Below are 72089 nucleotides of genomic sequence, written 5' to 3' on the forward strand. Positions count from 1 at the left end.
GCATCTCATACTGCCTCACTGGTGTCCAATGATAGAAACGCCAAAAGGGCATTCCCCATTCCACAACCATAACCTAGGCAATCACATCACAATATGATTCCGTATATCATAACAAAGTTCAATCGCAATAGCATCATTCACAAACATACAAGTATGCAAGTTAGCATGATGAAACATATTCTAAAATTTCAAATTTCAGGAGTATAACAAATATGAATCTGTCCTATAATAGTAGATAACACAAGCTCACAAGTTCTATTAATACGATGAATGTAATCTGTCAATTGTGAGTGAACGTACTCACCTTATACATGACTCATAATCTCCGGAGAAAGAGGTCAAGGGTAAGTCAAAAGTCAACAAAGAAAGCCTAAACAACAAGTATTGAACATAACGATCAAACCCTAAAGGATCGGAGATGAAACAGAGTGAAACAGGGAAAAGTTGTTGTCTTAGAACACCTTGGTCGCTTGGAGCGACCAAGCGACTATGTACCAGACAGAAAACCTAATCTTCGACCGGATTATCAACCCTTTTCAGAGGGTTTAATACTTCATTCTAACCAAATAAATTTTTTCCGAATATTATCAAATCTGAAAAGAAATTATCGGAATTTAAATTCGGTTGCTTATTGCACGGAATAGATATTTTCTAGTAAGAAAAATTTTGGATTCAGACACCCTTAGACGCATACGAATGTAAATTCAAAGGCGGGCTTCGACCATCCATTCACATGTCTAACGACACCCATTCCTTGCATTGTTTTACATCGTTCTGATGGCATTATATATGTTTTCACACTTTGATTTCTATCATTACTTCTTTAAAAATGAGCTGCAAATCATGCGGAAATCAGTGTTCGTTAGATTAGATTTTTGAAAATATGTCACTATCTGAACAATGGATAATGAAGGAGTAGGGGCTGTCAAGTAGCAGAAGATCAAAATCCTAAAAGATCAAAATCTTAGTTAAGACTCTCCTTTAACTCCCAAACCTTCAATGTCATAATGGAGCCAAATTAAATGACTGTATCCTACCCAAAAAAAATAAATGCCTGTAGTGGCTAAGTTACCTTTTGAACCAAAAAAATGCCTATAACGGGGATCATGCATTCACACTCTTCTTCTTTCTAATTTTACAGTAATAACATCGCACTCTTCTCAACCTCTATATATAGAGACAGTCGGACAGAAACAAACCTAAGCTCACAGATATACTGATATACAAGAAAGATGAAGGGAGGGTTTACATGTCTCGTGTTTCTGGTAGCCATGTTCCACTTTATGGTGGAGCACCAAGCGGAAGCCGCTGTGACCTGCCAGGAAGTTCTGGTGGACTTGTCCCAGTGCGTCCCTTTTGTAACTGGAATGGAGGATGAGCCGTCTGCGGTATGTTGCCTAGGGGTGAGAAAATTGAAGGAGAGTGTACCAACAGTAGAGGATCGTCGCCAAGCCTGCGTATGCATTAAGCAAATTGCATCAACTGTTCCGGGCCTTAAAGATGAGTTAGCGAGCGAACTTCCCAAGAAGTGTCATGTTGAGATAAATGTGCCTATCAGACGGGACGTTGACTGCAAAACGTTAGTGAATTGAATTTCTCTTTGCATACATACATATATTTGAATTAGTAATTGTGGCTTTTTTCATGACTCATACCTTTTTTATTTTCCTTGCAATTTATGCAGGATTCAATGAAGATGACAACAGAGAAAGTGAAGAGAGAACGACTAATGGATGTTCACTATCGCCGGAGCTTGAAGAGCCTTAATATGATGTTCTATGATTTGTATGCGTAGTTGTGTTGAATAAACTAAATAATTTAAGTAACAATCTCTCTGTGCCTATATATTTTTCTCTCATGGAATTAGGATTAGTAGGATCTGAAAATCAAGAATCTATAATGGAATTGGTAGATTGGTCTAGAATCAATCTCAAAACCCTAATTGGCCAAGTCATTTAAAACTTCATGGATTGAAGGTAATTGTGGAGTGGAAGTTTTAATCAAAAATTATTAATTATAAATGTTATTCGAAAAGCTTTAGCTTCTTTGATTGTTGGGGGGGGGGGGAGGGTAGTGCTGCAACAGGGCGGGGTTGGGCTGGGCTTTGGCAATCCCAAGCTCAGCCCTATATATTCTAATCTAAGCTCATTCCCACCCTAATCTTAATTCAGAGCCAATGATTATTGTTCGTGACCCTAAGCCCCACAAGGCCAAGCCAAGCCCATTCCTGCCCTGATTTGCCCTGTCCTTGGCCCTGATTGACCTTTTACTTGGCCTTATCCTTGTCCCTGTTCCTAATTCATTGAGATCAAGAATCAAGGACAAAATTAGAGCTAGGATTAGAGCCAGAATCAGGGCTAGGGTCAAGGCTAAAAATCAGGGACAGGTCGGGACATGCCCAGTGGGCCAAAGAGTAATCCCATGCCCACCCTTGGCCCCAACCCGCCCTCAGGGCCACAATCTTGAGCCCAAGCCCTATTCTGGATCAGGGCAGGCATAAGGCGGGTCAGGGCCATCAAGGCCAAACTTGCACCCCTAGTTTGGGGTAGGGAACTTTCTAAAGTTCCACGTGAACTCAGCCACAAAAAATCATAGGAAGTCCCCAAGAAGACTTGCGCATCAAGTAACTCACCAAAAGACAACCCAAACCAAACTCAAAGATCTTCACCAAAGTTTCATCTCAACCTTAACACCTCAACAATTGGTTTCCATCATAGATACATACTCTTATCCTAAGATGTTTGAATATTCAAGAGTTGTAATTCAGTAAAATTCTTGTAGCTTCTCTATATAAAGCCATGTACAACTCAATTGTCGATATATAGAAAAACATAGTAGCATTCTCTACCGTGGACGTAGGTTGGAAACATCAACTGAACCACGTGAAACCCTAAGTGTCACTCTCTCTCCTTCCCACTATAGCCATATGTCTCTTTCTCTCTCTTGTTCTCCTTATTTATATATGATATGAAACTCTTGACATGGAATCAGACGCCCACATCCCACCCTCTCATTTCCCTCTCTCAATAATTTTCTTTTCATTAAACTCATAGATAGTAAGTACATGATTTGGAAGAATCAACATGTTCTGTTGCTACAGACATCTAGACTATATGGGATCGTTGATGGTACTAATCTATGCCCACCTCCCACTATTATAGATACATCAGCTGCAGCTTCCATGCCTCCATGCAATTGCTAAATCCGAAGTATGATTAGTGGATTTGTCAGGTTAAATTACCTATTGGCTCGCCCCTTGGCTGCCTGAGTGACTCGGCTTCAATACCTCTGTTGGAAGGGTAGTGGCACTCATAGGGTTACCTAGCCAATACAGTGTACTTAGGTTTTAATGAGTATATATATACATATATAGTCAGCAGGGTAATGGATGAACCCACAACCATAATTAGCATATACATATAAGAGGATAGAGTCCCACCGTCAAATCCACACATTTACATCTTTCCCATATCACAATTCAGAAATTTGAAAGTAGAAACAAATAATAGATTAACAAAGCCTTCCATTTGCACAAAGTCACACACAATTATAATAGAGTACAAGATAACAATATAAATAAAGATAAATAACATCAACAAGTACACAAGATATGGGTAAGTATATTTCCTCACCTGTTAAAGTCAATAATGCTCTTCAAAAAGTCCAAAAGATTCACCAAAGAGCGTGCAATTAGACCAAAATAACCCTAGGTACATAAGAAAGTAAGTGAGCAACAATCAAGGATTGATCAGGGGTCAACAAGGGGTGGTTGGACAGGTCTACAGGACCGGTTGACTGGCAAGTCGACCCCCCCCCCACGCTTGTCAAGGTCACTAGCAAACTCTCTGATTTCGACTACAATTTGAAATCAATTCAAAATTGGACATTGGGGTCTTCAATCTAATAGTATTAGTGTCCCCAAAGTACCATCTGTCACACCCCATCCAGCCGGATACAGTCATACCCGAATACCCGTGGGATGATACACCGCAAGACCTAGGTTCAGTGATAATTCCATACAACATATGATATAGTAAAACCAAATGGACAAGAATAAATCAAGTTTCAAATATAAAGTGTCAAATCTAAAATAAAAGAGTTACAGTTCTCCAAAACCTCAACTCAGAAGCTAAACATCAAAGTTCTAAGAAAGAAGGAAAGTTTGCAGTGGAAGAAATATTTTAAGGAAAGATCAAATGAAGGAGACTCCATAGGAAAAATCTTGACACGAACAAGAAGCATCATGTGCATCAACTTCTTCTTTGATAATGCCCTCCTGGTAACCATCCAACAAAGGATCCTCATAACCTGTAGAGAAGTCTAAAGAACAAACAAAATAAAGGAATGAGTTCATAGAACTCAGTGAGGGTAATTAACATCTATGTCATACATACATCCAATTTCCACATCATAATTCATAAGATAACCATGTAATTTATAATATAAATAAACAGATGTATGATGATATGATGTTCCTAAATATATCGCATTTAGTCTCTATGGTACACAAGCATTAAGTTATACACCAGTCTCCTTTGGGTGGTGTCATCACTCTTCCCTCATGGCACCAAAGCACATCTGTTGGGTTCTCTGCGACTATTGGGTAAAGTTACAGTCAAGCCGTGGCTGGGGTATAAATCACCACTCTCTCACATCACCGTTTGACATAAGAATAGGTGCATGTCAAGGACTACTCTAAACCCAATGCTAAGTCATACGGTCCCGTACTATATATGGTCCTGATACTTCCCCTATGGCACCAACCAACTCGGACTACGTTGACCCCTAACCCTATGGTCATCCACATATAATGGACAGAATGCTCTCCATGTCCTCTCAAGAGTTGGTTATCGATCTTGAGAGCCCATGAGCCCTTATGTATCATATGCAACTCTACCATCTTGATGCTCACAGGATCTAGCCATTGACATCACGATTTAACTGGTTTCAATACCCCTAGCTACCGGAAGGGTAGTAGTACTCATGAGGTCACCTAGCCAAACATTTTTAGATATGCCCTAAGTATGTCAACCAATAGTCAGGGAAAGCGCCAAGGGCACCATAGGAATGTGTCCCATACTGCCCCCTCTGGTCACTAAGGCAATGGGCGAACCCATAACCTTAGTACAAAACACAAGGTAAGGATAATAATATCGTTCTTCCTCTTTCATCTCATACAATGCCATACCATTCATATATTAATATTATAAGATTCATAAGTAAGAATAATATCCAAACATTAAATCTTACCTTTCATTCGTGCAAAGAAACACATAAGCATAGTATGATAAATAGAAGTTACAAAAACTTATATTAACAAAGAAATTAAAATAACAATTAATTAAATATAACATGATTAGTTATTCCTCACCTTTTACTTGATTCTTTCTCCAAAGTCCAAGAACTCACCCCCATAAGTTGGTGACTAAAGATATATGAACCTATTCATGCAAGAGGATTAATCATCACAAATTAGAGTCAATTTGGGTTTCAAAGGTGATACGGAGAAAATATGATCGAACCTGGTTCATACTCGATTTGATCTTCGACCCCGGTCGAGACGGAGGAAATCGACTCGCTTCCAAGTGAGCCGGGTCCTGAAGATAGCTTGCTGAGGAAGAAAACTAAATCAGCTACAGGCACGCCCTAATCCTATTTACCCTAATGACGGCAGGCATAACTTGGCAGCTGTCATTTATCATCATTAAAGGGATAATCATCGAATAACCTTGAGGTTATCTCAGGAGTCCTCTACTAGTTCAAACTAGTAGAAGTCTATCGCTCAACGGATCTAACTGTTAAGATCCAACGACTACCCGAAGAAGGCTCGAGTGCATCCAACGAAGGAGATTCGAAGGTACACTCTATATAAACCTTACTTGCCTACGAGGTAAGGAGGACTCAGATCCACATACACACTGGTAGACGTAAACTATCAGAGGCTTATGATCTAGATCACTTTCCCCATTTTTTTCCTTATCTCTGTGCTTCTAGCAGAGCCGTTTGTGATTAAGTTCATCAACTGACTTGGCCTTCGGAGGTGGACTCCCGACCTCAGCGGTCGGGCCACATCTGATGCTTTCGTTTTGCAGGTCATCACAAGGAGATCTAAGGGCTGACCAGATTTTGGACGCATCATTTGGCGCCGTCTGTGGGAAACGACTTGTGAAGCCATGGTGACTAGATCGGCAGCAGCCGCTGCACAACGTGATACCGGTGTTCAAATTCCTTTAGAGAATAACCCGGATATTCCCCAGAGAAGTCTACCACCTCTTGAGGTAGATGGTGGTCAGGGAGAACATGATCCTCCAGAGACATTCCAAGATCAACTGAATCAGGTAAAGATTCAACTCTTGGAGGTGAGTCAAGCACTTCTTGTGCTAACTAGATGAGTGGTATTACCACAAGAACCTGATCATCACGATTCAGGGAGGTGTGTATTGCCACGTGATCAAAGATTGACTGAAGATCGTAATATTGGTCAGAACTCCCGTGAAGGTGACCAAGGGCCTAGGAGAATTGACGATCAACCTAGGCGGGACGATCGGTTCGATAGACCACATGAAAGTACGACCGATTCAAATACAAGGTTGGATACAGGCGTGAGGACTCACTCATCGACTGTTAGACTAACCGTTCGTGATGATCGAGCAGTTCGCGATGAGCGAAATGTTCGTGACGGACGGGCCGTTCGTGATGATCGGATAGCTCGTGAAGATCGTGTTGTTCGAGGTCGTGATCGTAATGCAGAAGATCACTCGACTCATACTGGTCAGGAATTGGCCAACATCAATCAAAAACTAGGGCAGTTGGCTAGGGGAAGGATAACCGAGGATATTTATTCAGTTATTCGGAAGACCCCCTTTGCCAAGCCAATTGCGGGATATCAGTTTCCCCACAAGTTCCGTTTGCCTACCTTTTCTACATTCGATGGCTCCGGAGATCCTACGGCCCATATTGGCTATTATCAACAGACCATGGCGGTTGCAGGTAATTCTGATGAAATTCTCTACATGGTTTTTGGTTCATATTTAACCGGAGCGGCACAAAAGTGGTTTTCGAACCTCCCATCTAGAAGGATCGTAAACTTCGATGAGTTGGCACGCAAATTCATAGGGCGATTCCAGATCAAGAAGACAGAAGAAACCTTGTTTACCATCAGACAAGGAAAGAGCGAATCAATCAGAGAGTATCTGAAAAGATTCAACAAAGTAACGATGGAGATAGAGAATTTGGATGAGCAAGTAGCTAAAACTGCTCTATTCACTGGACTCACTAAGCAAAGACTCCTGGAGTTATTACTACAGGATATGTTTGCAACTTATGCTGAGTTGGTACAGAGATGCCAAAAGCAAGCTGAAGTCATGGAGATCTTAGATGCGCGCCAGGGAGACAACAAAGCCTCCACTAAGGAACAGAAGGCTCCTGAGCAAAAGCAGAAGCCAAAGAAGAATGTTCGCGATCGGGTTGGAAAACCTCAGGCCTGGCGGTAGAGATCTCCCGGTAAAAGTGAGTATACTCCATTGAATGCTCCTCGGGCTGATATTTTGAATATCATCAAAAGGCGAAATATTTTGAAGTGGCCACCCAAAATTCCTTTGAAGCTTGGAGAGCAGCAGGATCGAGAAAAATATTGCCGATTCCACAAGGATCATGGTCATTATACTAATGACTGTCGTCATCTAAAAGCAGATATTGAGAGATTAATATGTCAGGAACACTTGTCCAATTTTGTTTGTAGAAGAAGGGAGGAGCCACGTGAGCCACGCGAGGCTGCCCCTAAAAGGGATAGTTCGGTTAGTTCAGAACGATCGAAGGAGGCTCCGAAATCTAAGAAAGGCAAGGAGGTGATTGATGCTACTCGATCACCGATCCTTACAATTTTCGGAGGTCCAGAACCCGAATCACTCCGGAGGTTAAAGACAAAATCTAAATTTGTCGGAACCGGAGAGACGCAGAAGCGAATAAGGTCAAATGGTGAAGATTCTATCACCTTTGGCGAGGAGGATGAAAGAGGTGTTTGTCTACCTCACGATGATGCCATAGTCATCAAGGTAGAAATTGCGCGCCGAGAATAGAGTTTTAGTTGATACAGGGTCTGCAGCTGACCTAATTTCTTATGAAGTGTATCAGAAGCTGAGGGTGGATGAGGACTTGATGGAGCCATCATCCATGCATTTATATGGTTTTGCAGGATCATTTGCAGTAGCGGAAGGATCTGTCCAGTTGGACTTCTCTATTGGAAGTTTTCCCAAGGAGGCGACCGTCCGAATCAATTTTTTGGTGGTTCGGGAACTTCCAACTTATAATGTTATCCTCAGACGACCATCTTTGTCCAAGATAGGTGCTATTGTTTCGACGAAACACCTGAAGATAAAATTCCCGACTAACATGGGAATTGGTCAAGTTTCCTCTGACCAGAGGATCTCTCGGCAATGTTATGTTGCCTATTTAAAAGACAAGGAAGGCCCGAGGAAGGTGACTGCCCTACCTATAGAAGTTCGAGATGATCGGGAAGAAGTAGAAATGCAAAGGCCCGAGCCAGTGGAAAAGCTGGAGCAAATCCAACTGTGTACCGAGGATGAGAAAAAGATTACTTATATAGGGTCTGAGCAGCTGGAGGAATTCAAGGATGAGTTGAAGTTTTTTCTTCAACAAAATAGTGACGTATTCGCATGGTCTGCCGAAGACATGCCAGGAATTGATCGAGCCGTCACAGAGCATAAGCTCTAGATAGATCCTAAAGTGAAACCAATTATCCAGAAAAGGAGAAATTTCTCCATTGAAAAATACGAGGCCGTTCAGGGCGAAGTTGAAAAACTGAAGAATTCTGGTTTCATAGAACCAATTGAATGCCCAACTTGGTTAGCAAACGTGGTAATGGTCAAGAAGGCAAATGGGAAGTGGAGGATGTGTACTGACTACACAGACCTCAACAAGGCTTGCCCTAAACTCTAAGTTTCATGGATGCCTACTTAGGGTATAATCAGATCCTTATGAATAAGGAAGATGAGAAGTTCATGGCTTTCATGACTGATCGTGAAAGCTACTATTACAAAGTCATGCCATTTGGCTTGAAAAATGCAGGAGCTACATATCAGAGGGCCGTCAACAAGATTTTCAAGGATTTAATCAGGAAGAATGTTGAAGCTTATGTTGATGAAATGCTAGTAAAGAGCTTTACAAGAGAAAATCATATTGCAAATTTAACTGAGGTATTTTCAAGAACTGCGAAAGTATCAAATGAAGCTGAATCCAAAAAAGTGCGCCTTTGGAGTTTCTTCTGGCAAATTTTTGGGCTTCATGGTGTCACAGAGGGGTATTGAGGCTAATCCTGCCAAAATACAAGCTCTAATTGACATGGAAGCTCCCAAACTGTTCGTGATGTGCAGTGTTTAACAGGGAGAATTGCCGCTTTGAATCGTTTCATCTCCAAGTCTGGAGAGAAATTTTTACCATTCTTCAAGGCACTCAAAGATTTGAAGGGCAGCAAGGAAGCAAAGTGGACTGAAGAGTGCTAGAAAGCTTTCGAGGAGTTAAAAGAGGCACTGGGACAACCACCACTTTTGTCCCGACCAGAGAAGGGGGAAATCTTACAGCTATATCTAGCGGCATCCCTTTCAGCGGTCAGTGTAGTACTTGTTCGTGAGAAAGATCCTACTACAAGGCATCCGATGAAAATCTGTGTGGGTCCTTCAACACTTATTGAATTTTTTCGGATTTTCTTAAGTCAGGGCATCGAATGAAAATCCGAGTGAGTTCCTTCCGCAAGGCATCGGTTTGAAACCCGAGTAAGTTCCTTCAAGACTTATTAAATTTTCGAAATATCCTTAAGTAAAGGCATCGGTTTAAAACCCGAGTGAGTTCCTTCTCAGACTTATTGTATTTCTCTGGAAATCCTTAAGTAAAGGCATCGGTTTAAAACCCGAGTGAGTTCCTTCTCAGACTTATTGTATTTCTCCGGAAATCCTTAAGTAAAGGCATCGATTTAAAACCCGAGTGAGTTCCTTCTACAAGGCATCGGTTTAAAACCCGAGTGATTTTCTTCTCAGACTTATTGTATTTCTCCGGAAATCTTTAGGTAAAGGCATTGATACTGGCAAAGTTCAAGATGAAGTTAATTTCTTATTTTTTCATAAGACCAAAAGAGGCCAACCTTTATATCAAACAAATATATGAGATTACAAGAGTTGGGATACAATCTTCGGTCGGAAAAAGAAAGTCATCACCGGTGATCATTAAGAAATCGTACAAGATCAGTACAGCTTTGCCAGAACAAACACAATAGTCAAGCAACAGCATGGATTCAATAAAAAGAAGAGGAGAAACGGGGATTACAAAAGCAATTCAATGTGTACAAAATCCTCTGCAATTTCATACTCTTTGTCCAGCTTGTCCAGAAGAAGTATGGTCCTCGACCAAACTTTCATCCAAGGCGAGCTCTTCGTAATTGAATCCTTCTAGGGGAGAATAAACAGGAGAATCTTCCAGGTAATGCGTAATATCCGGATCAGAAGGTGGAGGATCAGTCTTATTTTTGGTCCAGTCAGGAGAAGGAAGACCCAGTTGGTAAACACTTCAGGATGGCAAACAGCACTATAGGGAATCGTATCAAAATGAGGATCTTTCCTTAGTATCGATTCCCATACTTCGTTCTCACCATCCCGGTACGCCTGCAAGTTATAAGCATTCAACATATCAACAAAGGGCTTACTATGTAAATACTTGAAGATGCAGGCTTTGCGAACGTCAGCTGGAAGGGATTCGGGCAAAAGAATGACAGCTTGCCTTTGAGGTAATGCTTCAGATCCTTTGGTTCCTGACTTTCCAACTTCTCGCTCCAGTTGCCGGATCTTCTCCCGGGCATCATCCAAGTCTGATCGAAGACGCTCGATCACCGAATTCTTTTCTCCTGCAACCTCCCAGGCTAGCTTCCTAAGGCGAGCAATTTCAGCATCCTTGGCTTTGGAGTCTTCCCGAAGCTTGGAAACCTCATTCCTCAGTCTACTGAGCCTAGAGGCTGCTTCCACTTGGTTGTGGAAGTTACCTGTGAGACTCCTGCAAACAACTTCCGAGTTAAATAGGAGCAGAAGAGTAACTTTCAGAATCAAAAGATAATGAAGAAAGACTTACATCACCATTGACTTCATAAAGTCCTAATCTGGAAGTTTGGAAAGAACTACGCTCTCAGAAGTCATTCGAGCAGCAGTACACCATTCCAACGCTTTGTCAAACTCGTTTGATACTAATTTAGGCAAAGGATGAGAAGGATGAGCTACATCAAGAGAAGGATGAGCTGCATCACTTGCCAATCGACGACGCTTCCTAGTGGCAAAACCCTCCAGCTCCAGAGAAGGAGAGGCAGAGGATGCCAAACAAGCTCTAGAGTTGGAAATAGAAGCAGCACCTACTGGGACCGCACCTTCATCAGACGCCAACATAGTTGCCTCAGATGTCCAAAGGGTCTCCTTCGGGGATGCATGAACGGTCTCAACAGCAGGGGCATCAGCAATGGAGTGATCAAGATCTTCCTGGGAAGAAGGAGAGATCACTTCAGGCAGAAGAGGCGTAGGGGTGGCATCAGTAGAAATTGTGGGAATCTGACTTGAAGATTCACCAACAGTAGTCGCCTTACGCTTAGAGGATTCACCAGATGAAACCACCTCGCTAGCCCCAACCACCGCCAACACTGGACCGATTTTCTTACAGGATTTCGCCCTAATAAAGCTCGGATCTATTCTGGGAGCCACTGTGTACACAAAAAAAGTCGTATCAGTACAAAAAACCCAACAACACAAGAAACGAAGGAAAACCCTAGTTCTCTGGTCGATATGAACTACTCAGAATACCCATTAAATAAACCCCAAGTATTACTACTGTGAAGTTTACTCGAGGGGAAGGAGAGGAGATAGGTGATAGCAAAAAGCTCACTTGTTCAGAAGCTGATAGCGTTATTGTTGGAGTACGAGGAATACGGAAGTAGAGCAGGAGGACGGAATGTCGCTTTTGCAAATCTAACTTGCAGATAGCAAGATAGATGGAGAGTGCCCTCAAGGGCTTTAAATAGCCTCAGGTATTAAGACGACAGTTGAGAGCCAAAGGCAACCATTGGCCCAGATCGAAAAAACGCTTCGAAATCCGCAACAAGCAAGATCAACGGTCAAAAGGAGGCCACGTGGAAATAGGCACCTGATACGAGAATACCTCCAATCGTCGCACTACCATTTAGATAATGGATGTATTACCAATTCATTGAAAACAGTGAATGGTATACCAAGGCAAGAAAACATTTTGACTTCGCAGATAGCAGAAGGGAAACGTGTGGACTTTGCAATAAGTGAAGGAGTAAGGAAGAATAAAGGCTAAGGCATCTTTCCAAAACATCTCTTCATGATACCTTTACAAGATTATCATTCGTCGAGGAATGCGAAGTTGAGTGATAAGTTTTATCATTTATATTTTGATATTCAAGACAAGCTTTATATAGGAGACGAGGGAATATTAAGGCAAACAGGGAAGAAGTATCTATTCATTAACGAGGAGGATCAATCTTTACAAAAAAAAAAAGGGTAACTCCCTAAGCCTCTTTCTCATTGTTGCCCGAGGAGTCTTGCACAGGAGAGCCTTTCTCAGGATCCTGAGAAGAGCCTTCCTCAAAATTGTCGTTGTCAGAGTCCTCTTCAGCAGCAGCCTGTGACTCGGCCTGTGATTTTTCCTCTTGGAGTGGCGGTTCATCAGCAAGATATTCCTCGTATTTTAGGTCAGCTAGAAAAGGATCATCCTCTTCCCGAGCCCAGTCAGGGAGATCCATGTTTAACTTCCCGAAGACCTTTCTGTGACACACCTCACGAAAGGGAGTTGTATCGAAAGAAGGGATGGATTCAAGAATTCTTTCCCATACGTCATTTTGCCCCAAGCGGTAAGCTTGGATGTTAAAGACACCCAGCAGTTTGGAGAAAGGTACGCTGTTCAGGTACTTCAGAACACAATCCTTTCGAAGCTCCGGCTTGATATGCTCAAGCTTGCTAGGAACCACCAGCTTCAAGTATTCTTCATTCTCTATGCACTTAAACTCAAGTCTGTCACCAAACAATGCGGCAGCTGCTTTCTGCTTCGTAGCCTCGCGCTCGGCAACAACAGCGCGAGTCGTTGAAGAATCAAGGGCCTTCTTAAGGGAGTTCATCTCCTCGTCATGCTTTCTCTACAGCTCCTTAGCAGCTGCCGACAGCCGGTCTATCTCAGAATTGGCCTTAGCCAAATTCTCTTCACAGGTCTACAGTAAGGAGCCGTTGCGGCCAACCCGGCTCGATGCTTCCATGTGCTGATAAAAACTCAACACGACATTCCTGGGGAAGAGGAGATTATCAGAAGAAGTCATAAGAGATTATGAAAAAATGAAAAATCAGGAAGACCGTTACCTTGTGGACTGACTAACAAGGGCATCATCGTCCAGGGCTTCAAAAACCCGACGATCAGAGGGCAGAAGACTGAGGGAGCTCCATTCTACAACTTTCTCAGGGTCTCGTGTCACCCTATCAGTCTGCTTTCAGGTCCACTGAGGTGTGAAGACCTCCTCACAATCTTCAGAATTTTTGGATTTTTTGTGGGAGGAAGCATCAACTATATCGTGCTTCCTTTTGGTTCGAGAGGAGGAGGAGATATTTGACCTCTCCATCATCAGTTTTTTTCCTTTACCCGAAGCGTCAACCACGGGCCTGATGTTTCTGATACCCTTGTAAGAATGGTCGGGAGAGGGAACAGAAGCTTCTTGATCAGCAGTTAAGGCTCTAGGCGACCATTGCTCAACTGTCACAACAGCCCTAGCGGCCTTCGCCCGTAGATTCTCAAGGTTCATTCTTGGAGGCACTGCAAAGAAGAACAAGAATCAGAATTCCGAAAAGACATATCACTTTAGTAAATTTGAAGAATGATGGTTAGAAGCTCACGATGAGCCAGGCCCCAGTACTAAAGGATGGAGTTATACTCCACCTCAAGTCCATGTATCTCCTGATACCATGGAATTGATTTGATCTTCCTGAAGGCCGCCTCGTCTTCTTTGGATAAGGGAAGGCTCTGGTTACTTTCAGAATAGGAAGTATACTGTTTCCAGACGGTCGGGAAGTTGAGATCTGACTGAGGCGCTCGACAGAAAAAGTATCGTTCGCGCCATCCTTTGTGATTGGAAGGGCAAGTTCCTTTGGCAAGAATGCTGCCCCCTCCAATCAAGTTCAGCCTTATTGCGTTTGGAGAGAAAAACCCAGCCGGGAGGATGGGAGATAGAAAGAAGATGAAAGTGCACAAAAAGAGAAAGAGATGGCATAACACCAAGTTCAAAACACAAACCCAAGAAGCCGACGATGAGACGCCAGCTATTGGGAAGGAGCATTCTAGGGCAGATGTCTCAGTGATTCAGAATGGCTGAGAACAAAGGATTGAAAAAAGGAAAGCGAACCCCGCTTTCCAGTGCATCTATGTACAGGGAAAACTCGCCCGGAAGGGTCGAATAAACCCTCTCATCAAAATGAGGAGCCCTAATATGATAAGAAGAAGGAAAATCAAAAACCTGGATTGCCGAAAGGAGGGTTTCCTCCCTGTAAGCGGAGGGAACAGAGCCAGGTCCGCCATTAGACCTGGAGGTTTGTTTTGGCTGCCTAGAAGACTCGACAGTCACCCTAGGAGTCTTGGAAGGTCCAGACTCAGGAGGGGTGGAAGAAGTTTCGGCTTTTCTTTTTAAACTTTTATGGGAAACTTCAGCAAATTCGCGCCAGAGGACAGTTAGGGTTTTGTTATCACTATCCGACTACTCGGAAGGAAGGGAAGCAAAAGCTTCGTTACCACTACTATTACTGACACTGGGTACCAGGGAAGAAGAAACCCTATTATCCTCCATCACTAGTTTCAGTAAGGTACAAAAAAAGACTGGAGACAAGAAGTTTAAACTTTGCAAAAGGATCAGTAAACTTACTGATTCAGTTAAGCAAAGGCTTGAGAGCGAGAAGGCGTGAAGCAGACGACGAAGGTTCAAATTCCAGACAAGAAAAATGAAACCTACGAAGACAACGAACCGCTTTTAAGCACCCGCATGAGTGTTCGAGGACCTGAACGATCAAGATTGATTCAGCATCAAAGATCAAGATCTGAAGACGTTTTGAAAGTTTGAACTCACGAATCCAAAACAGGCGTTCGGAAACCGTTGCTTGGGTTACGTGAGCCACAATAGATCGACTGCAGAGAGACACGTGGCATTGCCCTCACAACACTCGAGGAAAAGTGACCACCGCATTAAATGTGATATGACATTTAGTGGGATACGCAGAGACTATTGCCTGACGAAGAACCCAGTTAAAAACCAAGCCCTCGGAATCCACCGAACGCTTGGTCTGGGGGGCTCGTGATACGGAGAAAATATGATCGAACCTGGTTCATACTCAGTTTGATCCTCGACCCCGGTCGAGATGGAGGAAATTGACTCGCTTCCGAGTGAGCCGGGTCCGGAAGATAGCTTGCTGAGGAAGAAAACTAAATTAGCTACAGGCACGCCCTAATCCTACTTATGGATTAGGTTAATTACCCTAATGACGGCAGGCATAACTTGGCGGCTGTCACTTATCATCATTAAAGGGATAATCATCGAATAACTTTGAGGTTATCTTAGGAGTCCTGTACTAGTTCAAACTAGTAGAAGTCTATCACTCAACGGATCTAACTGTTAAGATCCAACGACTACCCGAAGAAGGCTCGAGTGCATCCAACGAAGGAGATTCGAAGGTACACTCTATATAAACCTTACTTGCCGACGAGGTAAGGAGGACTTAGATCCACATACACACTAGTAGACGTAAACTATCAGAGGCTTACGATCTAGATCACTTTCCCCGTTTTTTCCTTAGCTCTGTGCTTCTAGCAGAGCCGTTTGTGATTAAGTTCATCAACTGACTTAGCCTTCGGAGGTGGACTCCCGACCCCAGCGGTCGGGCCACATCTGACACTTTCGTTTTGTAGGTCATCACAAGGAGATCTAAGGGCTGAGCAGATTTTGGATGCATCACATACAAAGTAGGATCCGGATCCTCTCCATCTTAGCCTCTTTTCCGTCTTGTCTGTCCAACCATCAAGTGGCAACACGTAGTCCAAGACGATGGCAACCATCGGATTGAAGGGAATCACACCTTTTGAAAACAGAATGATTCCATTTCAGCCATTTCTAAATGGACTGATTCCGTTTCAGCCTTTCCATCCAATGAGTTGCCATCCTTTCATCAGGGGCGGAGCCAAGATTGAACATTTGGGGGGCCGAATATATGTGGGCCAATGTGGGACCCACTATAGGTCCCATCTCAGAATATATTATTATATTTTAATGTGACGTCTACATTAAAAATTAGGTAAATTAATAGAAAATTCGTGAGTGTGAGAGAGATAAAGGAATAATTTGAGAAAGAGAGAGTGAATACCTAATATGGAGAAGATTCAGGAAACTTCCAAAATTTGCTAACTACTTCAATATTTTGTGAGACGTATGAGAAAAAAAAAAAAAAAAAAAAAAGAGAAAAAAAAGAGAAAAAATAGGAATAAAAGAGGAGATTCATGAGAGAATAAATAGAAATAAAAATAGGAGAGAATATATAAGGAGAAATTTATGGATCGTGAGTTAGTTTTTAATTAGAATTTAACATTTTATTCTTTAAAACTAGGGATTTAATGATAACCATTAGATAAAGATTATAAATGACAATTGTATCCATCATCTTTATCTTAAATTTTTATTTTTAATTTTTGGAGGGGCCAAATAGTAGTACTTCACATTTAAAATAGAGAAATAAGAAAAAAAACAAGGATATTTATAATTTCAAAAAATTGGGGGGGCCATGGCCCCCTCCGGTCCTAACGTGGCTCCTTCCATCCAACGTTGCTTGTCACAATCGGACAAGACAGACGAGAAGCTTGTACAGAGAGGCCCGAACTTTAGAAAGCCCAATCAAATAGCAACTCATTTTATTCATCCTTAAATGGTTGATGGTAACCCTAACGAGAAAACCGTAGCTACCCTCTACCACCAAAAACTCATACCAATTGAAATTCCAGGTTTTTCCAGAAGTCAGTTCAAGCCCACCAGGCACCACGCCTGATTGAATTTAGTTTTGCTTTCATCTCTACCCAAGTTGCATCTCCAGCAGTATTAGCATTCTCAAGATAAGATGAATACTGCTTGGCAATGTCTATAATATGAGCAGTTAACTCTAAAGGCCTCGATAGCATCACTTCATGACCAGATCTTCGAATTGTCTTCTCCTCTTTCACTGGAAAGTTGGCGATCATTTCACGTTGGTATTCAGCATTAATTGCTAAATCATCTTGTATTACTATGTAGAATCGATCAACTGAGCCATAACGCTTATTCGTAAGCCATTTTCGTTCCAGTTCATTGTTAAAGAACGACCCTGGCCTTTTCTGTGTGTACATTAGAGCGATAACCTTGCAGGGAAGGAAATCATAGTTGTTATGTTGTACACTCCCAAGCAATTTAATATGGGTGTGTGGTGGTGTGTGCTGGAGGAAAGGGAGAGGGAGAAGGAGAAGGAGCTGACGTACCTCAGGAGGGCACATTTCATAGAGTCTGGTACTCAAAAATCTGTCACCAAAAAAATACCAAGTCTCGTTCCCTCTGGTAGTGATACAAGTGTCTTCCCAGTGCTGTGGATACTTGGCTCCCTGTTGCAGAGAAAGGGAGAATAGAGTTGTTAAGATAGATCCAGAAGAGGTGATAAACGATAACGGTTTAGGAACCTTTTGTATTAATTATTATTTTTTATTTTGTTTACTTCAAAGAAATGAAAGAAGCAATTTTTTTTTTTTAATCAAAAATGGAAACTAGTTTTATTACTCTTGTCCTGAATAAATTATAGAATGAAAAGTAAATTTGGTATGTCCAAATGAATTACTTGATAAAAAAAATGATAATTAAAACTAAGAACAGATCATAAGAGTTTGAAAGTGAGAAAAAAAAAAAAAACAATAGAGTTTTCATAAAAATAATACATACTTACTATTATACTCTCATTTGCATTGAATTTTGTCTTACACAAAAATAAACAGAATGAGTTTTCAATAGAGTTTTTTGGGTTATCTATTATTTCAAACAAAAACAGGGTTTAAAATAGACACTGAACAATTAAAACAAAAAAAATATAAGAAATGTCAAAAAATAAAAATGAGAATTGATACCAAAAATGCTCTTAAGATACCAACCATCTTAAGGACATAGGCAATACAGTGTGAAGTATCTGGCATGTAAGCGGACACAAATACACCTGCAAGTGTCTTATGGGGATACTTCTCCATTGCAACAGCTATACTTAAACCTCCTGCACTGTGACCCACAAGCAAAACCTTGTGGTCTATGCAGTGCATCAAATCAAACAGTGGTTTGGAGTAACTCAAGAACGTAATGTTTTCTATTGAATCCACAGCTTTGGTGATTGAAGGTCCAAGTTGAACAGTTGTTACGTAATAACCTGCGGCCTCCAATATGGGTTTAACCTTGTACCAGTACCATTCTCCTTGGCCAGCACCATGCACAAGAACGATATGACCCAACAATCCTGTGGGCTTCTGAGGGCATGAAGGCTTTTGGTTGAAGTTGCATGGTGGTGGATCATTTCCATTGGCAAGCAAGAGTTGCAGCAACAGAACCACCACCACCATGAAAGACAACGCCATTTCACTAGCCATTTTCGACCTCAACCTTCTGATACCTAAACAGCTTCAAAGCTCTCCTTGTCTCTCTTTGTATAACTTCCATTTACGTTCTTCTTCCCCTATTTATGCATAACTATTGATGAACCACCTTCCAAGGATTTAACACCAAACATCCGTGATCTAAATTTTCTCTTGCTAGTTTCTTTTTTAAGGGGACTTCACCTTTTTTTCCGTCAATATCCATTCCACTTGGTGTAAAGGGCCCCAAAACCAAGTTGGAAAGAAACTGCTTTGGGAACATCTCATGTGGAAGTGGTCGGGCAAGCCCACATGTAGCAGCATGTTACCAAAAACGATCTACTTGGTCATTTTTATGTTATTTTACGTAAACAAAAGAGTTTTGTTTCAACTTTCAAGTCATAAAAAAATTTGAAAATGACTTGAATGGAAGTCATATAAGAATAAATAAAGATGACTATGATTCAATTAAACTTAATTATAATTTTTTATTGCAAGCGTCCCGTAACCCCTGGGGTTTAAATCCTCGGCGGCGCTCAAGCGAGCGGCCATCCAGCGGCTGCTCTGGATGAACGCCACGTGTCAGATAAAAAAAATTTGAACCGTTCAGTATTTTACTATATATTTTCCCTTTAACTCGTTCAATAAATCCGGTTTAAGACCAAACAGGATTATCTATCAATTTCAACCCACTTCATCGGCTCACCCATGTTCATATTAAGGCTGTGTTGAACAATTGCACCGGCGGAACCATCTCCGCCTCCACCACCAGCACTAATAGGAGCAGTTCACTGATTGGTTGAAAAGTTGCCGGAGGACTTGTGCTTGCAGGTTTGTAAACTGCAGTTGCATCTGAAGCTGAATGCTAATCTCATGTTAGGTATCTCTGAAGGCTGAGAAGAAACAGGACTTTTCTGAAGACCAACACCGAAAGATTCTCTAGCAAATATACAGGGACAGCCGATTCAAACATTAGTGGATGGCGGGGCAACCCACAGTTTCATTCAGAGTCAAGCAGCACAGCGTTTGGGATGTGTTGCAGAAGCAGTTCCTCACACCACAGTCATAGTGGGCAGCGGAAATCACTTAACATGTGAAGGCTTGGTAAGAAAACTACCATTACACATTCAATCAATTTCATTTGAGGTAGATGCCTATGTTTTGCCAATTTTTGGTGCAGACTTGATACTTGGGGTTCAGTGGTTGGCCCAATTAGGGCCTGTTCTTTTTGATTATCAAAATTTGACCATTGAATTTCACCACATGGGCCACCCAGTAACACTACAAGGAGACCTTCGCAAGACACCATCTCAAATTATGTATCATGGATTGTGCAAGATGGTTAAAGCCCAATCAGAAGCAATATTTTTTAAATTAGAAATGGAGGAACCCGATAAGTCCACAACTGAGCCCATGAGCCCAGAACTACAGAAGCTTTTAATGTTGTATACTGAAGTGTTTACAACACCCAAGGGTCTCCCACCACCAAGGGCACATGATCATGCCATCCACTTGCAGCCCCAGACCAATCCAATTTCGGTTCGCCCATACAGGTATCCACATTTTCACAAATCTGAAATTGAAAGGCAAGTATCCGAGATGTTGGCATCCGGAATTATACGCCCTAGCACTAGTCCTTATTCTTCACCAGTTCTTTTGGTAAAAAAAAAAAGATGGCACATGGAGATTTTGTATTGACTACCGGGCCTTGAACGCGGTAACGGTACCGGATCGCTTTCCGATACCAACCATTGAGGAATTATTTGATGAGCTATATGGAGCACAATTCTTTTCCAAACTCGATTTGCGGTCAGGTTATCACCAAATTTGGGTACGGGTGGAGGATGTTCCAAAAACCGCTTTTCGAACACATGATGGCCACTATGAATTTCTGGTCATGCCTTTTGAGCTCACCAATGCCCCGGCCAAATTTCAAGCCATGATGAATGAGGTATTCCGACCATTTTTACGCCGCTTTGTTCTAATATTTTTCGATGATTTGTTAGTTTACAGTGCTACATGGGAGGAGCATATACAACATCTTACATCAGTTTTGGACACATTGAAAACTCATGAGCTATTTGCCAAACAGTCTAAGTGCTCTTTTGGACAAACATCTGTTGCATATTTGGGTCATATAGTTTCAGCCCACGGTCTGGCAGTGGACCCCAACAAAATTGAAGCTATTTCTCATTGGCCCACTCCACAAGGCCTTCGGGATGTACGGGCTTTTTTGGGCCTCACGGGCTATTATAGAAAATTTATAAGGGGTTATGCTCAAATCGCCACTCCATTGACAAATTTACTCAAAAAAGGGGCCTACCAGTGGACCCTCGAAGCTAATCAGGCATTCAGCAAATTGAAGGAACAACTGATTCGGGCTCCAATATTAGCCTTGCCAGATTTTTCCCAGCCGTTCACGTTGGAGACGGATGCATCCGGAGTTGGCATCGGAGCAGTCTTAACGCAGCATAGTCACCCCATTGCCTTCTTCAGTAAGAAATTATCGATGCGATTACAAGCAGCGTCAACATATGTAAGGGAGATGCTCGCTATAACACAATCTGTTTGGAAGTGGCGACAGTATCTTTTGGGTAGAAAGTTTACTATTCTGACCGACCACCACAGCCTCAAGGAGCTTACAACCCAAGTAATTCAAACCCCTGAACAACAATTTTGGATGGCAAAATTAATGGGATACCAGTTTGAAATACTTTACCGGCCAGGTAAGGAAAACTCCGCAGCAGATGCTCTGTCACGAGTCTCTGAGTTCATGGCAATTTCTGTCGCTACCCCTAATTTTCTGGATCAAATTAAGGCTGCCATCTCCAACTCTGCTGAATGTCAAACCCTTTGCAATGAATTACACCGCCAACCAGCTCTATATCCTGGTTACCTTGAGCGCGATGGATTGTTGTATTTCAATCAACGCTTGGTTATCCCATCTGACTCGACCTGCGTCATCAATTCCTCAGAGAATTTCATTCTACTCCCAGTGGCGGACACGCCGGCTACCTTCGCACATATAAACGCCTATCAGAAAATCTTCACTGGAAAGGGATGAGGAAAGACACCAAAGAATTTGTTGCACATTGTTTAATTTGTCGACGAGGTTAAAACGCTGCAAGTTTCTCCAGCAGGTTTACTCCAACCCTTACCGATTCCAGAACGCGTGTGGGAGGAGGTTTCCATGGATTTTATCACTGGTCTCCCACCAGCTGCAGGGAAGAGGGCTATTATGGTCATCATCGACCGTTTAACTAAATATGCTCATTTCACTGCCTTATCATCAAACTACACCAGCTATAAGGTGGCCGAAGCTTTTATGAATGATGTCGCCAAGCTCCATGGCATCCCACGATCGATTGTGAGTGACCGTGATTCACTTTTCCTTAGCTCCTTCTGGCAGGACTTGTTTCGCTTACAGGGCACCACCCTCTCGATGAGCTCTGCCTATCATCCCCAGAGCGATGGACAAACAGAAGCCTTAAACCGTTGTTTGGAAAATTATCTTCGTTGCTTTGTAAGTGATGAGCCCCAACAATGGCCGCGGTTCCTCGCTTGGGCAGAATATTCATACAACACCTCCCACCATTCTTCCTTGGCTTGTACACCCTTTGAGGCATTGTATGGACGAGCTCCACCAACACTGGTTCAATACATCCCCAATTCCTCTTCAAATGTGGCAGTGGACTTTGAGTTGCAAAATCGCGACAAGTTACTCCGCACCCTCAAGGAAAATCTCCGCCGTGCTCAAAATCGAATAAAATCGCAGGCTGATCGCAAACGAACTGATCGCCAATTTAACACAGGGGACACGGTCTTTGTGAAACTTCATCCTTATCGCCAGATTACCGTCGCCCGTCGTTTGAATCAGAAGCTATCCAGGCGTTATTATGGGCCGTATGTGATTCTTCGCCGTATAGGGAAGGTGGCGTATGAACTACAACTTCCAGTGGGCTCTAGGGTGCACCCAGTTTTTCACGTTTCCATGTTGAAACCCTGTTTTGGTGATCCGACTTCCTTCATAGAGCTCCCTGCCGATCCTTCATCACCGCTGCAACCTAACACTATCCTCAACAATCGCAAGGTTATCAGGGGCGGAACCACTGTTGCTCAAGCTTTGATCCATTGGCAAGGCTTACCTCCAGAAGAAGCCACCTGGGAAGATATCTCGCAGCTTCGCCAGCAATTTCCAGCACTCAACCTCGAGGACGAGGTTTTTTCTGCAGACCAAGGCAATGTCATTATCCAACAGCCAGCTGGCCCTCTCGTGGCAAGAACCAGACCAGCCAGGGACATAAACCGTCCAACATATTTGAAGGATTATACCACTTAGTAGAATTCTCTAGAAACCATGTAACCACCTGTCAATTTCTATAAGATAGTGGAATACGGAATGATAAGTATGGAAAATTACTTTTATCCTATCTTCTCTCTCTCTTCGTCCTGCTCTCGTTCTTTCTCTTTTCCTCTGTTTCTCTTCTAATTCTCATCTGTTTCTGACTGGTTTCTCAGATCTAGATCTAATTCAATTGTAGCGTGACATGTTAGGTATCTCTGAAGGCTGAGAAGAAACAGGACTTTTCTGAAGACCAACACCGAAAGATTCTCTAGCCGTCATGATTCTGGGCTCAAATCCAGACATCATTTAGAACAATTTGATATCCTTTTATACCATAAACCCTTAAAATTATCATAACACAGGGAAGCGCCTACAGATCAAACCATCCAGAATTTCTATTGGAAATTGAAATGCAAAGAAATTAAAATCGAAATCTATGGATATGTAGAGAAATGGCTGTGATTTGCTCTGAAGCATGAAAATCATCACTAAGATCTCAATTCCAGCTACGGTTTCATTAGCTTGAAGTGAGATGGTTACTGAAGAACACTTGATTGTAATGAGAAGTTCCACTGGAGGAAATTCAAAAAGCTTTGAACCAAAACTTTAAACGCTAAATAGCGTAAACTACCATATGGAAATTTGAGATACTGAATCTAAATAAATTTATCTGTACTACCATCTGGAAGAACTATTCATAAACTTTTCGTCGGAAGCCAACACTCCAATTCTTTTTGGGGCTTCTTCTTGTTTCCCCAGAAACCGAAAGATTGCTTCGCTTCACTTCAATTCAATTCATCAGCCTAGTCTTTGGGTTCGATCGAATTCCATTGGGAAAGGTTCACTTGGAACTCTAAGCTTTGCTTCCTGTGTCTCCGATGGAAGGGTTTTGCAGTGGTCTACTAAAGCGAGTTGAAATTGTTAGATAATTCTGGTTGGTTTTAAACCGGGTTTATTGAACGGGTTAAAGGAAAAATATATAGTAAAATACTGAATGATTCAGATTTTTTTATCTAACATGTGGCGCTCTTCTAGAGCAGCCGTTGGATGGCCGCTCGGATGAGCGCCGCTGAGGATTTAAACCCCCCTCGACCAACATACATAGAGTTTAGAAGCATAGATACATTATCTGTTTCATATTACATCGCATCTTGTTATGTTCTGCTGTATGTTATTTATGTTGTTATGAGTTAACTTGTCTTGTTGGGTTCATTCGAACTCACTCCTTTTTGTGCAATCTTTTTGGTTAGATTATTCCACAGGTACTGACTACTATAAATGACAATACGACGAAGCGCAAGCCAATGAAGCGTACTACACGCAAGGTACTGGCAACAATAAAGATCACACTGATGATCCCTCAAGCGATCAAGTTGCGTACTACGAGTAGACGTAACGTAGAATTGGAACATCTATGTTGGATTGATGAAGTCCACTATTTTGAAGATGTTATCTATAGGATAGAAAACTCGTAGTTCAGTTTGACTTTCTTTCTTTACTTTACTTTAGAAATAGTTGTAACTCTTTTTAGACTTACATGCTATATTCCGCTGTAACTATGGAGTGAGTTTCCGCCTCACTCTACTTCTTTTTGATGTGCTTACATCTGGTATCATTTTTCGCACTCGATTATACCTGATATACATTTCCTAATTAGATCTTTTATTTATAATATTACACTTGATTTTATCTGTTCATGATTATGTTATTGCATATGTAGGAGGATGATTTCCTCAATACTTGATCTTCGGGGCCATGGATCACACACCCGGGTATGCTAGTTAGGGTACCGGCTAAGGGGATGTGACAGTATCCCAATGCTTTTGATAGAATTTGGCAGGAAGGCCATCAATCCCTGGGGCTTTGTTTCCTTTCATTTGGAAAAGAGTGCTCTTAATTTCTTCTGGGGAGAAAGGAGCACATAGAACTTGGTTTCCTGAAGCTGAAATGCATGGAGATGTACTTAGAAGAAATTTTTGAGGATCACTTGGGGAAGAGGAGGTGAAAAGGGAAGAGAAGTGGGTGCATATTTCAGTTTTGATATGGGCTTCTTCTTTAACCCATTGACTAAAGTTGTCCTTTAATCGATGGATAGTGTTCTTTTGTCTTCTTTAGGCAGTCGAGGCATGAAAGAATTGGGTGTTACGGTCTCCCTCGGTCAGCCACAAAACCCTAGATCTTTGGCACCAAAATTTTTCCTCCGCCAGGAGATGTTGTTCTAATTGCTGCTTAAGGTCAATTTCCTCAAGGGTATTGGAATCAGAAGGAGGTTTTTGTAGATATCTTTATCCATTATCCTCCATGAATTTCTTTAACCTAGTTGGGTTCTATGCAGGGGCGGAACCATGATTTAACATTGGGGGTGGGGGCGAAGAATGAAAGTTCAAATAACCTTCCCGTTGGGAAAACACTAATGTTTTTCACCACACATATTGTGTGGGCCCTTATAAAATCCATTGGGGGCCCATTTATGAATTATTATTATATTAAGGAATATATTCACACATATTGTGTGGGCCCCACACGTATTTGAAAGAAGAAAAAAAAAGGTAAATTATTGATATGATATTTTTTTGACAAAATACTGACAAATTAAAGCAAAAAAAAAAAAAAGGAAAAATTTTTTAGGTAAGAGATGCAAACCAATGGTAATTAGTTACCTTACTAATTATGAACATTTATTCACAATAACAAATCCAGAGAACAAAAATTGCGAAGAAATAAGAAACAACGAATATAAAATCAAATAAAAAGAAAAACGATAAATAAATTGAGAAAGAGAAGGAGGACCTAGTTGTAGAGAAGATTTTTTTTTCCAAATTTTCCTTAAACCACGCTTATAGAAGGGAAGAGAATAAATAGAAAGAAAAGAGGAGATACGAGAGAATAAATAGGGATTGAGAAATTAGTTTCTAATTAGGAATGGCATTTTGAATACTTAATAAATTTTCTTTTTTAAAAAATTCCTTTAATCCACGTTTGTAAAAGGAGAAGAGAATAAATAGGAAAACAAGATGAGAGAGAAAAGATGAAAGAATAAATAGGGATTGAGGAGTTAGTTTTTAATTAGGAATGACATTTATACCCATTATTTTACCTTTAAAATTTGTTCTCAATATTTGGGGGAGGGGACAAATAATGATATTTCACACGTGGGAAGAGAAAAAACTGAAAAAATTAAGGAAATTAATATAAAAACTGGAAAAATTAATGGATTTATATAATATTTTAAAAAATGGGGGGGGGGGGGCATGGCCCCGGCCCCACTATGGTTCCACCCCTGGTTCTATGGTACTTCACCCTCGATCTCCTGATACACGAGGTCATCCAAGGCTTCTCTATGCCATTCCATCATGATATCTCGCTCAGGGTGGCACTTGGTTCGAAAGAAACTTCCATAAGAAATGATTGAATCATACAACAAACTTTTTTACCGACTTGATGAAGCTTTTCCAATTCTTGCATTCTGTACAAACAAATATTGGATGTCAGTTTCCTTGCTTTCAAAGTTTCGGTAAAAAAGTGGGGTAGACTATACGTATCCCGATCACGATTGCTGGAAGGGAGCGCTAGTGCTGGGATGCATGAAGAACTCTAGTTTGGGAATTTTGAGATAACTATGATATTTGGCTCTATGATTTTGGCTATTTCTTCTAAAGTTTTCAGCTTATCTCATTTGGCCTTAGAGATCGAACTATCTTGCAAGAATTTGAGGGTTATATACTTCGGTTCAATGTTGTTTTCCGATCTCTCTAGAACAACCCCAAAATGGAGATCCCGACAAGTGAGCTACCAAGCCTACAGATCTTGGTCACTTTGTGGATCTCTCATAGCTCTACTCAGCCAGTCAAGGACTGGACTATGTTTGTAAGGGGTGAAGGCCTCATGTGGTCTATTTTTTTATTTTGGGTAATTAGTTCTTTATTCAGAAACCTGAAGAGTGGCTGAGCAAAGCTCTAATAACCTCTGGTTGGAAATAGGCCATTCTACCCGTTTTAAGAGGTTGAATGCCTTCCTGGAAAGGATATCCGCTATTACATTGGATTTCCTAGATATGTGTCTGGCACTGAAATGCCAAAATTTTGAAGCAATGTATTGTATGTCTTGGAGAATCGGAAGAATATATGGGGGAGGGGTGGACCCATTCACCACAAACATAATTAGATCCTTGCAATCTGAGTGAACCTCCACATATTCATAACCATCTCCCAATGCTTCCAAAAGTCCAGCTCACATAGCTAATGCTTCACCTTCTATTGGTGATGAGAAATATTGAGGTGAAGAGACAGCTAGACACGGCTTCCCATCTCTTCCTCTGAGCAGAATTTCCAAACCACCTTCTCTTGCTTTTGGTCTCCAAGAGGCATCCATATTGAGCACAATAGAGTTGGGATTCATGGTTAACCTCTGAAGATGGGCCTCCGCTGTAATAGTAATTACAGCACTATTGGAGTTGGGTTTGGCAACTGGTGGTTGTTTCTTATGAGTCCAATATTCCCCATGGGCTTTTAATGCCTGTTGAATGACTTGCTTTGCTGTCCATGGTTGATTACCAGCCACCCTATCATTTCTCACCCTCCATAGCTGCCATACAATGAAACCACTAAGGCTTTTCAATTTCACTGCTGCCTGTGCTCCCATTGCCTCAAATTTACCCCATGCTTTGATCCATTGTTCCATCGAGTATTCTCCTTCCTCATGAATACGCCATGTTAAAGGACATCCATACCACACTTGCCGAGCTAATTGACAATGAAATAAGACATGTTCTATAGATTCCTGCCCCTCTCCACATAAACCACATAAAGTATCTAGATGCATACCTCTTTGTATGAGACCTTGGGTTGTCGCTAGTCCTTCATTTGCTGCTGTCCACATGAAGTTTTTCACCTTTGGCAGCGTGTCACACTTCTAAATTTCCTTCCAAATAGATGCATCAATGGTCTCCCACTTTTTGAGTCGGGATGAAGAGGGAGCTGCTGCACTTTCTAACTCTTTTTCTTGTTCTTGTAGTATATAAGCAGCTTTAACAGAAAATTTCCCATCTTTGCTGCCTCCCCAGATTAATGAATCCGCTGTTGGAAAGAGAGAGAGCTTCATACTTAAGATTGCAGCTACTTCTATAGGGGAAAATCAATGTCGAATGATGTCCTCTTTCCATTCTCGTGTGTCTTCATCAATGATATTAGCCACCCACTGTAGACTGCACTGCTGTTCTTTTTTGGTTGAGATCTTGGAGTGAGGATGCCTGAAAATCCATGGATCATCCCATAACTTGATGGTTCGGCCATCACCTATCTTCCATATCAACCCTTTTTTCAACACCTCTCGGCCTTCCAATATCCTTCTCCAAGCCCAAGATGGACTGGCCCCTTCTTTGCTTCAAGGAATTACCTTTGGGATAGTAGATTTGCTTTAAGAATCTTGCCCAATCAGCCTCAGGATTTGAGAATAATTTCCAAGCCACTTTACATAACATTGCTTTATTATGTAGAAGTGGATCCTTTAGTCCTAGTCCCCCTTTACTTTTATGCTTTACTAGTCTCTTCCAGGATAGCCAATGAATAGTTGCCTTCCCATCCTTTCCTCCCCAAAAATATCTCGCAGCCTTTGATCTTACTTGTTTGTGGATCGTAGTTGGGATCTTGAAATGAGCTGCAATGTAATTTGAGGTTTGTAGAGCAACATATTTCAGCATCACCTCTCTTCTTGTATGATTCAACACTTGCTTGTCCATCCCTCACATTTGTGTGCAAGTTTATCACTAATAGAATGGAAGATGTCTACCTTGGAAACCCCAAAGTCAGTTGGTAAACCTAGATATTGAACTGGACCTTCTCTACACTTGACTTCATGATCTTTGAAAACCACCGCCGGATCCTAGGAAGTGTGTTAGGACTAAAGCTAATGGAGGATTTCTTTTCATTTATGGCTTGTCCTGACACTTTGCAATAGTCCTCAATACAGTCTCTAAACCCATATACACTTTGAAGCAGTACTTTTGAGAATAAGAGAACATCATCTGCAAACATGAGGCTAGTGAGAGGTTGGGTTCTGCCCTTGATACTTATCCCTCGAATTATCCCTTCCTTTTCCTTTGGGCAATTAAATGTGATAGACCTTGTGCACAAATTACAAATAAAGCAGGTGACAGAGAATCACCATGCCTTATACCTCTTTCTGGCACTATGGAAAATCTCTCTGCTACATTGATGATAAAAGAATATTGAACTGAGCATAGAACATTCAAAATAAGATCCACCAATCTTATATTGAAACCCAATTTTGACATTATAGCAGCAATATCCTTCCACTCTATCCGGTCATAAGCACGTTTCATGTCCACCTTCATAGCAAGGATGGCTTTCTTACCTTTCTTCTTTTTCTTTAGGTAATGGAAAGCCTCATGTGCCTTAAAGATGTTATCTGAAATTTCCCTGCCCTTAATGAAGGCCGATTGCTCAACTGGTACTAATGATGGGAGGAGCTGATGTAGTCTTGTTGCTAGCACTTTGGTAGCTACCTTGATTGCAACAGGGCATAGACTTATCGGTCTGAAGTCCTCAACTTGCTCCGGGCACTCCTTTGGTATTAAACATACCAACGTATCATTTGACCCTTCTGGGAAGAAGCATGGATCAAAGAAGTTTACAACAAATATATGCAAATCCTCATGAGTTAAATCCTAGAAACGTTGAAAAAAGAGGGGTGGAAAACCATCAATACCATGGCTTTTTAAAGGCCTCATATCAAAGAGGGCATCCTTAACTTCCTCCTTAGTGGGTGTTGCAAGCAGTGCTTCATTTTCAGAGGTGGTTACTTTCTTGGGTAGATCGTGTAAAGCCTTCTCCAGTTCTAAATCATCTATCTCCACAGATGAAAACAAGTCTTCATAGTATGTAGAAAATAATTTGTAAATGGCAGCTTCATGTGAACACCACTCACCATTTGAACTTTCCATTTTCAGAATACGGTTTCTTCTTCTGCAGACTAATGTTGAAGCATGGAAGAAAGCAGTGTTTTGATCCCCTCATTTAGCCACTGCACTCGGGATTTCTGTTTCCAGAAGATTTCTTCAGATTCTGGCAAAAGACCAAGCTCAGTTGCAAGTTCATTTTCTCTCTGTTGAGTTCTTTCTTGAACTAGAAGTCATTGTAAGTATGTTAATTCCTTCTGAAGTACAGAAATTTTATGATGCAGATTTCCAAAACACTCTTTATTCCAAGTAATTAATTATGTCTGAACAGTATTTAATTTTTTAAAGAGAATTGATGGAGCATGAGGATCTGTTACCTTCTTCCATGCAGCTGAAATCACTTCTTTACACCCTGTATTTGTCAACCACATTGCTTCGAAGCGAAATGGCCTTGGTCCAGATGATGGTAATCCTTCAGTATCCAGTGTGATTGGTGCATGATCTGACATCAGGGTTGTTTCTACATATACCACCGATTCTGGAAAAGAGTTGATCCATCCGACTGTAGCTAAAGCACAGTCTAAACGTTCTTGCACATTTCCTCTACCCAATCGTTTGTTGCTCCATGTAAATGCTGCACCTTGAGCTCCCAAATCAGTAAAGCCACAGGCCTCCACCATGCTTTGAAAATTTCGGACCTGCTTCCCTCCTTTACAATTCCCTCCACTTTTTTCTTGCCATGATAAGATGGAATTGAAGTCGCGTATTGCTAGCCAATCCCCTGTTCTCCCTGCTCCCAAAAATTCCAATTCATCCCAGACTGCTTGTCTTTTCTCCTTAATTGGGTCACCATAAACCAATGTCACAAAAGCATGATGAGTTTTATCAAAACAGATTTCAACATCTATATACCTGGGACAAGAGAATGGTATTTGAATTTGTAAATTTTCCTTCCACATCAGAGCTAGTCCCCCTGCTAAACCATCTGGATTTACTACAAAACAACGATCCATTTTAAGTCTTCTCTAAATTTGCTCCACCTTCTTTTGGGTGATTTTTGTTTCCATTAAGAAAACCACATCCGAGTGCCTCTGTTTTACGAGATTTTTCAGAGTGTGGATTGTAGAGGGGCTCGCAAGACCTCTACAATTCCAACTTGTGATGATCATGACTGCCCGTGGGGCCGTGATTCCCCAGCCTCCATGGGGTTCTACATTAAAATTGTAAATGAGATTCAGCCTCCATACTCATATCATCAGTTTCAGGGGTAGCTTAAGAGCTTCTGTGTGTTTTTGAACTTTTTTTCCCTCCCTGCTCAACCATCTCATGTGAGTTCTGATTTTTGGTGTGGGAGTTGTGGTGTATGATGGGTTTAATGGTTCTGGGCTTTGGGACGTGGATTGTGAGGGTTGCATATTTAGATTACTATAATCTAAATGGGTTTGGGTTTGTGAGTCATTTTGAGTGTGGGTTGGGCTATAGGGATAAAACGGTGATGTTGGTAGTGGGCTTAGGCTTGGGGTGATCAGAGAGTTGACCAAAGGTGAGGTATCGTGTAGGTTAAAGGAACTTGGGTTAGTGGGATGGGTTAAGGTGTTAGGGTTTAATAGAGATATTGTTGCAAGGTTTGGGAGGAGAGAGAGTAGAAGGCGGTGGATGTCTGAGGTCGAAGGAGGCAATGGAGAGGTGGGGACCGGAAGATGACGGCTTTATTGCAGAAGGTATGTCAGAGACGAAGGGTTGTGGAGCTGTGTCGGATGGAGGTTGTTAGGGAGCATATCTTCCTGTACCATCTGACCTGGTAGAGTGGTCGCCTGACACTGTAGGTTTTCTGATAGAGGAAACGCAGGTGGGTTGTTGGCGATTCTGTTTGAGGCGGTATGGAAGTTCTAGTTCAACTGCTGAAAAATCTGAGCTATCGGAATTATGGAAGTCGCCGGATTTTGTTCCATAGCAGGGCCTTCTCCGCTAGGTGCGCCGGTGTTAGCAAGTTTTTCTGTCATATTACAATGTGTTTTGAAGTGGTCAGACTCACTATAGTGCATCGTAGGAGCGTTGTACACCAGTCGAGCATCCGATATGCTTCCTCTTACTGCGGCCCCAAACCAGTATCTCCTTCCCTGCCCAACTGCTTCTTCAAATAGATTGTGACATCTCTGTTCTTCATGGCCTATAATCCCACAGGTGTAGCAATATAATGGTAATTTCTCTATTTTAACTAGGGCTTCATATTGTGTACCTGAGCGACGACGCAAATTGATTATGTGGCGAAGTGGCTTTCGGCAATCCATTGTAATCCGGCAGCGAAAATAATTTACATGCTCACCCATTTGCATTCCTCGTACAATCATACCACTTCCAGGTTCGCCCAACAATTTTGCAAGATGAAATCCAAACTCTAGGGTTATGAGCTCCATTGGGATACCATGAAATTGGCACCAAAAATCAGCATGTGTAAACGCCCAGTTTCCTTCAGCCTTCCAGGGTTCTAACATCAACATATTCCCGGCCACCGACCAAGGTGATTCTTCTATAATGTTAAACATGTCTTGATGATGATTGAACTAAAACATGTATTGATCCGTTTCCATTTCGGTGATTTCTACCGGTAGCACTAGATTCCAGGCTCTCGGAAGGGCCTTATACAATGCATGTTTTCGGTATTGTTTCCCGGTTAACACTTTTCCTACCAGCATGTTGAGTTTAGTAATAGTTTCCCTTTCTTCGATAGTATCATCAACGTCGATACCTTCATCGTCAAAGAAAACCACTCTAGAACTTTCTGCAGTGTAGTCTTCTCGCCATGTTTCTCAGCGTGGAATAGTCCTTCCTCTTCCTCTACCCCTCATCGGAGGTCGAAGGTGAGCCATGAGAAACCAGGGAAATATCGGATTCCGGCAAACTTGAAATAAGACACTCACTCTGGAGGAAAAGAGCACTTACTCTGGAGGAAATTTGATAGATAACCTTATGCCTCATGCGGTCTACCAAAGCTATGAATGTAGTGGATGAACCTACCTCTATCATTAGCATAAAGTATAGGATCTAGTACTATAGTGTATAGAGTTCTAGAAATTGCACAAGAGATAGTTGATTGAAAAGAATAAAACTCTTGGAAATGGGCCCTTAGCCAAAGTTGCAGGAACCAAAAACGGCCCCCACTTTGATGAAAATCAGATCCCATGGCCTCGTTTCATCCTCAATACAAGGCTGAGAGGACAAATGCCACTGTGTCAGTGGGTCTTTCATCGGCCAGAGCGTTGGCAAGTCTTAGGTAAGCCTTTTGTGACTTTGCAGGTGGGTGCAAATAAGGGATTTGCAATCTAGACAAGGAGGAAAGCAATGATCTATGGTCGAGTAACAAGACCAATGGCTTTGTACATATCAAATCAACAGGAGCAACTAAATTTCTTGGTGAAGTCGAAATCGTAGTCCCAGTCAAAACCTGTTGAGGTGCCATTAAATTCTTTGCCATCTGAACGAAGACCTAAAAGCACCCCATATCTAATAGGGTAGGTGTCCAAACCTAAAATGGAAGGTGTTGCCTCTTAAGATGAATGGAGATATTTGGCTTTGAAAATCCCTAGTTTGACCAAAAGGAGCTTCCAAGTGTTGTTAGAAATCCTAGTAACCCATTTGTATTCTATGGATAACTGGATGAGATCCAGAAACGACCTAATGCATTCATGGATTCGTAGTAGTTTAGGTGGTTTTTGGATTGTTAAAAGACTTTGCTCTATGTGACAAGGGAAATTTGACATGTCTGGAGGAAGATGAGAAGAAGGACCTAAGCTTATTACAAAATTAGTTGAAGTGAATACCTCCATAGGCAAAAAGGATGAATGCAGAGTTTCCTTCGTCTTCTTGAGATATTTCCATGTCGAAGCTTGGTTCTTCTTAGCCATGGTTATCGCGGTGAGTGTCACACCCCTCATCTAGAGTCCCTAGATTACATGCAACACTAAAACCCTCACCGGGGATTTCCAACCTAACTAGGATCCTGTTACTGCAGGCATATTAACCAAATTCAAACCAACAATATCTAGCGAAAGAGACAAAAGTAACTTAGCAGTAGAAGCAAACTGGACACATATATCTATACAAATATTCACAATCTATTAGTCATCCTACCATGTACAACACTACCTAGAGCTCGACATGTATACTACTAATGAAGGGGGAGAAATCCCTTAGAATCTTGAGCTCAAAGAATAAAAAAGGAATTGCCACTGCTCAACTAACTACAAGCCCTTGACCACTGCCCGAATCCGATGGTCTACTGATACTATCCAGGAAGACGCCTTGCCAAGAAGCCTACCCTACTCAGCTGAAGGAGCAAGCGTGACAATCATATTCTAGTCTAGAGTAGCCTCGAACTGGTATGTGGAAGTATCACTGGTCCATTTGGCACTGGCTCCCAGGGGTTGGGATGTGAAATGACAACATCTACAAAGTCTGAACATCATGAATGATGAGCTCAACTAAGCCCTCTAAATGTACAAGCACATCATAATATGATAACATACCATGATGCAACATCCATATGCCCTAGCAAACAGAATGCCTAGGTCTCATGAGGGTCAAGCTTCACCGGTCCTACCATGTCACCAACGGTGCTATTGCGGTTGACGTACAAACAACGACACCACTAGACCTTTGGGGGTGTTCACATTTCCCCTCTATGGTACTCACATTATTTCCCCTCTAGAGTACTTGTTTGTGAAATTAAAAGTAACTGCAAAGCGCACGGTATCGTGTAGCTAACGGGTCGATCTCAAGGAAATATGTCACTTTAGAATTAACTTCTTAATGATAATGCGAGAGTGCATTGATTAAAATTTGTTAATTACTTAATTAAACTAAATGAACGGTCCTAATCCATATATCTAATGCAATCGAATTGAAATGAAAATTAAAGCAAACATAATCAACGCATAATTAATAAAGGCAGGAAAAAAATGCGAATAATAAATAAAAATAAAAGGGAAGTGATCCGAGTGTTAGCTCTGGATCTAGGCAAGGGAAGTATAATAATAATGACTTTGACTGTGGACCCTTTGCCATAGCTTACAGTCCACCGATCAAGGGAACGGATATTAGAGAAAAAGAAATTGCAGAAAAGAAATAATTAAAGCAATAAAAGGAAAGGGAAACCTTAACCAAAGAGAGGCACAACTGTAGGCATCTCTAATCAAAGACCCAGGGAAAGGGAGAACAATAAATAAATGCTGAAAGTAAATTGCAGAAAGTAAATAACAGAGTAATAAAAGGAAAGGGAAACCTTAACTAAAGAGAGGCACGACTGTAGGCATCTCTGATCAAGGACCCAGGGGAAGGGAGAATAATAAATAAATGCTGAAAGTAAATCCTAAATATTAAGAATATTGAGAGGTAGATAGAAGTAGGAATGAAGGGAGGAGAGAAGATTATTGAAGAAGGTTACTTATTTGTGAATTGAACAAACGATTCGAATCTCAACCAACCCTAACAACCAGATCTAGATCTGCAATTGCTATACCTAGAGAAAAACGAATCTTAAAACTTGAAACTTGAACTTGAATTGCATTACATAGAAAAATTAAATCTAAACATTCAATCTAGAAATTTAAATCTCACAAATGCAAGCAAAGAAAACTAGAGAAAACCTAAATAAATGAAGAGAGAAGAAAGAGTGATTCTACTAAGCCCTAAAACACCTTCTCCTTTGATGGAGTATGCTCTCCTTTTATAGAGTTTACATGGGATATGAATCTTGAAAGAATTTGAATCAAACTCAGGGTTCCTATCTGACTAAACCAATTAGGGTTTTGACGTACTAATCGTACCTACTTAGAGAGATCGGATGCACAATTCCACCATTGGATTTAAGGTTTAAGAAGTCTTGAAGCTCTCCTTAAAAAATAAGCACGATCGGACACCGGATGACCATTCGACGAAGGGCTTGATCGAAACTGGACAGAGACATTCAAAAACGGAATTTTTGCCTCTTCTCTAAATATAATTCTTTTTCCTCTTTTTCTTTCTTTAATCAAATCACAAATAGGAAATAAGATATTGAGGTATGCAAGGACTCTTTTCTCCATTTGGACTCTCTCAATAATATCTCTATAGATTTGATTGATAATTTATAATCTCAGCCGTAGATCAAATTTGCCTTCTTTATCTCTTAAATATTCTGGACTTGGCCCATAATCACATCTCTAGCCCATCATGCTCCAGATCAGGCCCATTTTCGCATTTGAGAATTTGAATGGACCTCTTGCCGTGTAAAATTGCATGATTCATACCCAAAACTCCTTATATTTGCTGAAATCTTAAGAAGTCCTAAAATCTGCAAAAACAACATAAAACCCAAAGTAGCTCCACTATAAGTGTGTAAAATGCATGCTTTATGCCCTAAGATTTCACACATAAATGTGCTCATCAATACTCACATTACCCCCGGGGCAACCATGCAGCCAAACATCACATAACACATATAAGCATAGGATAATTGTCATCACTAGGCCTACATTGGGTGGCCAACAATCATACCACTTTTGGAAGGGGGCAGCATGGTGAATGCCCTAGCCATGCATTCTACCATGAAGACATGCATGGTCTATAGTATGACAGTGTCCCATACCACTGGCATACTAGAGGCCATGAATGCAAACATATAATCGAGCAAGATGAATGATGGAACCAGTAATAATATGCAGCATAATCACAGAGAGGCTGCCTGGATGGTGGATCCAACTCAAATACATTTATCAACTTGCCCTCGGCACATTCATCACATAATCAAATAGCCACAGTGCCCTTGGCACTCACAAATATATCATAGTGGCTACATACCATTCACAAGACGCATGCACACATTACATAAGTGGTGTACTCACGGGTACCACCAACTCCACTGTCCAACACCATAAAAGTTGTAAATGTATAATGTAAAGCAATCACAATATTAACATGCCATGCCATGCCATGCACGTCCTAGACAAGAAATCATTTTAGCAAACAATATGACATGAATGAATGACCAAGGGAAGTAAACATGATTCATAATACATGAGAACCTAAGATCTCACTCACCTTTGTTACTTTTCTGAATCTTCTTTATTTCAGAACTTGGACTTGAATTTCAGGTTCCCTTTCCGAGCTTTTCCATGGCATTAAAACTATACTATTACCTCCTGTCCAAATCATCCATAAATGATTTATTCTTGACCAAACCTTGTTGAACCAAATATGAAATGATACCTAGAAGATGCTCCCAGGGTTAGATAATGTATCCAGGCTTCCGAGGCAAATCTGGCCCTTTATGGATTGCACTAGGCACTCCAGGCCAACGAGCAGCAACAAGGAGTGACTGGTCTACTGAATCAGTCACTCTTGTTGTTGCTTGGCCTCTAGGCTGCCTTGGGTGCCCAGGGAGCTGCCCAATTGGGCCTGATTCTGTTGGGTTCTACTCTTTGATCCTACTACAACACTTTTGATGCATCTAGGTCAAGCTTGGGTTCTCATAATTTGTCGCATCTTACCCAGCTGGTTCAGGACACACTCGAATACCCCTAGGGATGATAACACTACATGATCAGGTTCCCGACCAATCCATAACAATACAATGCCACATAACATAATCCAAGAGCAAAGGAATTAAAGTATCAAAATATCAAATGTTATTCCAGTCATCCTCAAAGTATTAATCAAGTTAATGAATTCGAAATCAGAGTATAAAAGGAAGAAAATATTTAACAACAGAAATCTAAATGCTATTGAATGAAGTTAAGAGTACAAGTAGTGCCATACCTAACGAATAAGTAAACAATGTAACTAATTGCATGTATGACAACTACTTTCTCAAAGGAAAATTCCAAGGCCTCAGAATGTTCTCCATAGGCGCAGTCCAAGCAAGGACACGACTCTTGGTGTACCTCAATGTCCTCGCTCGCTAGTCCCTTGTAGGACTTCACTGGCGGCAAACACTCAAGGTAAACGGTGTCCTCAAAACTTGTAACAGAATATATATATAGATAGATATATTAGTTAGAACTCGCACGTGCAAATGCATGTTGTTGTATATTCTATGATATTCTTAATCAGCCTCAGTCCAGACAAAAGCAAGTAAAAATTGTCAACTAACAGCAGTAGATAGACCTATTAAGCTAGCCCTCTAAATACTTGACTTCTGTCTATGCTGATTTTGCAAATTGGAAACACAGAAGTCGAGATGACAACAAAATTTATGGAGGAAATCACAAGTCAATATGATCACAAAGATGAGTGTATGCAACCTTCCTTCCCATCACGTAATAAAATTCATGAACATTATCATCATCCAACCAACCAGCGGACTATAGGAAGATTATGCAAAAAAACAACAACATTATCAGAGATTGGAAAGGAAAAAAAAGGGATTCAGCTTCATGCAGACCTTAATAGAGGCCATGCCAAAATAAGAGGGTAGACAGTCTACACATACAATAGCCATATGGAGACCATTTCCATAACGAAAAAGAGAGCCTTAACTGAAATGATGGAATAAATTTTATCGCAAAATTAGTATAATTCCAATGAAGCCCTAGAATTCTAACTCATGGGACATTGAAGAAGTTTTATAAATAAATCAGAAGTAGGAAGACTTACCAATAACCTATTTCAAAAGGAAGCACTTCCCCTGGTAGACACAACATCCTGAGGCACCCTGAACACAAAACAAGGATTTTAGCAAGATTGATCAATTGGAACTTGGATTAACGCATAACAAAAACAATGTAGGGGTTCAAACTGAGGATAAATTCCCTCAATTTTCAACCTAATGAATTCAATGACAAAAAACATGAGACAAAAAAAAAATAAAAAATTAAGATAAATTCTAGCAAGCTAGCATCTTTCCGGTCCTTGAAATCATGCCTTCAAAGTGAAAAGAACTATTGGGAATAGCTGCCCAATTGCCCAAAAATCAGGGATTGAGGTAAACAAAGAGAGATTCACATGATATGTGTTTCGTCTTCCCTTTGTGAGACGAGGAGATTGAGAGAGATCGAATTAAATACCTTGTTTCATCTTCTCAATTTGTGAGAGGAGGAGATTGAAAGAGATCGATTGAAATACTTGTTTTGTCTTCGGGAGAAGAGATTGAGAGAGACACTTTTTCTTAAAAAAAAAAAAAAGCTAATAAGAAAATAAAAGTAATTAAACTATATTTTTAAAGAGACGTCTCCATTCTAGGCTTGGAGGTATTCAACGAATTCTGGCTAATGGGCGTCGAAACCCTTTCCTTATTCGACTTGAACAGGACCTTTGATTGGAATTAGAAAAAGTTCTTTATAGGGAAGAAATTCTCTAGGCTCAAAAAGCTAGGAAGGACTGGATGGTACAAGGTGACAGGAATACCAAGTATTTTCATATTTCCACAATAACTCGCAGAAGGAGGAGCAAAATAGTTTCTTTGAAGGATAAGGGTGGCAGATGGATCTTTGATCCAGTTGAGCTCAGAAGCCATGTGGAGGGCTTCTATAAAAATCTTTGCAGGCACTTGTTTCCAATCATGTCCACCCCTCCCTGGATGTTGATTGGTTGTCAAATCTTGTAGGTGTTGTCACAGAAGAAGAGGTTTTCAAAGCCATTAAGCAAATGGGGCTATGGAAGGCTCCAGGCCCAGATGGTTTTCATGCCACCTTTTACCAGCAACATTGGGAGGTGACTCGGAGTACAGTTATATAGATGGTGAAGGGGGCATTTCAAGGGGAGTTAGATTCCAAGCTTAATGAAACATTGATTACCTTAATTCCCAAGGTGGATAAGCCTGAAAGGGTGACCCAATTGCGTCTCATTTCTCTTTGTAATGTCAGTTTCAAGATTCTCACGGAAACTATCACCAACAGACTCAAAAAGTTCATGCCAAGTTGGGTTGCCCCTAATCAGGTTAGTTTTGTTTCAGGGAGACACATCCAAGAGAATATAATTATTGCTCAAGAGTTGTTTCACACCATGAGAAAGAAGTATAGTAAGCAGGGCTTCATGGCCATTAAAATAGACCTAGAGAAGGCCTATGATAGATTGAGGTGGGATTTTATTCGAGATTCTCTTTGTGGAGCTGGGATACCTAACAGCCTTGTTGAGGTGATTATGTTGTGCATCTCGACGGCAAGCATGAGGGTTTTGTGGAACGGGGAGGCGACAGATTTGTTCAAGCCTGCTCGTGGTCTTCGGCAAGGTGACCCTCTTTCACCTTATATTTTTGTTATTTGCATAGAGAGATTGACGCATTGCATTCAAGATGCTGTTACTGAGGGAAAGTGGAAGCCTATTAAAATTGGGCATAAAGGTGTGAGAGTCTCCCACCTTATATTTGCGGACGATGTGGTTTTGTTTGCAGAGGCTTCTCTAACCCAAGTGAAAGTGATTATGGAGTGCCTTAATAAGTTTTGTTGTGCTTCAAGGAGTAAAGTTAGTGTTGAGAAGACCAGGGTTAGTTGCTCTAGGAATGTTGATGATCATTTAGTCAAGGCCATCTCTAAGAAGAGTGGCTTCATTTTGACTAATGATATTGGGCGTTATTTGGGTGTTCCCATTTAGAGTGGTAGACCAAAGAAAGGAGATTATAATTATATTGTCTCTAAGGTGAAAGACCGGTTAGCAGGGTGGAAGGTGAGTTCTCTGTCACTTGCAGGGAGAGTTACTTTGGCTAGATCTGTACTCATGACAATCCCCTATTATACTATGCAATCTACTCCTATCCCTAAGGGTGTTTTGTCAGAGATTGAGAAGTCGATACGTGCTTTTGTTTGGGGTGACACGGAGAATAAAAAGCGAATGCATCTAGTCAAGCGGGAGAGTTTATGTCGGCCTCAAGCATAAGGAGGTTTGGGTTTTCGTTCCCTTTCTCTAGTCAACGATGCTTTCTTAATGAAATTGGTGTGGGGTGTTCTTCAACAAAATTCCTTTTGGGCAGCGCTTCTTAAGGAGAAATATGGCTCTAGTCGGCGAAAGGCTAATTTCTCGGCTTCGTGCATTGATTCCCCTCTTTGGAAGGCATTATGTAGGGTTGCTCCTAGAGTGTCACGACCCCAGTTTTCACATGCTTGGTGGGGCCCACATTATGGACGTTTAACTAGGGCACGTGACAGTTCCTTCCTTTATCAACCTGTTTATAACTACTAAAACAAAAATGCTAAACTAAACATTCTCAAGAACAAACAAACAACCTGTTTGATAGTTTGACTCATAACATATGTACACAGTCTAAAGTTCTGTCATGTTTACATTTAACCTTTCAACAGTGTCTAGTAAAGTACGTACAGTCTCAAAGAAATATATACATTCACAGTTCAGTCAAACTAACATCAGTTACAACAAAAAAAAATGAAAAGCTTTCCATCTTCTACTTTAAAATGCACTATCACGTGGCAGCACCTTTGCCCTTGTCATATACCTGTGGACCTGTCAACATTTTCAATAATGAGCTTTGCGGCCCAGTAAGCAATATAGACAACCATGTAATTAAGTCAGGCAGTTCATCATGCATCAATAATCACATCAAAATCATATAACATCATACATTCCAATTTTTCCTTTCGTTTGTTTTTCTTTTTCCTTTATCCTTTTCCTGTTCCTTTTTCCTTTTCTTTTCTTTTCTTTTCATTTCTGTTATCTGACATTATAGTCTTGAGCCTAGACAAATCCAGAGGATGCACATTTCTCTTCACCACCGAAGTGGCTTCTGTCCCTTCACCACCGAAGTGGCTTCTGTCCCTTCACCACCGAAGTGGCTTCGTCCCTTCACCACCGAAGTGGCTTCGTCCCTTCACCACCGAAGTGGCTTCAATCTCTTCACCACCGAAGTGGCTTCTAGGCACAAGGCCTTGTACACCTCGTGATTTGCCATCGGCACAGACTCATTCTTTTCACTTTTCAATCTTGCTTCATACCCTCCCATTTGGGTACATTTAAGCACCAGGACTTACAGAAGCCATTACATTTTCTTTTCTTTTTCTTTTACTCTTTTCATATTCAATTCATCATTGCATTACCATGCTCTGTCTATCTCAATGTATCATTTCATTTCAATCATCATTCAGTCTCATCTGAACACAGTTCATGCAATTCAATCATTTAAATATGATAGCATATTAATTATACATTTAACAAGCATGAACATCATTTCAAATTCATGATTAACATTTCAAGAATACTATCAACATTCTAATTCAAGCAGTTCAATCAAGTCATTAAGCTGTCATCCAATTCCATACATTTTTGTTCAATACACAAAGGCATATATCATGCACTTTCCATAATTTGCATCGACAAATAAACAAAATAGATTTCATGTCATCATGTGAATGTTACATATCTATTAAATGAAATCACCTACTTAACATACATAGGTTGGTCAATATCACTTACCTGTCCCTGTTCCATGTGTGTGTGTTTTGACCCTGGTTCCGTTAAAATCCGTTCTCGCTCTTGTACCTCAAGTAACTACTGTCTATTTTGAATATGCGGAAACCAACGGGAGTTTTCTTTTTTTCTTCCTTTTTAGTATTTTCTCTCTCCTACTTTCTCTCTCCTCTTTCTCTCTCCTCCCCACGGTCTTCCTCTTCTCTCCTCTTCCTTTAATGGCTGCCCTCTTCTCTTTGATTTTTCACTTTTCTCTTTCCACTTCTCCCCTCCACTCGTTCTCTCTCTTACCTTAATTCCTCTTCTACACGGAAATCTGAAATCTAAAATCTCCTCTGTTCCTCAACTCACCTCACGCACAACTCACCTCTTCCAACTCTACTCTCTCTCCTTTAATGACCTCCACCCACTTTCTCTTTCTCTCTGATTTCTCTCCTCTGCATTAATTATTCACTTCCACTCCTTCTCTCTCCTCTTGCTCACTTCTCCACTCCTCCTCTACGTTTATAATTCTCTCTTCTCTAGCTTTAATGGTTTCTTCTCTCTCTTAATCTTTCTTCTTCTTCTATTTGTCTTCTCTCCCCACGTTCCACTTCTTCTCTCACCTGCTACACTCTTTAATGCCCTCTGTACTTGTCTTTTTCTTTTCTTCCATTTCTCTCACTGTTGTTATGTCTCACGCACAAAGGTAATCAGATAATATGTTTTTCATCTTAATCTCCCTTTTAACACCTCCTCCTTCTCATTTCTTTAAATTCTACCACGTAACTAGGAGGTGGGGTAAAGATATCACCTCCTCGCTCCCTATCTCTCCTTAATCGGTTAAGTATTATTTATTGTAGATATATAGATATAACGTATATATATATATATATAATCTATATATTTAATTAAATGATCAATGGGCTTTGTTATGGGCTTGTGGGCTCCTGTTATTATTACCTTATGTAGGGCCCACTTTGGGGTGTGAATATGCATACCTCTGGGTTTAGAAATTTATGTTGATCATTTCCTCGTTTTTAGTTCGGTCTAATTCCACTATTGTGGGACCCACAAGCGATGTTTGACCTCGACCAAATATCAATTGGAATCTAGCCTCAATTAAACTATCCTTTAACTACACTCAGATCATTTGATTAAACCAATCATCGGATCCTTTAATAATCTTAAAGACTAACACATCCACACACCATAATAAAATAATAATATAAAAATGTAAGGCATCACATAGAGTGTTAGAGAACTGCCGCATTATTTTGGGTGATGGTCAAACCATTTAGTTTTGGCAGGATGCTTGGTTGATTCCAGGGGTTACGTTGGGTTCCCTTGTAAATGGTAACCTTAACTCAAGCATGAGGAAAGAGACGATGATTCAATATGTTGATGGAAATGGCAAGTGGAGAAGAGATCGCATCATGAATCTCCTCCCATGCGATGTTTTGGAAAAATTTGATGATTGTAGACCTCCCTTTTTTGGGGGAGGTAGAGATGTCCTTCTATGGAGCTAGATGAATGTGGGAATCTTCTCCGTTAGCTCGGTGTATGACATCTTGGTGGATGGTGGTAGGGTGAATCAAGGCCTTTTCCTTGATGAGAATTTTTGGAAGATGGTATGGGGCTTGAGGGTTCCCTATCGTATTCGCTCCTTCATTTGGTTGGCAATGAATAACAGATTATTGAATAACCATCGCAAGATGAGAATGAAACTAATGGAGCATGAATATTGTAGCTTTTGTATGAGCAGACCTGAAGATTGTCTTCATGTTTTGCGAGATTGCAACTTTGCTAAAGGAGTATGGATGCGTTTGGTGGCTAAGGAAAAGCATACTATGTTCTTTGAGTGTGGGCTAAAAGAATGGTTCTCCATTAATCTTTGTGGTTCCATGTCCAAATCGATGGGGAGTTGGATAGTTTGGTTCGCTTATGCTACCTATTCTCTTTGGAATTGGAGAAATAGTGATATACATGAAGAGGAGTTTGTACGACCAAGTGCTAGGTTGAAGTTGATCGAGGACTACGTGAGAACGGTGGTTGCTGCTTGGTCAATGTGCTCATCAATGCTGCCAAACAAGAAGAATTCAAAGGTTTTGGATGTGTGGAAAGCCCCTATAGGTGACCAGATAAAGTGCAATGTGGATGCTTCTCTTAATAGAAAGAAGAACTACATGCAAGTGGGGGGTGTTTTGCGGGATCAAGAGGGGCTGTTCAAGGGAGGTTTTGCAAGGAAGTTTCCTTTGTGTTCAGTCCTTGAAGCAGAATTAATAGCGATCATCGAAGGCCTTAGGTTGGCTTGGAGTTTGGGGTTTTGTCAGATTCAAGTCGAATCTGATTCTAAGGAAGCTATTGCTCTCCTCGACCCTTGTAGGCATGCACAAGGGAGTATTGTTGGGCTCACTGAGGAAATAAAAACCATTTCAGGCGTTAATGGAAGGGTGAGGTTTGTTCATCTTGGTAGAGAAGCAAACAAAGCTGCTGATTGGATGTCTAGGGTGCAACTTTGTCCCTTTGACCCATGGGCTTTCTTCCCAGATCCTCCAGCTGGGTTAGAAGGAATTCTCATGGTGGATAGAGAGTCTTGTTTAAGTTAAGTTTTTTGTTTGTTCCTTTGGGTTGTTTAGCCCCGTCTTTGTACAAAAATATATATATATATATATATATATATATATATATATATTTTTATATATATATATATATATATATATATATATATATATATTCAATGTACAAAAAAAAAAAGTTATTCAAAGTTCTCATTTAGAATTTTTTCATCAAAAAATTTAGATTTTGAAGGAAACTAAATTCACGAGAATTGGATAAAATGTAGGAAATTTTTTTTTTTAAGAAAAAGGTAATTAAAATACATTTTTAAAGAAAGTTGATCAAAGTTCCTTTAAGAATTTTTTTTAATATAAAAATTAGATAGTACAATAAAAGGAAACTAAATTCACAAGAAATGGATAAAACTTTGGAAAGTTTTTTTTTAAAGAAAATTGAACTAAAATACCAATGAGGATTTTTTTTAATTGGGAAAAATAATTAAAATTTAGATTTTAAAAAAAATCCTGGAAATAGTATAAAGTTTTGAAGAAATTTTTTCTTAAAAGAAATTAAGCTAATAAGAAAATAAAAGTAATTAAATTAAATTTTTAAAGAAAGTTATTCAATGTATCCAAAAAAGAAAATTATTCAAAGTTTTCATAACAATTTTTTCATATAAAATTTTAGATTTTAAAGGAATTAAATTCACCATAGTTGGATAAAATGTAGGAAAGACCATTTTTTTCTAAAGAAAAAATAATTAAAATACATTTTTAAAGAAAGTTAATCAAAGTTCCGTGTGAAAATTTTTTTTCATACAAAACTTTAGATTTGACAGTACAAAAAAGTGAAACTAAATTTACAAGAATTGGTTAAAATTAAGAAAATATATATTTTTTTTAAAGAAAATTGAACCAAAATACCAATGAGGATTTTTTTAATTGGGAAACAACAAATATGATTAGAATTTAGTTTTTTAATTATTTATAAAAAAAAAAAGAATGCCAACGCAGAGCTGTTCTAGTGGTGAAACCAATACATCTTACGGAGTTGACTCTTACTAAGGCATATTAATACACAATCCCCTGCCCCTCTTAAAAAAATAAAAAGCTAAAATCGTGGAAATGATATAAAATTTTGAAGAATTTTTTTCTATAAAAAATTTAAGCTAATAAGAAAATAAAAAAGTAATTAAATTACATTTCTTTATTCAATGTACCAAAAAAAAAAGTTATTCAAAGTTCTCATTAGAATTTTTTTCATATAAATTTTAGATTTTGAGGGAAACGACACGCGCGGGGGGGGGCCCGGCGGGGGGGAAAGCGCGCAACGGGGCAAGGCCGCGAACGGGCACCGACCACAGGAGCCAACTGGGGGGCCCAAGGAGACGCCACCCGGGGACCAGGGGGGGCGGGCGGGCTGGGAAACGAGACTTGGATAAAATGTAGGAAATATATATATATATATATATATATTAAGAAATTTGTACTAAAACACCAATGAAGATTTTTTTTTTTCTTCTTTTAATTGGGAAACAATAAATAGAATTGAATTTGAAGAGAACTTTCTATTAATGGTTGGCATAAACTTTTAAATTTTTTTTCTTAAAAGGTAATTATTACTTACCTGAATTTTATAAATTTAGATAAAAGAAAAACGCAAGGAATTGAATAAAAACAAAGAATAAGATAATCAATGTATAATTTATGTGGCTCTATATTTTTCCCTAATTATTTTCTTATTTTTCTCTCTTTCTTTTAACTGACTTCTCAATGTACATATTCTTTCTCAAATATTCTATTAGAGAAAATGGAAACAAAAATTGTTGAGGGGATAATAGACTTTTGGAGAAGATTTTCTTTTAAAGTTTTGAAGGTAACTAATAATTACTAAAATGTCAAAAATATTCAATAAAAAATAGGCATGCTTGAACAAAACTTTCTTTATTAAGAATTGATATAAAAGAACGAAATCAGTGGGAGGAAATTCTCTATCCTAATTTTAATATTAATTTAATTTAATTTATAAATTTAAGAAAAGAAAAATAACAAAGGTACCAACAATTTTTAAGGAAAAAGAAAAACATATAAGAAAATTAATAGACAAAATATGACATTTGAATAAAAATAAGGGATACAACAGTCAAAGAAAAGATTTGCGGTGAAAGAGGAGTACATGCTTTTATATAAACTAGCAAGGACGCACGTGTAGTTTGTTCACGTTGATTTAGCATTCGCTCATAAACGTAGTGGCATTTTTTATTTTGGTTTTATTATATTTTTGGTAGGTCGGTATTGTTCATTTGTTTGCTAATGAATTTATGTATTTGAGGAATAATTTAGTAAGGTATTTTTTTTTTTAAGTAATACTCCTAATTTTGTTTGTTTGTTTGAGCTTGGATTTATGTTGAAAATAAGTGATTTGGAGTGAATTTGTTTAAATTTGAAAAATAGGGACAATGATGAAATGTTGTTTGAAATAATGTAGTTTTTGTATAATATTAACAATGTTATGTACATAGTTCTCTTTTTTCTTTCTTGATTCAAAAGTTTCACGTTTTGCATGTTTTGCAATGAAGTTTTTATGAAAGTCAGTATGTATGTAAGCGATGAGAAATAAAGGGAAAATATATTTACAAAATATTGTATATTTTCTTTGTTCATTCACAAGGTTCACGTTGTGTGTCCTCCATGTTTATTTGAAGGTAGTGAAATCGATGTAGTTAAGGTAGTTACCTTCTTTGTAGTATTATGTTTATTCTTTTCAATCACCCAATGTTGATTGGTTTGTTATCCTGTTGATACGGGAGAAGTCATAATTGAACCAGGTCCGCCTGTGGTTCGATCCTCGACCCCGGTCGGGAAGAAAGGAACCGACTCGCATTCGAGTGGGCCTAGTTTAAGAGCTAACTTGCTGAGGAAGCAAACTGACTCAGTCAACAAGCACGCCTGAATCCGTGATAATCGGAGCCAATGGATCGTCGAGCAGACGGTTAAACGGCATTTATGGAAGCAAACGATCGTGCTTACTTGGGTAACTGCCACACTATGATCGTGCAATTATCCATTATCCTACCGCGAACCTAACTAGAAAATTCTAAAATCACTTCGAACCTAACTAGAAAATTCTGAAATCATGGTAGGACATTATCTAGTATGGTTTAGGCATTAATCATAGCCAAATGAACAAAAACCTAACAAGTCCTATATTAGGTTTCATCCAAAATCAAACCGCAAATTCATGGATAGACTAAAGTGAGTGGAGATTCACTCTAGGATAAAGAGAATAGTATAATAAGGTCTAAAAAACATCATAGAAAATTATCTAACATGGATTGAAAATTAGACTAATCAACGAGAAAAAAATCACATAAATTCATGTTAGGTCTTTACTGAAATCATATCATGAAGTTCACGGAAGAGCTAGAGTGAATGGAGATTCATTCTAGAACTAAAAGAGTAGAAGACTAGGTTATTATAGTAGATTTAGACCTCCTTCTAAGTCTCTACAATAGGTAGAAACAATAGAGAAAGAATAACTATAAAGAATAGAGTGAATGCTAACATTGCATAAGAAGAATCGTCGAACAAAAAACTTGACGGATGTTTCAAAACATTCCTTCACCTCAGAGAGGGTTCTCTAGAGTGTCTCTGACGTTCTCTAATGGCCTTAGAATATAATGACTCATTTTAGAACGAAAAATAATTAAATAGGGCTTAAAAAACTTAATTTCCCAAAAGTGTCATTTTTGCCTTGAAACAAGCTTGGTCGCTTGGGGGGGGGGGGGGGACCAAGGCAGGCTGCCAACCTGTCCCTTTTGGAAAAAAAAAAAAACTATATTTTGGTGCTCCAAAAGCCCTAACTTCATCTTGGGTCCTTTTCCAAGTTATGTAAGGGTCTTACCTAGTTTTTGGGACGTTCCACTTATGTCATTACTGTACTCTTGATCCATCTACAAGTCCTTCAACATTCAAGTTAGTTCTTCTTCCAAAATCTAACAAAATTCCCAACTTAGCATCATCTCCATCTACTTCCGCTGGTTCAAAGTAAAATACAATGGTTTCAATTCAGATAGCCCACAGTTGCCTTCTTCCCACTCTCAAGATTTTCGGACCTACAATATGGATTTTTGGATTAGGGTTATGAGGGAATTCATAGCATTCACCACATAAACGTAAAACATGTTTTCTCCTATATATACACACCATGAAAAACAATTAATTGACATTAACAAAAAATTCCACTTTTATCTCTTTTAATTACTAGGTTCTCATTTGTACCTGCTTCCTTTTCATTTCTCTATTTATTTTCTTTGACCATTGTAATCAAACTAGAAGTATAGAAGATTTCCCCCAAAAAAAATGTCTGGTTTTATAAGTATTTTTGGAGATTACATGGATTTTTTTTTGTTACTAATTCTATTTATGAGATCAGTTTTCTTTCCATTTGATCGTGTCATTAACCAATCAAAAATAAAATCATATACCAATCTAGCTCGCAGAAAGTACGGGGTAAAACTATGGGGAACTAAAAGGCTAAGTTACTAAGATTGAATTCAATAAAACCTAATTTAAATTAAAACTATTAATCCATGCAAAAACTATGAATACGTGAAGATCTTTGGGATTTCGAATCCCCAATGCTTTTCACTAACCAATATAACTCTACGCCTCAAAACGAAAGATGATATTTCCTAAATATGCCCTATTTCGCAAGACTATCGTTCTTCGCCAAAGCTTGGCACGCTTAGTTTGCTTAGCTATAGAACATCTTTGGTCAAACTCAAACACAATCAACTAGAAAATATAGAACAATCAAATTAATGAAATAAGCAATGGTTCATCCACATCCCAAAGAAAATGAACTAACTACTCATTATAAAAAATATCATCAAACAAATAAAGATGAAATATATATTATCATACTACTATATAAAAGGAAAACCTCCAACACTTGTGACATGTATTTTCTTAGACCAAAATACCCCTCCTAAATAGACATGAACCTTCTTAAAAAATCCGTAATCAAATGACCAAGAATGGAAAGCGATGCATCACATGACCTCTCAAGTGTTATTTTGGTACAGCATACCTTTCAAGACAAAGCATCAAAACATGCACAATAACCCCCTTCCCAAGCGTCCCATCCCAAATTAACACCCCTAATAATGACTTAATCGTACTTCCTCCCAAAAGCTATATTTTATTCAATGCCAGTTTCTGGAGTTCTAGCTCTTGCAAGAAGACCTGTCGACTTCAACCAATCGAGATTGCATCTGGTTTCTAAACTTGGGCTGGAAGTTTCAAGCTATCTTACTAATCGGTACGTACATAACAGAAATTGGGTTTATTAATTTGTTATTTTCCTACATCTTTGGACCTGTTAGGCTTTGAAAGCAGAAAAGATCCTCAGTTTATTAGATTGAGTTTTATTTCCGAACTAAACTCAATCTTATTGCAAAAGCTGAGTTTCAATTTCATATTTCCTTCTTATATTATTTAGTATGAAATAGTTGAACTACTTGTCACCTTACTAACTGACGAATATTGTTCACAGCAGTTTTAAATCGCCTCTTCCTTTATCCACCTTTTGATAATTTAGGGATTCAGAATTTTCCTTATTCTGAATTCAGTCAGTGAACTTCTCTTAATGCAGGTTTCTCATTAAACCTCATTTTATTGCACTGAAAAAGCTTCCATCTATTTATAAGCACACGGGAGAATGCATCTCTATAATGCTTGGCTTCCAAATCCCATTGTGAAACAAGCGAAGTAGGAGAAGGAATCAATCGCCTATGTTGTGAGGTCAGTGAAGGAATTTTGGCAACCAGCGAGTTGAACACTTCCTTTTCCACTTTTAGTTGCCATTTTGGTTAATTTCGAATTTGAATTTTGCTGACTTTACATCTTTCCTGCTTTATCCCTGGGATGATCCCGCTTCTATCGAAGATTTTGTTTAGTGAATTGGTTTAATTTGGTTTTCTTCTCCTTCTCCTTTTAATTATGTGATCAATGGTTCTTTTTTGTGCATTCTCCTTCAATGTTCGCTGCTAATTCTTAACATTTATTCTTTCCTTTTTTTTCTTTTTTTTGGGGGTGTCAAATTATTATGTCCTATTTGTGCCACGTGACTTAGGAGTTAGTTAATTTCCATTGATTTATGTTCTCTTATGATTTTATCTTACTCATTAGCTGAGGTTGATGTTCTTTAGCTTAGTAATACAGTTATAGCTATGAGATGGGGAGAAACCAAGAAATGGCATCAAAAACCCTCTGCAAATTTTATCATTTACTTGTTTTTTGAGATTTCCACCATTGTAGATAGTAGAAACCCAACAACCCTCAATAGAATTTGAAACTCATCAGGAAAGGATATGTGGGAATGTTGTTCATTTGCCGGTATGCAGGCAAATTAAGGTGTTCGAATCACACCAAAGATCCAATTCCCCCCCCCCCCACCCCCTCCCACAAGAAATAAAAAACAGACCAGAGATCTATCATCCTGTCAGTAACTTAGGATTCAGTTTGGATTTGTTGATTACAACTTAGGATTCAATTTGGATTTCTTGATTACAAGTTCCTCTTTTTCTTTTGCTTGGTTATTGATGGTGCTTATTTGAATCAGTGAGACAAGTGAATCTATGGGAAAAGTCAAGCTATTATTTAGAGTCTGATAAAACTACATCGTAATTATAAAGTTTGACAAAACTACATCTTTTCATAAAATCCATTAATGATTGGATGCATTCCATTTCCTTCCTATATCAAACTACCGTTGTGGGTTAGTGAGGATGAAATACAGATGCCACAGAAAACAAAATTGTAATTGTACACATGAGTTTCATTTCACCGGTAATTACTTTAAAGGCGGATAATAAATGGATTTTGAAATCAATTCAGATTCACTGGGTGGGGGAATTCAAAAAAAAGTAGAGATCAACTGTTCTTATTGGGGTTTTCAAAGTGGTGACAACATACCATTAAATCAGACTACTTTAGCAAGTTAAGATATCCATTAACACATGAAGCAACTGGTTTCTCTCATGACTCAACCAGCTTTATCCTTTTAAAGCTAGGACTTCACAAATACACCTATTGAATTATCCACCATGTTTGTGTCATGCGCATTTTCCTTAACTGCATTACAAATAATCCCTTTCTTTGCACCCCCCCCCCCCAACCACATCCTTTGATCTTCCCTTTGCATACGCGAGTATGTGAATATTGATTTGAAGCCAGATTTTATCATCGCATCAAACTTGGTTGATATTTATATTCACTCGTGCATGTAACCTAAGCATGATATAGGTAATTTAAAAATATATCAATAGCGTTTGATGCATCCAACTTCTATTAAGCCGCCGGACTCCTTGACGTAATCCTGTAAGAAAGAGTTAGATGTGGTCCGACCATGGGGTCAGGAGGCCACCTCCGAAGCTTAAGTCAATAACTGGACTTATCACAAAGGCCCTGGCTAATCACAGAGCAAAAGAATAATGAATACGTAATTGGAAAACGATTCAGATACCTGATAGGTTGTAGGTTCTTGGTTTATATAGATTTTACCTCTGATCTTCATCCATCGAATGAATTCTCGATCTCCTTTGTTGGCCATCTGATCTTATGGTTTTTCCCTAGATACTCGGGGATGCAACAAGTTACCTAGTCTTAGCATGATTCCTTCACCGCTTTACTAATAGAGGCCTTCTACAAGTCAGCTTAATCTACCACAAAGTTCGGGAGGCCATACCGGATTGGTTACTAGACTACGGCACCCTCATGATTGATTCATTAGGTTTTGGTAGGTCCCAGCCATGTCTGACCAAAATGCGGACAGTGAACCCGGTCCAATGGGTTCGGTACAATTTTCTTTGTATTAGGGTTGTTTAGAATCAGTTACAATAATGAAATTGCGTGGACTGTTATGGACAGGATTTCCAAATGCAAACTAATTGGGATTTCCCCTCAATTTGTACTTGGGAATGCTTGATCAGTTTGTCTTTGGTATGTAAAACTTATCAAACTCTTTGTAGGGGGGGGGGGTGAAAAAATGAGAATTGGTGGATGAACGTATACAATATGTGTCACATCCTGCCCAAATCCACCCAGCCTATACCCTATCTGGATTACCCGGGGGAGTGATCCATAACCCAAAAGATCAAGTTTAGGAACGATCATATCTATTTAGCACAATAACATAATCAAAAGCAAGAACAAATCATTGTATTCTAATAAGTTAATAATAAAATCCAAGAAATGATCTCAGAAGGATCACTAAGAATATCAGAGTGCAGAAATAACATGATACCAAATCAAAAGATAACTGTAGAGTGTAGCAGAAATATACTCCATAACATATGTGGAAGGTAGATCGAAATCTAAAGCAAAGCCCTAAGCTAATGCAAGTAAAATAAAAGTCTAGAAGAAATAAGAGAAATCTAATCCACAGCTTCAGTCGGCTCTTCTTCTTCTTCAGTCTTCATCTTCTTCACCTTTAGGTTAGGCTCTTGAAGCTTCAGATCAGCATCTAGCACATGATCCCATCGGCGAATAAGACGATGCCGGCTGCCATCAATGGGAGCCATCAATACAGTCCAAATCTGAGAGTTGGCTGCCTCGCTGTTCATTACCTTGTCCAAGGACTTTTGGAGCTGTACCAAGTACGGAAAGGTCCTCCGTACCGTGGAACGTGTTCTCTTTTAGACCTGCAATGTCATCTAAAACAAGTCCCCCAAAGGGTAAGCTCAAAAGAACTTAGTAAGTAATCCAAACACAATAAGCATCTTCACATGCATTCACAAACAAACATATATGCAATGATATGAAACAATAAATGCAATATGCTTCTAACTCTATGTATGTATGCTGGTCTCTATTGGAAGACATGCTTTAAGTCATAGCACCATACTTCTTTGGGAAGGTCTCATCACACAATACCGTTTGGTAGTGGGTCCGGCATCCCTCGGGACATTCCATGGCTGGGATTTAGGTCACCGCTCTCTCACATTACCATTGGTCTAAGTATTGGCGCATGTCAAGGTAAAGCCAAGCCAAATGCAAGTCTTCTACTTAGTTATATCAACTCAGATCCATATACGTCCATTCCTCGCCCCTAGCGATCCTTTCTGGTATCCTTCACATTAGAGTCAGCATAGTCCCTGACTACGGACTCATCAACCCTATTGGTCATCCACATATAGTAAACGGGAAGCTCTAATGTCTACTCACGGGTTGATTACTGGTCTTGAGCACCCATGAGCCCAAGTCTATTCATATGCAACCCTACCAATAAATGGCCCCCACATTGTGATTCATGTCGTCTCACGGGTTGGTTACCGGTCTTGAGTGCTCGTGAATCCCCATTGCTGCCACGGGTCGTTCGGTCTCAATACCCTTCCGAATCGGGTCTAACATAATGGGGTATTCCTAGCCAAACACTGCTAGACAACCCTTGTCACATCCCACAAAATCGACCCAGGGTATACCCTATTTGGATTACTCAGGGGAGTGATACACAGCCCAAAAGATCAAATTTAGGAACGATCATATCCACTTAGCACAATAATATAATCAAAAGCAAGAACAAATCTTTGTATTCAAATTATTTAATAAAGAAAGTCGAGAAAGGATCTCAAAAGGATCACAAAGAACATCAGAGTGCGGAAATGATACCAATAAAATAAATAGTCAAAGTGTGAAAAGAAGGGGGAAACCCATTCTATAACAACAGCGAAAGTTAGATCGAATGAAAGTAAATGTTACAACCGGTTCCCAAGGTGAAAGGGGAACAAAGTCACAAACTAAACTACGGTCTCAATGATTCAAATAAAAGGTTAAAAAGAAAATGGGACGATATCCCATCACTGGCACATAAGTGAAAAGGCCGAACTGCTCCCAGAGTAACAATCTCTACTAATAGCCTTCACCAATATAGTCGCTGTGATCAGTAGTGTATGAGTCATCAATTTGGTCTTCATAGTGTTGACCATTAAAGTCAACAGTAGTAGTACCTGCAGGAAAGTCTAACAAAAGATGTTGCAAAAAAGAGTGAGATTGAAAGAACTCAACAAAGCAGTTATTCCATAATAACACAGATACATGATACAAAGCATAGCATGATGCAAGATGATATGAAACAAATGATGCAAGTATGAAACTAACTCTATATATGCTAGTCTCTATGGTAGACATGCTTTAAATCATAGCACCATACTTCTTTGGGTAGGTCTCAAATCACTCTTCCCTCAACCATCTCGGTATCTTGGGTTCTCTGGTGGGAATTGGGTCCTGAAACCTTCCGGACAACCTTGGCTGGGGTTTATGTCACCACTCTCTCACATCACCATTGGTATAAGTATTGGTGCATGTCAAGGTAAAGCCTAGCCCAATGCAAGTCATCTACTTAATCATATCATGTCAGATCCAGATACGTCCATTCCTCGCCCTGGGCGATCCTTTTCGATATCTTTCACACTAGAGTCACGGATATTACTCACCAGACTCACCAACCCTATTGGTCATCCACAAATAGTAGACGAGAAGCTCTCACGTCCTCTCAAGGATATAACTCACTGGTCTCGAGTGCCCGTGAGCCCAAGTCTAGCTATTTGCAACCTTACCAATAAATGGCCCCTTTCAGGTATCTGTAGTATGATTTATGTCCTCTCACGGGTTGGTTACCGGTCTTGAGCACCCATCAAACCACACTACTACCACGGGTCGTTCGGTCTCAATGCCCTTCCGATTCGGGTCTGATACGATAGGGACATCCTAGCCAACACCACTAGACAAGTCCTATGTATGTCATCCAATAATCCGGGAAAGCGTCGATGGGCATCTTCGGAGAACATCGCATACTATTCCCTCCGATGTCCAAGGATAGAAATGTCAAAAGGACATTCCCCAATCCCAAATTATACCTATTCAATCACATTCGCAATTCCATCACATCATATATAAATGATATTTCATCATATAGAAGATATTCAATAAAACATGATCAATCGCATATGTAATTAACAAGAATGAACATTCATGTTAACAAATGAATAGATAAACATAGCACTACTGTACCAACGGGGGTTGGTCCAAGTGGTAAGCAATTTGGTCCGCTTAAGCAAGGTTCCGGTATCGAAACCTTGTGAATGCAAAAAATCCCTGCTGGGAGACTCACCCACCACAGCCAGGTGTGCGACCCGGGTCGAACACTGGATTAGTCAAGGCAAAGCCTTGGAACCGGGGTTGGCAACCAAAGAAAACATAGCACTACTGTACTTGAAGTACTTACAGCAGTCATATATTGTAAGAAATACGATAAAGAAGGTGAATATACTAAGTTTCCAATCATAAAAGTAATATTCCCATAATCCATGTAATTATGGTAATAACCGTCCTTACCTTAATCGAGTCGAAACTAATCCCAAAGATCACTTAGAATAGTCCCCAACTTAGTACTTGAACCCTAGACAACATATGTGCAACATTAGAGAAGAAAACAATCAAATTGGAGATCAAACGGAGCAAGTCGAGCAAGTATAGAGTTGCTGTCCTCATCTGGTTGACTGACTAGTCAACTGACTCAATCGACCAAGATGAACAGTAACGGGCTGAATAGAGAAAATGACCCAAAACTTATCTTCCGGGGCTCAGATCGATCCAAAACTTGGAGGGATTGATTATAGCAGTATAAGAACACTATACAATGAATATTATCATGATCCAATGGTCCAATTAAGAATACTCAAATTGAAACCCTATGTTTTATATGCTAAACATCAAGAATTTAAATGGAATTTATTGAAATGGCAAGGAATGATGGGGAATCAATTACGGAAGTGATAAGAACTATACTAGAATCATAAACCAATAGTAAGTCTGACCTAGCATACATCTACACATCAGTTTAGATCAAAGAACAAGTTGAAATAAAAGGAATCATGGAAATGCAATGCTAGTCATTGAAATGGAAGCATAGCATATCAAGAATGGAAAGAAATCAATGGAAATGAAAGGGGAAACACATGACCAAGTGTTTGCAAGGTTGTAGCACTTTAGCCATGGTCTCAATAGCAAGAAAGAGTAGAGGAATGAGTAGAATAGAGGATGAGGGAGAGAAATCATACCTTGAGGAAGCAATGGAGATGTAAGGTAATGATTGAGACCAAGATCCTTCACCAACTTCAAGAAATGGCTTTGGGAAGGTCACTCCTCGTTCTTTGGAGTCCCAATGATTAGAATAGGGTTCTATTCTAGAGGTCCCAATAAGTAGGGTTAAAATAATCAAGAATTTTGAAAATTTCGAATTTATTAAGTTGCTGGTCGACTGACTAGTCGACTAGGCCAGTCGACAAAGCACCAAGCCTGGACAGAAACTTTAGATAGGGTTTTGGAGGGCTATATGTGTATCCAAGTATGGAGCACCATCAACCATATCCATGGGTTTTGGGTCAAACACCATGTCTTCTACAGAGAGGGTCTATAGAGACCTCTTCATCCACTTCAGAACATGGATCTACCCAAAGGGAAAGGTTTGACATGACTTCCTAAGGCTTTCAAAGATAGTAACACTGAAATCAAGGTCCAACATCAAGGTCTAACATTAAACAAGTCTTTCTTCACCCAAAACAAATAGGGTGCCCCGGCTAGGTTTGGGCTGAGTTTCACAGCCCTAGGTATGACAATCAATAATTCGGGAAAGCGTCGATGGGCATCTTTGGAGAACATCCCATACTATTCCCTTCGATGTCCAAGGACAGAAATGTCAAAAGGATATTCCTCAATCCCAAATCATACATATTCAATCACATCATGATTCCATATAAATCACATTCCTACTCATATTCATATCATAGTCCAAATCACATTCACAATACTATATCATCAATTCCAATATGTAAATAACAATATGAATACGCTATTGTAGTTACCGATGTATCATGATGTAAAGAAAATAAAACATCAGTAGCTAGGTCATGCATTCATGTCACAATACAATAAGACATGGAAATAGGCATATTGTGAGTTGGAATACTCACCTCGAAATCCGAACTTATAGTCTTCAATAGAGATCTGAGATCAATACCAAAACCACCTAGACAAGCTTGACAAAACATGTATAGGTCATAAGAAGTAAATCCAAGAGACAGGAGTCGAAACGGAGCAAAATTGGAGTTACTGTCAGCCTTGGTCGATTGGTTGGTCTCTTGACCCAGTCGACCAACAGAGTCAATAAGGTACAAAATTGATGTTTTTGATCCGAAACTTGATTTACATGATCCAAAACATCGCCAAACTTGGAGGAGACCTCAATGACAGTATTCTAACACTAAAGAGCAAGACTAAACACTAACAATGATCAACATACATAGGTACTAAATTTGGAAACAAAACTTTCTATAAAAGTAACAATTAGGGTTTTCGATGAAATCGTAGTATGATCATGAAAGGAAAACTAGAGATGAAGGAATACTCATTCTAGTAAAGAATACACCGAGATCATACACTAATCAATCAAGAAAACAGATCTAAAGATGATAAGAATCAAATCAAAGAATTGAGTTAAGATTAGACATTGTTTCATGATGATTCCACAATGATCATGGCGAAGATCAATATGAAATCATAAAACAAAGATCACAAGGAGATTTTAGGAGGGATGGTTGCAAGAATGCAACATCCACTTCATAATCCCAAACAATAAGAAAAGGAAATCCAAGATGAAAAAGAAGATGAGAGAAATAACCAACCTTAGATGCAACAAGAAGAAGGATTGCTTGAGTTCTTGCAAGATTATCACCAAGGATGCAAAGAGAGGCTTGGAATGGAGTCTCCACACTTTCCAGAGAGCTTAGGAGGCAGAGGAGACAAAAAGGCTCAAGGTTTAATTAAATAGAAAGCTAGAAACCCAAAACAGAAGGTTTTCTCGAATTTCAAATCTGGTTGGTCGATTGGTTGGTCTACTGGCCCCAATCGACCAACCAGTCGACCAATAGAGACAGCAAGGCCATAATGCATTGTTTTGGTCATAACTTCTTCATTTGAAGTCCGATTGATCCAAAATTCGAAAGGGAACCTCACACAAACATACCAAGACTATCTAGCATAAAATGGATATCATTCATGGTCAAAAGAATCAGTACTTTAATTTGGGAACATGAGTTTCTGGAAACAACATGGTTTTCATGGAAAACTCACCATGTGGTTTCAAGGAATGCATAGAGTGATTGGGGTTCACTCTAACACATAAGGAGATTAGAGAATAGGTAGTTGCAGTAGTGTAACACCTTCTCCATAATCAAAAGATCAAGTTAGAACAGTAAGAAGAAGAAACGAGAGAAGAAGGAGATAGAATACTGAAATCAAGGTCCAACTTCAAGGTGTGACATCAAACTAACTTTTCTTCACCCAAAACAGATAGCGTGTCCTAGCTAGGTTTGGGCTGGATTTCACAATATGCATGTTTCAATTCGTGTGGTCTTCAAAGAGAATTGAACAAAAAGTAAATTTTCTGGCAATAACAAAAATGAAATTTGAAATAAGCTTTTACATATCCCATTACATTTTATGAAGGAAAAAAACATAGAATCTCACAATTGTCACTTGTCAAAAGAAAGTAACACACTTGAATTCTTGATGCTCCATCTTTACCTAACCTACAAAACATTTGATTCCTAGGTCAATAAGTTTTTGTGGAAGCTTAAAATTCAGTTTACTCCGTATTCAAACACCATTAATACTTTCTTATGTCAAATCATTGACATTCTATAAAATTTCATCTATCCTTATTTTGTTTTTAAGCTAGATTTCTTATTTTCATCATTCCAACAAGGATAAATATATGGTCCAATCATTGCATTCCCACATGAACTTACTAAATTAGGTGATCCAAAATTTCAATATACTACATTACGTATAAAAATATACACTAGGTAGATTAATAAATTTGTTTTCTAAAATGTAAGTAAATATTAGAAAAAAATTATATTCAATTTTACATTGAAACATCATAAATCATGTGCATTTGCACGTGCGTTTTTACTAGTATATATATATATATATATATATATATATATATATATATATATATATATAGAGAGAGAGAGAGAGAGAGAGAGAGAGAGAGAGAGAGAGAGAGAGAGAGAGAGAGAGAGAGAGAGAGAGAGAGATGTGGTCTTTTTCTTGAGCAATGAGAGAGATGAGAGCCAAGATCCGTGTTCCTATTTAACCTTTATGCGTTTGGATTCTAGAAAAACTCAAAACTAAAAAGTTGTTGATATTTTCGTTTTCTTTCTATAGAATCTTGAATCCCTGAAATCCGAGTTCATACGAGAGAGATATGCCCAAAATACTCAAGGTGAGTTTGTTTACACGATTTTCAGATCTTATTTCCAATTATGTTCTTTGGACCTCCACCTGTTTCCAATTTTGCTAAAATTCATGCTCTCCTTTCTTTACATAAATTAGATCTATTCATGATTGTTTTGCGAGCAATATTGAATCTCATGATTTAAAATTTACCAATATCTAATATATTTGCCAACTTTGCTCCACATTATCTCTAATAACCAAAATCACCTTATTCCTAAAAAATGCACAAAAATACTCAATTAGCTCTCTTAATTAACTAAGTATGAGAAATTAAATCAAATAAATAATGAGAAATGCATGTTTATCACCATCTTAGTATAAATATTGGTTTTCTCCAATGCCTTAATCTTGTATTTGTAAATTTTATCTTTCAAAATAAATATCTCGTCCTTGAAAACATGGATCTAAATTTGGACCCGAAAGGAAAGCAATTAAAGGGAGAGTTGATTCGTGTTATGTAGTTCATGGTTTTTCACTTTTTCCTTGTCATATGGAGGTAAGGTTTAAGAAGTTTATATGAATAATGTCACACCAACAATGTGTAGCTGTTAATAATGTCATACAAACAATGCAGAACTGTTTTTTGTATTTACATCTCAAAACAAATGCATGGAAAGTGTTGTTACTCTTACTGGCCCATTTTTTGTGTTTTAGCTTTTTCTTTTTTCTTTGGGGGGGGGGGGGGGGGGGGGGTAAAATCGAATCATGACCTATTTACTAAGGGGTATCGGTCTTACCAACCGAGTAACCTGGTCATCCTTCGCCCATGCTTTTATGTATATCTACACGGAGACGACATGTGCTATGTCCACTGTGTGCTTAAATCTATGCTCCATATCCATAGAATCAAGTACATGTGGGAGCAAGACTTAAATCATAATATACAAATATTTAGGGCTAATGTATGCTTCTTAAGGCATCGTTTGTTTGCCACATAAAAAGGGTAGGGGAATAGAAAAAGAAATAAAATGATTTTGTAAAAAAGTTGTTCTTATGGGTCTCACTTTATTATATTCTTTTTCACAAAGTTTTACTAAATATATGAAACTTTTAAAAGAGATAGGGTGGGAAAAGTGTGGTGCCATGTGAGTAATCCTTAAATTTAAAGAAGCTTATTTATTGACGTTCCCACCTCCATTGAACCAATGATTCACATCCTCTGCAGCTGCTATGTCTAGGGCCATCCTGCAGCAAAACGAGGAAACAGTGCCAACCATAGAATAAGCATCATTTTCAAGCTTGAAGTTAAACCTAATAAACCAAACCCAACTGACTCAAACCGGATTGACCCAAATCTTAAACAAATTCTGTTTTGTAAAATAAGGAAGGCATAGGTCTTTTGATTGAATTTTGAGGCTATCTTAGTTTCAAGAACAAGATAGAATTTGTGGAAATCATGATTTACATTGTGAATTATCAGTTTATTTAAACGTGGGTTCTGTTTCGCGATTTGAGATACGTGATTGTGGACTATTGAGGAAATCGAGAGATAGAAAGATCAAGAGGTTTTGCAGAAATTGAGAGAGAAGGATCAAGAGGGAGAGTTGTGGAAATCACATGTACTTGAAGGATTAGAGTTGATATAGCATTTGGATAACTCCGCCACCTTGTGGCGAGTGGGAGATGTTAATAATAGTGGGTGGGTTCCACTACAATTTGTGCCATAGGTGGCGGCAAGATGGTTATGTAGTCTAAGATGATTATTCCTTTATTTAATTGAGTCTAAACAAGACTCTAATATTCCCTCCCTATGATGAGTCTACGGAAAACCCTAATTAAGGAATTAGGGTTGAGGGAAAACATTAAAATAGAGGGATGGAAAACCAAATAGAGAGGCACATGATTTAGAATATTCTCTACGAATTCTCCAAGCTAATCCTAAACCTCCATCACTGTGGTTCGCTGATTTGGAAGCGTGGAAATAACCTATAGAGTTCACAAGCTAAAAGAAAGGAAAATGAATGCAAAGAGGCATCTCCAATGTCTAGATCTATTGCAAAACATCACTAAGGTAAAAGATCTAGAACTCTTCATTTCATTGATTTCATTTTAAAATAACAAATTTCATCAAATAAAAAAAGATGTATATATATATATATATATATATATATATATATATATATATATATATATATATATATATATATATATATATAGAGAGAGAGAGAGAGAGAGAGAGAGAGAGAGAGAGAGAGAGAGATGTGGTCTTCTTCTTGGGCAATAAGAGAGATAAGAGTCAAGATCCGTGTTCGTCGTCTTTTCCCCTTCTCTGTGGCTGGTTTCTTTTTCATGTATCTCGCACATAATGAATTTGTCATCTTTACCCATCAATTTGACCTTTATGCGTTTAGATTCTGAAAACACTCAAAACTAAACAGTTGTCAATATTTTCGTTTTCTTTCCATAGAATCTTGAATCACTACAATCCAAGTTCATACAAGAGATATATGCCAAAAATACTCAATGTGAGTTTGTTTACATGATTTTCAGATCTTATTTCCAATTTTGTTCCTTGGACCTCCACCTGTTTCCAATTTTGCTAAGATTCATGCTCTCCTTTCTTTATATAAGTTAGATCTTGGCATTCATGATTGTTTTGCAAGAAATATTAAATCTCATGATTTAAAATCCACCAATATCTAATATATTTGCCAACTTTGCTCCATATTATCCTTAATAACCAAAATTACCTTATTCCTGAAAAATGCATAAAAATACTCAATTAGTTCTCTTTTAATTAACTAAGTATGAGAAATTAAATCAAATAAATAATGAGAAATGCATGCTTATCACCATCTTAGTATAAATATTGGTTTTCTCCAATGCCTTAATCTTGTATTTGTAAATTTTATCTTTCAAAATAAATATCTCGTCCTTGTAAACATGGATCTAAATTTGGACCCGAAAGGAGAGCAATTAAAGAGAGAGTTGATTTGTGTTATGTAGTTCATGGTTTTTCACTTTTTCCTGTCATATGGAGATAAGGTTTAAGAAGTTTATATGAATAATGTCACACCAACAATGTGCAGCTGTTAATAATGTCATACAAACAATGCGGAACTATTTTTTGTATGTACCTCTCAAAACAAATGCTTGGAAAGTGTTGTTACTCTTAACTGGCCCATTTTTTGTGTTTTAGCTTTTTTTTTTTTTGGGGGGGGGGGGGGGGGGGACTTTATATATATATATAATTAGGACCGGTTAGTATCATCATAGGCAAAATCAAATCATGACCTATTTACTAAGGGGTATTGGTCTTACCAACCGAGTAACCTGGTCATCCTTCGCCCATACTCTTATGTATATCTACCCGGAGACCTCCACTGTGTGCTTAAATCTATGCTCCATAACCATAGAATCAAGTACATGTGGGAGCAAGACTTAAATCATAATAGACAAATATTTAGGGCTAATGTATGCTTCTTAAGGCATCGTTTGTTTGCCACATAAAAAGGGTAGGGAAATAGAAAAGGAAAGGAAATGATTTTGTGAAAAAGTTGTTTTTTTGGGTCTCATGTTATTATATCCTCACTTTTGCACAAAGTTTTACTAAATATATGAAACTTATAAAAGAGATAGGGTGGGAAGAGTGTGGTGCTATGTTAGTAATCCTTAAATTTAAAGAAGCTAATTTATTGACATTCCCATGCACCTCCATTGAACCAATGATTCACATCCTCTGCAGCTGCTATGTCTAGGGCCATCCTGCAGCAGAACGAGGAAACTGTGCCAGCCATATAATAAGCATCATTTTCAAGTTTGAAGTTAAACCTAATAAACCAAACCCAACTGACTCAAACCGGATTGACCCAAACCTTAAACAAAGCTGATGTTCTTTGTTACACTTCATCTTCTCTCCTTTCCTCTCCCCACTTGACCAATTTAGATCTCTTCCCACAGAATTGACATTGATTTGGTGAGGAATGTCTCCACGCTTCTTCTGCTGGTGAGATTTTGATGAGTTTGATTTACTTCTAGCTCTAACACACATGGGATTAAAGGCCTTATCTGAAGATGCACCTCGTTGGATTCATCTAACCAACCAAATGCATTGAAAATTTAAATTTATTTATAGATTTGGTTTTGGATTTGGCAAACTCTATAGAACTTATTAATCATTCTAATGGATTCACATCCTATGTATAACTTATTTTTCCCCTTTTCTTTCATTTTCTTTAAGATTCATCAAATCAAATTGATGGAAGCTTTTCAAAATTACAATTGTGGAAGCTTTTCAAAATAGAACTTCTCTGCGACTGAAATCTCACTGTTTCCTCAATGGGATAATCATGAAGTCACCGGTATCTTTAAACAATAAGCATCATATGTAAAATAGGAATGGCGACCGAGAAGAGCAAAACGACAACTTGTTTAGGGTTTGGGTCTGGGTTTGGTTTACTAAGGTTTAACTTCAAACTTGAATACAATGCATATCCTAAGGCTGGATTTTAAAGTTTTCATGTTGCAGACTCTCCTTGCTAGGCTTCTAGATGGCGCGGTAGCTACTATCGCTACAAAGGATGCACGCTCTAACAAACCACACTTCGAACTTTTGTGGAAAAATTGACTTTCTTCAACCCTTTTTCCACCCCACTTCAAATTCTTTCAAACAAACATACCTAAAGGAAATACTATCCAGGTGTTCTTGGATTCCCTTGCCCATGCAAATTCCACAAGCGAGTTTTGATCATCATGACCACAATAGTGGATTGGAAATTGTGGTCTATTTGCTTTGCCTACGACCTCTTTGTTTCCGGAGAAGCTCCTGAAAATAGTGGACATTGTTAGGAATTCTAACCATTACGCAACGGATAAATACCATAGAACAATAGAGAGGAAACATTCAAACACACAACACAGGATTTTTACTTGGTTCGGTCTTTCGACCTACATCCAAGGATGAGATATGCTCTCACCAAGCTTATGCAATCGAAGAATATCAAAGAAGGTGGTTACAGCACTATGAAATCTACCCAACAAGATCCCAAGCATAAGACAAGAAAAGGATTAACTAAACAAGAACGAAGGCACCTGTTTCAGCAGAGTTCCAATCCTTTTCTTCAAGGCAACCGAACCACTAAACACCAGGGATTCTCTCAAGCCTTCAGAAGCAAGCAAGGTTCAACAATCACACTTTATCAGTCTTGTATCCAGCAGCTTCAAGCACATGAGCCAGCAACCATTCGGTTCTTCAAGTAACTAGAAAACCGAAACCAGAGAGGAGAGGAGAGAAAGAAGAACGAGAGGAGGGAGAGTGTGTTTGATCGAATGAATCACATAAACCCTAACCCCCAATTCTTGTATACAAATAGAGATTGTAAAAGGACTATCATACCCCTTAAACAAATCAATAAGACAAAGCCAATCCCAAAACCTATGGAAAGACTAAAATACCCATGTACTCATTACAACATTCTCCACCTTGACTTAGTTATTTTGCCGATGCATAAACCTGAGAGAAACACAACCCATCAAACAAAATATAAAACAATGTAAAGCAAATTATAGAGATAATAATTTCAATGAGTTTAAGGCAGACTTAAACTTATTAACAGGTACAACCTTAGCCATAATATCTGCAAGGTTAATGGAAGTATCTATCTTACATATATCAATTAAACCCTTAGCAATTATATCTCTAATGAAATGCAATTTAACATCAACATGCTTTGTTCTTTCATGAAACACACTGTTCCTAGCAAAACACAAAGCACTCTGGGAATCACAATAAACAAGAGAATGCAAGTCATGAAAACCAAGCTCCCCTAGAAGCCCCTTAAGCCACATGCATTCCTTCACAGCCTCAGACAAGGCAATGTACTCAGCCTCAGTGGTTTGAAAATGCCACAACATGTTGGAGTGTGGACTTCCAACTCACTAGATTCCCACCAAGAGTAAACAAGTATCCAGTAATGGACCTTCTCTTATCCAAATCAGAGGCAAAATCTGAGTCACAATATCCAACAATGTCTAACTTATCAACACAAGAGTTATCATGAACAATTTTATAAGATGCAGAATTTTTCAGATATCTCAATAACCACATAACTGCATCCCAATGTGAATCACATGGCCTACTCATGTATCTACAAACAAGACCAACTGCATAAGCAACATCAGGCCTACAACAAACCATAGAATACATGAGACTACCAACACATTCTTGATATGGTTTATCAGTTACAGCAGCAATAGAATCCATTCTAAGCTTGAAATGAGCACTAAGAGGAGTATTAACAGTTCTAATATTATCATGTCCAAACTTGTTAACAAGTTTATGAATATATCCAACCTGAGACAAGGTCAAAACACCATTAGGCCTATCTCTATGAATATCAATGCCAAGCATCCTTTTAACAACCCCTAAATCTTTCATTTCAAACTCAGATTTCAACATAGACTTAGGCTTACAAATATGAGATTTATCCTTTGATGCAATAAGCATGTCATCAACATAAAGTAAAAGATAAATGAAAGAATTAGTGCTAAACTCACAATAATAAATACAACTATCATAGGAGCTTCTCTTGTAACCATTCTTAAGCATGAATTCATCAAACCTTTTATACCATTGCCTAGGAGATTGTTTCAAGCCATACAACGACCTTAACAATAAACAGACCTTTGTCTCACTTCCCTTCACAACAAAGCCCTCAGGCTGAACCATATAGATATGCTCATCTAACTTACCATTCAAGAATGCAGTTTTCGCATCTAATTGTTCAAGTTCAAGATCAAAGAGAGCAACCAGGGAAAGAAGCACTCTAATAGAAGTATGTTTCACAACAGGTGAAAACACTTCATTATAATCAATTCCCTCAACTTGGGAATACCCCTTAGCTACTAGTCTTGCCTTATACCTAGGTTGTTCAACACCAGGAATACCAGCCTTAAATTTATAAACCCACTTACAACCAATTAGTTTCTTTCCTTTGGGTCTATCTACAAGAGTCCAAGTCTAATTTTTCATTAAAGATTCCATCTCATCTTTCATGGCAACAAGCCAAAGCTTGCTATCCCCACATCCAAGAGACTCTTTATAGGTTCTAGGCTCACATCCCTCAAGCTGGTCAGCTACATTTAAAGCATTAGAAATCAGATTTGGACCACCATTAGATTCACACATATTAGCATATCTAGAAGGTCTCTTTATCTCTCTTTTAGACCTATCTCTAGCCAATAAATAATCATCTAAAGGATCCTCATCTTTAAGCTCTTCTTTAATATCAAAAGAATCATTACCAACTTCTAGATCATCATCCTCAAGCTTAGGATTAGATTCATACCACGAGACACCCAACCCACCCAAAATAGCCTGTCAGATCAGGAGTAGGTCTAACACAGATGAATCAATTTCGAAATTCAAGTTCATGAATTTAACCTTACTTTATATTTTTATCTGTAACCCAAAGCCTTATCAAAGAATATCAAAAGAATCATTACCAACTTCTAGATCATCATCCTCAAGCTTAGGATTAGATTCATCAACCACAGTTTTAGACTTATCCTCTAACTCCACCTCAAATATAGCCTTGTCTAGATCATTGGAGTTAGGTCTAACACTAGATGAATCAATTTTCAGAAATTCAAGTTCATTGAATTTAACATCTCTACTAATTATAATTTTCTTATCTTGTAAACACCAAAGCCTATATCCTTTAACACCTAAAGGACACCCTAGGAAGATACACTTCCTACCCCTAGGCTCAAGTTTACCCTTGTTTTGATGAACAAAACAAACACAACCAAAGGGTCTCAATAAATTGTAATCAGTATGCACTTTACTCCACCTAAAATCAGGTGTTTCAAAATCAACAGAGGAACAAGGAAATTTGTTAATGACATAACAAGTTGTACTAGCAGCTTCAGCCCAGAATTTCTTAGGCCAGATTCAATCAACATGCATCTAACCCTATCCATTATTGTCCTATTCATCCTCTTAGTCACTCCATTTTGCTGAGGAGTATAGGTGCATGTTCTATGTTTAGTAATACCATGTTCCTTACAAAAAATCAGAAACTTTTCATTCACAAATTCAAGACCATTATCAGTTCTAAGTTTCTTGATTTTCTTTTCGGTTTGATTTTCAACCAATACTTTCCACTCTAGGAACTTATCAAAGACAGCTGAATTATCCCTAAGAAAATACAACCATGTCTTTCTAGAGTAATCATCAATAATAGACAAGAAATATTGGGCACCAGAAAGAGATAAAGGTACATTAGGACTTCCCCACAAATCAGAATGTATATATTCAAGCACATGAGAGGTCTTATATGAAGAATGGGGGAATTTAGTCTTATGGAGCTTACCCATGGCACACACATCACAAAAAGTCAAAGGGCTAAATTTCTTAAAACTTATCTGGCCACTTTTATACAAGTGTCCAAGCCCCTTACTACTTATATGACCCAATCTCCTATGCCATAACTCCACCTCACTAAGAACCCCATTAGAGACTGATGCAGCCCCTAAAACCACACTTCCATTTAAGAAGTATAAACCATTCTTCAAATTAGCAGTTAGAATTACACTACTACCCCTCATAACCCTAAGAGAACCATCCCTAGAGGTATAATGAAAACCTCTAGTATCAAGTTGACTCAGGGACAACATGTTTCTCCTAAGTCCAGGTACATGTCTCACCTCCTTTAAGTCTCTAATAGTCCCATCATTCAATTTAAGTCTTATTGATCCAATCCCCATAACATCACAAGCATGATCATTACCCATTAATACTTTACCACCTCTAATAATCTCAAAAGTGATAAACCATTCCCTTCTAGGAGTCATATGAAAGGTACAACCTGAACCTAAGATCCAGGCATCATGATCACTACAAGATGAAACCACTAGTGCATCACTAGTAACATCAGCTACATGTGTAGCCTCCATTCTCTCATTTCCATTCTCACTTTGCAACTTTTGAAGTCTCTCTCTACAATACTTTCTTATGTGTCCCTCTTTCTTACAATAATAAGAAACCCTCTTGTTATTATTAGACTTTCCATTAAAATTCTGATTTACACTAACATTATCATTCTTTACAACAAACTTCTTCTTTTTCTTATTACTATTATTGAACTTCTTCTTAGTTTCATTCATGCCTCTACTATTAGAGTTAACATACAAACCCTCACTAGCATGCTTTCCCTTCTTCTCACATTTCAATTATATATCCCTAATTTTCAATGCTTCCATCACATCATCAAGGGTTATAGATTGTCTACCATATTTAATAGCATTTTTGACATGAGAATTAGGCAAAGATTTCAACAATAGGATAGCAAGGGTATTATCAGATAACTCTTCATCCAAATCAGCCAAATCACATGACAATTTATAAAAGTCTTCTACATTATCAGTTAAAGACTTAGAAACATCCATCTTGAAACTAAATAATTGTTCTTTCAATAATATAACACTAGGAATAGAAGCAGCCATATATAATTGTTCAAGTTTAAGCCAAACCTGGGCAGCCGTCTTACACTCTCTTACCCTTCTCATCACGGTGTTACTCAAGTGCAAAATGATAGTGTTATAGCACATATCTTGCATATCTTCCTTTTCTTCATCAGTCATGGTCAAGGAAGATCTCTTTATCAGTCCTTAAAGCCTTATGGCATTTGTTTTGTACAAGAATAGCATGCATCATATTTTTCCATACCATATAATCTCCCTTACCATCAAATTTCACCAACTCATACCGGGTTGGGGCCATGATAAAAGAATAAAGGAATATACAATCAGATTATATCTAATTAAGTAAACCAATAACACAATTGATATTATCTACTAAATAAATTCAGAACTTAACTAAAACAATTTCTGAAATATATAGTAAACCAATATCAAATTTGAGACAAGAAACAAGATAACATAATCTTTAAGACTATATATGAATATTATATTTTAATAATAATAAAGAATGATGCTAACAGTAAGTGACAATACAAATCAGAAATTCAAACTTATATGCAATTAACAATCTGAGAATCAAGATTTTATTAACATCAGATTATAAACATGAAATTATAATCAATTTCATACAATCAGCCTGCATTCCATAAAAGCCCCAAATTATATACAAGCAACCCTAATGGCCGAACCTATGTACAAGGTTAAAGAGCCAAAATAATTGCAATCAGATCAAGAATTAGGGATTTTATATACAAATCACATCATACAATCAATTACATGAAAAGCCCTAAATCAATTTAGCAAAACCCTAGACTAGGGTTTCAGTCTGAGATCAGGGTTACCAGAAAATTGAAAACGAATGTGAGAAGTGTATCAGCAGAACTTGTTAAGCATATATGATGAAAGAATTAATGGAAAGAAGTAAGAACAGAGTATTCAATAATAATCAATGGTTAACAGTTGCAGCCAGTGACAGAACCGAGCTCTGATGCCAAGAAGTGTTAGGAATTCTAACCATTACGCAGCGGATAAATACCATAGAACAGTAGAGAGGAAGCATTCAAACACACAACACATGATTTTTACTTGGTTCGGTCTTTCGACCTACATCCAAGGATGAGATATGCTCTCACCAAGCTTATGCAATCGAAGAATATCAAAGAAGGTGGTTACAGCACTATGAAATCTACCCAACAAGATCCCAAGCATGAGACAAGAAAAGGATTAACTAAACAAGAACGAAGGCACCTGTTTCAGCAGAGTTCTAATCCTTTTCTTCAAGGCAACCGAACCACTAAACACTAGGGATTCTCTCAAGCCTTCAGAAGCAAGCAAGCTTCAACAATCACACTTTATCAGTCTTGTATCCAGCAGCTTCAAGCACATGAGCCAGCAACCATTCGGTTCTTCAAGTAACCAAAAAACCGAAACCAGAGAGGAGAGGAGAGAAAGAAGAACGAGAGGAGAGAGAGTGTGTGTTTGATCGAATGAATCACATAAACCCTAACCCCCAATTCCTGTATACAAATAGAGATTGTAAAAGGACTATCATACCCCTTAAACAAATCAATAAGACAAAGCCAATCCCAAAACCTATGGAAAGACTAAAATACCCCTGTACTCATTACAACAGACATGCTCTTCATTGCTTGCTAGCGGGATTTTCTAATATTTCAAAGTTGGTCATTACTAAGGACAGATCCCATATTTACTTTGTGAACACATGGGAGGACATGTAGAATTATTTCTGGAGAGAGTTGGGCTTCCCACAAGGTACTCTCCCTGTGATCATAGTCCCTCTCTCTTTGAAGTGGTTTGCTAGCTATGACTTTGGGTAGCTTACTAATAAGGTGGGAAGGCAGATCTCAATGTGGCAGTAAACTCTTTCCTGCTGGGGTAGGCTAATTCTCATTTAGTCAGTTCTTATGGGAATTATTTCCTTTGGTTGAATGTAATAGCCTTCGCTAGTTGTTAACAACCTCAAGGCTGTTTTGTTGAAGTTTTTATGGAAGGGTTCTTATACGGTGTTTTGGATGGCCATATATAAACCTAACTCCCAAGGAGGGCTTGGTTTGCAACATTTGGAACAAGGCAGCAAATGCTGCAGTATGTGTGGTGCATGGTTGGCCTCCGACAGTTCCTCTTGTTTGACTCAATGTGTAAAGCATCAATGGATGCATGAGGGTTGGGTATAGGTGTCTTGTATTTTGTGGGTCCATTTAATTGTAATTTTGATTGTATTTGTAATTGAAACAGGGTTTGGGTCAATTACTAGTACTGGGTTAAAACTATAATTATAATGGGATTAGGGTTTTAGGTAAGGGTGTAAATGGATAACCGAAATCCGCTTCCGAATTCGCATCTGCATCCGTTTAGGGGGTATCTGAATTGTTCGATT

At 39.0% G+C, this 72089-nt stretch overlaps 3 protein-coding genes and 1 pseudogene across 3 annotated transcripts; 1 reads left to right on the forward strand and 3 right to left on the reverse strand.

The window, feature by feature from the left end:
* The first annotated feature begins 1232 nt into the window (after window positions 1–1232).
* Window positions 1233–1795, forward strand: LOC149005459 (non-specific lipid-transfer protein A pseudogene; annotated as a pseudogene).
* A 15308-nt stretch (window positions 1796–17103) lies between these two features.
* On the reverse strand, window positions 17104–18720 carry LOC149005460 (salicylic acid-binding protein 2-like). The gene is made up of 3 exons (XM_089135581.1): window positions 18250–18720; window positions 17593–17712; window positions 17104–17475 (listed from the first exon to the last, which is right to left on the reverse strand). The coding sequence occupies exons 1-3, from the start codon at window positions 18718–18720 to the stop codon at window positions 17104–17106; spliced, it is 963 nt and encodes a 320-aa protein (XP_088991707.1).
* Window positions 18721–30295: 11575 nt separating this feature from the next.
* LOC149005461 (uncharacterized) lies at window positions 30296–30991 on the reverse strand. The gene has a single exon (XM_089135911.1). It carries the CDS (start codon window positions 30989–30991, stop codon window positions 30296–30298), a length of 696 nt encoding a protein of 231 aa, XP_088992037.1.
* A 34711-nt stretch (window positions 30992–65702) lies between these two features.
* Window positions 65703–69166, reverse strand: LOC149005462 (uncharacterized). Its single transcript, XM_089135912.1, has 8 exons — window positions 68652–69166; window positions 67719–67833; window positions 67514–67586; window positions 66894–66952; window positions 66456–66698; window positions 66150–66245; window positions 65834–65986; window positions 65703–65723 (listed from the first exon to the last, which is right to left on the reverse strand). Exons 1-8 carry the CDS (start codon window positions 69164–69166, stop codon window positions 65703–65705), a joined length of 1275 nt encoding a protein of 424 aa, XP_088992038.1.
* Between the last annotated feature and the right edge of the window lie 2923 nt (window positions 69167–72089).

Source organism: Hakea prostrata, chromosome 9 (assembly GCF_041222555.1).
Source record: "Hakea prostrata isolate BN-2017 chromosome 9, UWA_Hpros_2, whole genome shotgun sequence".
In the NCBI taxonomy this organism is placed as follows: Eukaryota; Viridiplantae; Streptophyta; class Magnoliopsida; order Proteales; family Proteaceae; genus Hakea; species Hakea prostrata.

Excerpts from the sequence above, each read along its gene's own strand:
- LOC149005462 (XM_089135912.1), bottom strand. The coding sequence starts at position 69,166 with ATGGAGGCTACACATGTAGCTGATGTTACTAGTGATGCACTAGTGGTT. Across the intron at positions 67,587-67,718 it reads TTGAGGATGATGATCTAGAA|GCTATTTTGGGTGGGTTGGG; the intron begins GTTGGTAATGAT and ends CTGATCTGACAG. Across the intron at positions 65,987-66,149 it reads TTACTCTTGGTGGGAATCTA|AGTGCTTTGTGTTTTGCTAG; the intron begins GTGAGTTGGAAG and ends TGTGATTCCCAG.
- LOC149005460 (XM_089135581.1), bottom strand. The coding sequence starts at position 18,720 with ATGGCGTTGTCTTTCATGGTGGTGGTGGTTCTGTTGCTGCAACTCTTG. Across the intron at positions 17,713-18,249 it reads TTGCCTATGTCCTTAAGATG|GGAGCCAAGTATCCACAGCA; the intron begins GTTGGTATCTTA and ends TCTCTGCAACAG. Across the intron at positions 17,476-17,592 it reads ATGAAATGTGCCCTCCTGAG|GTTATCGCTCTAATGTACAC; the intron begins GTACGTCAGCTC and ends CTTCCCTGCAAG.
- LOC149005461 (XM_089135911.1), bottom strand. The coding sequence starts at position 30,991 with ATGGATCGTTGTTTTGTAGTAAATCCAGATGGTTTAGCAGGGGGACTA.